Below are 72089 nucleotides of genomic sequence, written 5' to 3'. Positions count from 1 at the left end.
GATGCCCAACCAACTGAGCCACACCAGTCAGGGCAGTAAACTTTTTTTCAATTACAGTTTACATTTGATATTATTCTGTATTACTGTAGTTTTAGATGTATAGCAAAGTCATTAGAAAATCATGTACTTTACAGAATGGTCCCCCCATTGCTTCAGGTACCCACCTGGTACCATACACAGTTACATGGTATTATTGACAATATTCCTGATGCCATAATCTACATTTCTGTGATTATTCAAGTAAACTTTTGATTGACACATAGCATACATAAATAAAAATGCACAGTTTTCTAGACTACAGCTGGAAGAATTTTTATAGAGTACATGTAACCACTTCTTGTATCAAGATGTTAACCACTGCAACCTGTTTTTGCCCACTTCCAATGAGCTAATCACTTTTCTAATATTAACATCATTGATTAGTTTTACTTGTTTTGAAGGTTGATACAAATGAGACACACAGTACATATTTCTTTATGTTTTAAAGATTTATCTTTGTTATTGCATGTAGGAGTTATTTATTCTTCTCATTGCTGAATAGTATTCTATTGTATTAATATTTTACAATTTATCTATTTGGTAGGTGGATATTTGTTGATGGACATTTTTTCCTAGTATTTGCCTACTTTTAATAGCACTGTTCTTTACATTTTCATACGTGACTTTTGGTGCATGTAAGTACGCATTTCTAAGATAAGTTATACCTAGGGATAAAATTACTAGTTCATAGGATATGCATACTTGAAGCTTTAGTAAGTATGACCAAAGAATAATTACATATTTACATATTCCATTGATCTTCATTCCTTACTGCATATCCATGTTTCTATCTAGGATCATTTCTCCTTTCACCTGAGGAATTACATTATAATTTTTTTCCTTAGGCCTTCTAGCAAGTAGTTCTTTAATTTATTTTTGTTCAGAAACCTCTTTACTTCAAATTTAAAAATTCTTGGGATAGAATTTTAGATATATTTTTTTCTGTTGGCATTGTAAAGATGTAATTGCATTTAAAAAAAGTTTCTATCTTTTATGTTCATAGGTAAGATGTCAGTCTTAGTGTTGCTCCTTTATATTTTTTTTGGGGGGTGATGGTTATTATATAACCTTGTCTTCATTTGTTTTATGATGAAAAACTGCCTAGGTGTAGTTTTCTTTGTACATATCTTGTTTGCGATTTCTTGCACTTCCTGAAACTATGGCTTGTTATTTGTCATTAGTTTTGGAAAATTCTAACTTATTATCTTTTAGTGCATTACTTGGAGTTTTCTCTATTTAACGTCATGTTCTGTGAATTTAGTTTTATTCAAATTTGGATGCCTTTATATATATATATTTAAAATTATTTACTTATTTGTTTATTTATTTATTTTTAGAGAGAGGGGAAAGGAGAAAGAGAGGGAGAGAAACATCACTGTGTAGTTGCCTCTCACGCGCCCCCAAACAGGGACCTGATGTGCAACCTAGTCATGTGCCCTGACTGGGAATCGAACCAGTGACACTTGGTTCGCAGGCCGACGCTCAATCCACTGAGCCACAGTGGCTCTCTTTATATATTTTTTTCTTGCCGAATTGCCCTGGTTAGAACCTCTACTACAATGCTGATTAGAAGTAGTGAGAGCAAATACCTTTATTTGTTCCTTATCTTATGGGGAGAGTATTTAGTCCTTCACCATAAAGTACTATGTTAATTGTCATTTTCATATATGCACTTTTACAAGTTGAGGAAGTTTTCTTTCATTCCTAGTTTGTCGAGTTGTTTTTTTTCTTTTTTTTGTTGTGAAAGTATGCTGGATTTTGTCAAATGCCTTTTTTGTGCTTATTGAAATGACCTTATGTTTTTTGTATTTTATTCCAGTAATAACAGTATATTTCATTAATTGGATTTTGAACAAATGCATTCCTAGAATAATTTTCACTTGAATATGATATATAATCCTTTTATATAGTTTGCTGGATTTAGTTTGCTAGAATTTTTTCATATATATTCATAAGAACTATTAGTCTGTAGTTATTTTTTTCTTGTTATATCTTTGGTTTTGGCTTTAGGGCAATTAACTGACCTCATACAGTGAATTTGAAACTGTTCTTTTCTTTTTTATTTTATAAAAGTGTTTGTGAAGAATTGTATTAATTTTTCTTTAAGTGTTTGATAAAATTTACCAGGAAAGTAAGTAGGATCTGGGACTTTCTCTCTGTGGTGTTTTAAAATTAATAATGGAATCTCTACTTATTATAGGTGTATTCAGATTTTCTATTATTTTTGTCAGTTAATTTTGGTAGTCCTGTATTTCTAGAAATTCTTCCATTTAATCTAATTTATCTAATTTGTTGGTCTATAGTTATTTATAATATTCCATTATAATTTTTTCATTTTTAATCATGATGTTATTTTTATTTATTTATTATTTATTTTTTAGAGAGAGGGGAAGGGAGGGAGAATGAGGGAGAGAAGCATCAATGTGTGAGAGAAACATCAATCAGTTGCCTCTGGAATGCCCCTAACTAGGGATCTGGGCCGCAACTGAGGCATGTTTGCTGACCTGGAATCAAACTGGCAACCTTTCACTTTGCAGGAGGACATCCAACCCACTGAGCTGCACCGGTTAGGGCTAGTCATGATTTTAGTAATTTAAGTTTGCTTTTTCTTTCTTAGTCAACCTAGATAAATTTATTACTCCTTAAATCTTATTTCTGACTCATTCTCTCTCTCTCTCACCCCTTAAGGACTCAAATGACACATATGTAAACATTCACTTGGTCCCTCTATTTCACATTTTATTCTATTTTTTCTATTTTTTTTCTTTGTGTGTAAATTTGCAAATATTCTACTGATCTATCTTCTCATTCACAATTTCTTTCTCCAGCAATGGCCACGCTACAGGTTTAACTCATTTACTGTGTCCCTGGTTGAGTTATCTTTAAGTTCTAGAATTTGTACTTTATTTTATTTTTATAGATTTAAATTTTTGTGGCTAGTTGTCTCCATTGTCATATAGTTCTTTAAATATATTAATTGCAGTTATTTTAAAATTTTTGTCTGATAATGCAAAAATCTGCATCACTTGTCAATTATTTTAGTCCATTCTGATTCTGTTTCTTGGAAGCATTGATCATTTTTGGTTGAATGCCAGACACTATAAATATCATAGAGTCTTGGCAGATATTATCTTATGCCTCACAATAAGACTTAGTCTATCTTCCGAAAAGCAATCAGAGTAGGGACAAACCTCCTCAATGTAGACCAGGAGTATGTTTTCTTGATTTGGGGTCATCCAGTATAACAATAAATTTGGGAAAAAGATTGTTATTTTAAATACATTAGGATTTGCATTTTAAGATACAATGTAAAAACTGAATCTTTAAAGATTTTACTTCAATATATGTAGCTGTAAAAAAGTCAATGCAATGCTTGATTTGGAAAGAGAATAGAAAAATTTGTTGCACTCATTTTAAGGCATGGGGTGCTAACTACTGGAATACTGCAGACTGTGTTGTTCATGACTCCTCAGAGAGGTAGCACTCAGCAGATAGCTTATCATAGTCAGTGCGAACTAATGCTTCACCGTTAATTGAACATCAGAGGTGCTTTCTTTGAGGATAATAGTATCTATTTTCCAGGGTTTTTGTAAGAACTAATTGTGGGACCAAACAAGCACTGAATGAACTATTAAAATTCATTTTTTATTTTATGTTTATAAATATGTGTTAATCAGTGTTTTTAAAAATATGGGTTAGCATACTCTTCCCTTCTCCCATTCCTCCTGCCTAACATATATATATGCACACACCCATTGTTGCCTGTTTCCTGGTTGTTTCCTTGTTAATTTAGGCCCTAGGCATCAGCTATTGTTTTATCTAACATATCTATCCTACTGATAGGTCCACTCATTATAATATTTGATTATTCAACATTATAGCTGCCCTATCCTATATAATATTTACATTTTTAAATACATTTTATTGATTATGTTGTTACAGTTGTCCCAATTTCTTGTCCCTTTGCTCCCCTCTGCCTAGTACCCCACTTTCCTCCAGCAATCCCCTTAGTTCATGACCATGGGTTGGGCATATAAGTTCATGACCATGGGTCATGCATAAGTTCATGAGCACGGGTTCATGAGTATGGATCATGCATATAAGTTCTTTGGGTTCACCCTTTCTTATATTATTCTTAACTTCCCCCTGTCTATTTTGTACCAACCAATTATACTTCTTAATCCCTGCACCATTTCCTCATGTCTTCCCCTTCCCCCTCCCAGCTGATAACCCTCCAAATGATCCCCATACCTATGATTCTGTTCCTATTCTGGTTTGCTCAGTTGGATTTAGTTTTAATTTTTTAGATTCAGTTGTTGATAGTTGTGAGTTTGTTGTCATTTTAATGTTCATAGTTTTTATCTTCTTTTTCTTAAATAAGTCCCTTTAACATTTCATATAATAATGTGTTGGTGATGATGAACTCCTTTAGCTTTACCTTGTCTGGGCAGCACTTTATCTGCCCTTCCATTCTAAATGATAGCTTTGTTGGGTAGAGTAATCTTGGTTGTAGATCCTTGCTGTTCATCATATTGAATAGTTCTTGCCAGTCTCTTACATTGAATAGTTCTTGCCAGTCCCTTCTTTTCTGCAAATTTTCTTTTGATAAATCAGCTGATAGTCTTATAGGCACCCCATTGTAGGAAACTCCCTGCTTTTCTCTTGCTGCTTTTAAGATTCTCTCTCTATTTTGAACATTTAACATTTTAATTATTATGTGTCTTGGTGTGGTCCTCTTTAAGTCTAGCTTGTTTGGGACTCTCTGTGCTTCCTATACTTGTATGTCTATTTCCTTCACCAAATTTGGGAAGTTTTCCTTCGTTATTTTTTATATAAGCTTTCAATTTCTTGCTTTTCTCCTTCTGGACCCCTATGATTTGGATGTTGGCACGTTTTAAGTTGTCCCAGGTAGTCCTAAGCTTCTCCTCATTTTTTAAAATTCTTGTTTCCTCATTCTGTACCAGTTGTTTATTTCTTCCTTATGTTCCAAATCATTGGTTTGAACCCCAGTTTCCTTTCCTTCATCATTGGTTTTATGTAGATTTTCCTTCATTTCATTTAACATAGCCTTTACTTCTTCTTTTCTGTGTTTACCATACTTAAGCATATCTGTCAAGTTTGTAAGCATATTTAACACCAGTGTTTTGAACTCTATGTCTGTTAGGTGGCTATCTCCTTGTCGCTTAGTTCTGCCACTGGAACCTTGAGTGTTCCCTTTTTTGGGCTGTACTTCTCTGCCTCCTTATCTTGACAGGCTCCTGTGTTTGTTTGCCTGTGTGTCTTAGGTAGAGCTGTTGCACCTGTTACATTGTAAGGGGAGGAGCTTTAGGTATTCATCAGTACAGGGGGACCTGTTTTACCAATTGTGATGCTGTGTGTATGGGGAGGGGTCTGAGAGGGAACAATGCTGCTTTCTCAGTAATTGCCCTTTTTCCAGGAACTTCTCTGGCTTTCCATATGGGACTGGTGTCCCTCTAGCTGTTGCCCTGCTTGTGGTTCTCAAAGTGGGTGGGTCTATGGATGTTCTTGGACCATGGAGGCCCCTTACAAAAGCGGACTCTGATGATAGACCAGCAGTTCCTTCCTCCACCTCAATCCCCACTGGTTTTCACAGTCAGAAGCAATGAGGCCTTATTTTCCTCAGTGCTGGAACTGTGAGCTGTTCGGTCTAGTCTGGTGCTGGGACTGCTCCCTATGTGTCCCTTTCTGCTTTTTAAAATGTGTGACTGCACTTTCGCCGGCCTGCTGCTGCCACCTCCACACTGCTTCCTCTCTGTCCCAGCTCTGCCCCTCTTACCTGCCTGGATGAGTATTTCTTCTTTATCTCTTTGTTTGTTGGACTTCATGCAGCTCTATTTTCTGGAACTTCTGATGGTGTCTAGTTTTGAGATAGCTGTATTCCTTCTTAGTTGTGGAGGGAGATGTAGCATGTCTGTCTAGGTCTCCATCTTGGCTGGAAATCTCCAATACTTACATTTTTCATGTCACTCTAAATCTCTTTAACTTTTTATGTAAACCTTCAGCATGTATGATAGTTGAAAAAAAAAAAACTACAGGACAGTTTATATTAAGGAAAAGTCAAAGTCTATCAAAACAAATGCCAAATCACTACTGATTTCCTTAGAGAGTTGAATCTGTGATATTAACTCTGAAATTGGGGAATGATTACCCTAAGGCATTAAACATGGTGACAAAGAAACATTAAATATGGCTTCAAGGTTTCAAGGTCTCTCATGTTATATGTAAGAATTGCAATTGAACCATTAAAGGTGATTATTTCTTCTGTAAATTTACATTTTAAAAACAAACAGAATATTTTTCTTCTAATTATTTTGTTAATAAAGTAGAGAGAAACTTACTGAATTTCATTAAATACTAACATATTTTTATTTTTAATTCAGAGGTCTCAAGATTGTTTATTAGAGCATCTTCAAACACAGTCCCTAGGCCTCTTTAAAAAGCTAAAAATCTTTGCCTTCTCCTGTCAAAAACAGGGCTATTCTTATGGTTAAGCAATGTTAATGTCTTTAGACAAAAACAATCTCTTTGGAATATGAATTCCTACCCCCAGATTTGAAATATTTATTTGCAAAGATATATGCACCCTTATGTTCATTGCAGCATTATTTATAGTGGCCAAGACATGAAAGATAACCAAAGTGTCCTTTGATAGATAATATAAGTATATAAGGTGTGGCACATACATATAATACAATACTCAGCCATTAGAAAAGATGAAATAATGTCATCTGTGACAAGATGGATGGATATTGAGGATATCATGCTAAGTGAAATAACTCAGACAAAAAAGTTAAGGATCATTAATGATCTGATTCAAATGTAGGATATAAAACTGAAAGCAACAAATAAGCAAACAAATCTTATAGACACAGACAACAGTATGGTGATTACCAGAGAATAAATTGATGGAAGAAGATTTAACTTTGAGTGGTGGACACACAAAACAGCATACAGATTATATATTATAGAATTGTACTCTAGAAACCTGTAATCTTATTAACCAATGTCACCCCAATAAATTTAATTTAATTTGTTTTGTTTTGTTTATTTATTTATTTATTTTTAGAAAGAGGGGAAAGGAGAAAGAGAGGGAGACAAACATCACTATGTGGTTGCCTCTCACTTGCGCCCCCAACTGGGGACCTGATGTGCAACCTAGTCATGTGCCCTGACTGGGAATCTAACCAGTGACACTTGGCTCGCAGGCCAACGCTCAATCCACTGAGCCACAGCAGCCAGGGCTCAATAAATTTAATTTTAAATGTTAAAAAAAGAAAAAAAGAAAAAAGAAAGTACTTTTCCAAATTGATGGAGAATGCTGAAGTTTTGATTGGACATGCAATCTCTCGTATGTTTATACAGGATTCATTCAAGGGATGAGAAATTTTAAAGGTTGTGCAGTGTGTAGCCAATGACATTCAAGAAGTGACTTGGCAAGGTGCGGAATATCCAGAGGAGCATTTGTTAGTGCTCTATTATTAAAAAATTTTTTCCTTAATAAAATGGCTATGAATGTAAATTTTCTCTCTTTAAGAATTGCATTATTGTACAGCCATGGTTTTCTAGAGAAGTTGATATTTTAGGGATTGTATTTCAGATATTAAATAAAATTTGTTTCTAAATTTCAAAGAAAAAAGAAAAAGAAAGAAAGAAAGAAAAAAAGGAAAAAGAAAAGAAAAAAAATTGCTTAAGACCTCTTCTCTGGATTGCCACCAACCTGAGAGCTGTTTATTTTCAGTAAATAAGCATTGTGTTCCTTCTTCTTTCCAAGAAGTCTCTGTCTTCTGAATACAAATTTCCCTGCAAAAGAAAGATTTCATTTGTGAGTCTAAACTTGAAAAAATGAGTAAGAATAATGATTTTGTGCTCTTATACTAAAGAAAAAAACTTAGTCATGTTAAAAATAATGTAAACACAATTCAGCTTATTTTCATAGGACCAATTAACAAAGTGAATACATTTTGTTTGATATTTTAATGAAGAGAAAGAAATACAGAATTCCCTCACTTATTGTGGGTATTACGTTCTAGACCCTCCGCGATAGGAGAAAATCCATGAAGTAGGAACCTTACATTTATTTTAGTATTTACATATATTTTAAGGCTTTATAAACCCTTCCCACACACTTATAAATTGTTCCCAGTCCCTTATTAACCTTTCCCACTCCTTTATTAACCTTTTCCACACTTTTATAAACACTACTTATGTTCTTAAACATATTCTACACTCTTAAACCTATGTAACTTTAACAACATATGTATACAGTACTGAAAAATCCCACGATATAGCGAAAAATCCACAATAAATAATTAAATATAATATTTTAAAAAATCCCGCGATACAGTGAGGCCGCAATAAGTGAACCACGATATAGAGAGGGACTACTGTAGTTTTTCCTATTCAGTTAATGTTCATGATTGAAGGGCTGCAAAACTAAAGAAAAACATGTTTGGTTTAATTTTATTGAAAACTTAGAGATATTCCTTTTGAAAATTAGTTATTTGCATCTTTCCATATATAGGTTGAGGATCAGTGTGCTCAACATGATGCTTTGATACATGATACTTTTTTGAGTGGTGTCCTCAACATGGTCCTAGTTCAGGGTGATTTGTTCTTCGACAAACCAACAATTAGGAAGACATCTGGGCCCACCACAAACCTATCACCAGCAAAAAAATGTTTATTGAGAACCAAGATGTCACTTTGAAAAGGTTAATGACACCACCTGGAATCAAAGACTTGTATTCTGTACATTTGTTTTGAAAATTAAGTATGGGGATAGATTCTGTTCCTGGGGAAGTAAAAGCACCAGAGCTATAGATTTAAAACAATAAAATGCCATTAATGTCCTTTGAGGCACCAAAGCATACTCTAAAGCTAGTCACAAAAAATACTATTTTACTAGCACCAAAGTCAATAAATAGATCAATGGATAGAATAGGATATATTTAAGTAGACCTTAGCAGATAGAGGACTTCAGGTATTATCTATAAACTTGGTCTTATAAATTAGTAGTAAAAAGCATTGATGGATTATAAGTTAATAAAGTTATGCTGTGATAATTTAGAAAACATAAAGGCAACACTTTAACTCATTGTGTACATCAAAGTATATTCCCATTGGATTTAAGAGTTAAATATAGAATATAAAAGCATGATTTAAAAGAATAATAATAATATTCATCTGATTTAGATTAGTGCATGTGTTTTTAAGAATAAAAGCTGTAAAGAAGTGCCAAATATATAAACTACATTAACATTCTGATGTACAAAGTCTAACCACACAAAATTTTATCTATCTAAGAATGTAAAACACCATCAAAATTAAAAGACAAATAAGCATGACAGAAGAGTTAATATCCTTTTTACAAGAAGAATTATTAAAATCATTAATAAAAATAAGACATCAATAAAATAATGGTCAAACACCATAAAAAGAAGAAATATCAATGGGCTGTAATGAATTCTAAAAATGTTCAAATTCATTAGTAGGTGAAAATAAAATTTTCACGACTCACCTATTAGAAGGAAGATGAAACTAGGATTACTGGCAAGGGTGGCAGAAGGAGATTGGTTCCATCCCATTCCAGTTATTAGTAACTCTTGGAAAATAGCACAGCAATGTGTGCTTTCTGGTGAGGGGCACTATAACACTGTAATCAATCATTCTAGGAATCTGTTCTTAAGAAATGATCAGACTTAGAGTCAAACACTGATGGACAAGGAAGTTTTTTTGAGCATTATTTGTAGTGGCAAACATGCTGAAAAAAGTTCCACATAGATGTCCAACAAAAAGAAGATTAGCAAAAAAAAAAAAAAAAAAATTGAACATTATATAATTTATTCTCAGTTATGTTTGCAAAGAGTTTTTAAGGACACGGGGAAAGTCAATGGTATAATATTGAGTGAGAAATGGCAGGACAGGAAGTTTATATGGAGTACTATAAATTTTGCAAAGATTTGTATGTGCATGTGTATGCATTGTATGCATAGAAAAAATTGTTGGAAATATATTAAGGTGTCTAGTAATTTTTTCTAGGTGTTAGAATTACAGGAGATTTTAATTTTGTGTTGTATACTTTGTATTGTTTACAGTTTTCACATGAAGCATGGTATAGTTTTTTAACTAGAAAAAATAATTTTTAAATTGAATTTATTGGCATGGCAGTGGTTAACAAAATTATACAGGTTTCAGGTGCACAGTTCTACAATGTGTCATCTGTACCCTGCATGCCTGTTCACCGCCCCAAGTCAAGCCTTCATTCATTGCCATTTATGCTACTGGTATATGGGAAAAATACCATTTTAAAGTTAAAATTTAGTATTTCTTTTAGTAATAAGATCAGTTTACTTGGAATTTTTGAACTTATAGTGTCTCATGATAAGCTATGTAAAATTGACTAATGTCTTGATTAACATCTGTGACTCAGTCATTTAATATATTCCTTACAAGTCTTAGCAAGCAGGTGACATCCTTGCTCTTCTCTCTCCATATCTATCTTTTCACCTTTTAAAAAATGTGGCAAGGAGAGTGAAACAATGGATTTCTTCAAGTAAGTGGAGCAATGCAAAAAAAAAAAAATTAATTAAAATAAAAACCAGACATTCCGCACAGGATTTGTCACCTTTTTTATTCTTGGCAAGATACTAGTGATTAGAAAAGAGAGAGAGAGGAAGAGAGGGAGACCGCAAAGTTGGCCACAAGCGATTCTTTTTTCTGGTAAAGGCAACATTATCTCATCAGAAGGAAAACTAATGAACTGGTGTGAATAGGAAACTAAACCCAGGAGCATTCTCCTTCTCCCCTTAACCTTCGTCACACTTACCCTTCCATGGACTGTCAGGTGTTGTGAGCTGGCCTGAACCTATGCCCTGATTTCCTCATCATTCACTCAGCCACTTCACCCACAGTGCTGTTACTCACATTGTGCCCATTTCACTGAACGTGCGCTCTCAGAAGTCAGTGCTCAGTTATAAATTGCCTGGCTTCAGTTTTCTGTCTGCTTGACTTCTCTAAAACATGCCAGACCAATCACCAATCCCATTTACTTTGAAATAGTCTTTTCTCTTACCCCTGTGACACTATATCACCCCTATTAATTGTGGGTATTCTTCAGGATTTTATTGGCTCAATGTGCTTCTGTCTTTGTACCCTTTGGGATGGGGAAAGCTGATATTACATTCTCTTATTTGAGCTATTACTTCCATATAGGCTGTTAGTATATGAATTTCTTCCACAGACAGCACATTCCATGTACTGTCTGTTAAGCTGGGAACTGTGTATATATACACACATAGATACATAGGTGTGGTGACAATGATGGTAATAATGGTGTTAAAGAATAGACCTTCAAATTGTCTTAAATGAAGTAACTAATTTTATCTCCCCTCAAATCCTATGCCTTAAATACTATTAATTTCCCCATTTTGACATTGAAAAAATTGAGGCATAGAGAGTTTAAATATTGCCCAGACAATGGAGTTAGTAACAGACAGAGCCAAGATTTAAATCCAAGAAATGTGTGCCCTGACACTGCTGTAATACTGTCCATGCCCTCAAGCCAATCATACTTGAGTGCAGGAGTCAGAAAACTAAGAAAAATTCCAACACAGACTGAGATTGCTGTTAGAAGATACGGGAAAGTCCCTGTAAGCACAAAGGAATTCAGGGGACACACGAGTAGCCTCCTGGAATTGAATTTGCAACATGAAGATGGGAAAAAGGCAGAGACGAGCACACCAGCATAGAGCACTACGTGTGCAAAGACACACACATGATGTGAGAAGCAAGCATTGTAGTTTTGATTATTTGCATGTCATTTGCTTGTTTCCTTTTTCTTTGTGTGGTAGAGACTTCAGAGTGACAAGATATGAAATGGTAGCTAGACAGTGGCCAGATAATACAAAACGTGGAAACCATACCTAAGATGCTGGTTGTTTTTCTCAAAGTGATAAGGTTCCATGGACAGAACTTAAAATGCATAGAGATATGACCAAGCTTTTATTTTATAAAGGTCACCCTGGAAGTAATACAGAGGACAGAACAAATAGGTTGCAGACAGGGTTAGTAGTTAGTTCAGGCAAGCGATGAGAAGGCTGCAACGAAGGTGTCTGAATTTAGAATGGAGGGGAGGGTCAGACATGAGCTTAAGGAGGCAGAATCCACAGAAGGGGTATTTGATTATATATGAGGAGATATTAAAGGGATGAGTAGGAGTCAAGAATGACTTATGCTGCAGGCTTGGGTGAAAGGTGGTTCCAATTCCTAAAATGAGGAATAGAGTAGGGGAAGTAGGTCTTGGATTCATTTGTTGAAATAGTGAGTTACAGTAGATTACTGAATAGGGGATTAAAAAGGAGCAGCAAATGTTAAGTCTTGAGGTAGGATGAGAAGTCAAGGAATATAAATTTGGGAGCCTGGGTATGTGAAGATGAGATTATCTTGGGGGAGGTGCAGAACAAAAAGAGGCCGGGGAGTGCATTCCCCAGAAATATAAATATTTAAAGGATAGAGACAGAGAAAGGAATAAAAGAGTAAAAAAAAAAAAAAAAAAAAAAAAAAAAAAAAAAAAAAAAGCCAGAAAAATGTGTGTGCTGTTTTGTTAAATTCTTCCAAGTTTGGAGAGCTGATTAGTCTCCTGTTACTGAGAAGTCTAAATTCCATGAATCTCTAGTGTGAAAGTGTGTTGGGGAAGAAGAGCTACAGGAGATGAATTTGGCTTTCTTTGCTTTCTCTTGTTTTCTAAGTGGCAAAGAAAAGGCCATTCTCAAAGGATATAAAAATCACCTACTCTGTGACATGCGGTTATTTTGCTGGGCTGACCATTGGAGAAAAAATTGAAAATATAAAGATAAACAGTGGGCTTGTCTGGAATTAGGATGACAGTTTGGAAGAGAAATTTGGCTTTTTATCCTTTGATTCTATGTTTCCAAGATATATTTGCTTTAATCACTTTTCTGAAGATTTTGCTGTTAGAATTATAGAATCTTATGATATGAGTTCTATTTCAATGTATCTACTGAAAAGAAAAAAAATATCTCTTTACAAAAGCTGGTAACATGAATGTACATAGCAGCATTATTCAGAATAGTCAAAAGCTGGAAAATAATCCAAATCTCCATCAACTCGTGAAAGAATAAGCAACATGTTATGTATCCATACAATGTAATACTGTTTGGGAATAAATAGAAACAAACTGTTTGATATATGCTGTAGCATGCATGGGTCTTAAAATTATGTTAAAAGAAAGATGCCATGCAAATACCATATATTATATGATTTGACTTATATAAAATTTCTACAAAAGGCAGAAATCAAAGTGGTGGTTGCCAGAGGCTGGTGATTGGAGCAGGGATTTACTGCAAATGGGCTGAGGGAGCTCTTTAGGGTATTGAAAATGTTTCAAAATTCTGTAAATCCACTACAAAAACCAATGACCTGTACACTTATAATGGATAGATTTTATAGTATGTAAATTCTACCTCTATAAAGCTTTATATGCCATAACAATCATAGGTTCATTATTTTCTGGCTAACAGATCATTTTGTTTTAGTTTCTTTTAGTTTTCTTCCCCTCTTACTATTTCTAATTATTTCTAGTTATCCTTCTTACTTCATTGACAAGTTTGTACACATGGTGACTTTTATCTAACTTGTATAGGAGACAGAATGAATCATAGACACTTACAGACAAGTTGAAATGTTATTATAGTATGTAGCCATCTTTTCAAATGACTAAATAGATATGTTTGGATTTAATCTTCAGTTCTACCTCCAGTATATTTGAAATCACAAAAATCAATTTTTGAAGATTGAGGCAGAACTTGTGATTTGGGATAGAGAAAGTTTATGCTTCCTATTTATTTTCTCACTTCCTCCCATGGTGTAAATCTCATTATTGGTGACTCACTGGGAAACTTCACAAATTCTTCCAGTTTGGTTATGTTTCTCTATGATTTTTCTTTATAGAAATTAAATTGCTTTTATTTCTGAAATGTAATATTTTTTTGTGAATCTTACAAGTATAAATTGTAAAAGAAAATTTCTTGAAAATCATATCTATTATTCCATCTCTAATTTTACCTATGAGGCTCACAGCTTATTAATGTTTACAATGGAAACAGAGCTGAAATGTTTGTTTAACATTTCTAAGTGGTTTATGATATTCTTCAAAGATTTCATTCTAGTTACCTAATATTCACCTCTTCTGAGTTCTTCTCTGAGTCAGAACTCTTTACCCAAATTCCACCTAGAAATGTTCATTTGGTTGATCCATGGACCCCTCTCCTACCAGGGGTCCAAAACTGAAGCCATTATATATACTTTCTCAAACTAACTAAAAGTTTAATATGATGTGTTTGCTTGGCATTCAAATGACAACTCCACTATTATGTGTTAATAATGTGACTTTGCACATGTAATCTAGCTTTGTTAAGCCTTAGTTTGCTTATTTGTAAATTGAGGATTATAATAACACCCCTTTCATTGATTTGTAGTAAATATCAAGAGAGATAATTCATTCAGGTTCTTTGCAAAAGGTTTCAACAATCGTAAGTACTCAATTGATATTAGCTATTTTCTCCTTTTTCCTCTTTGTTTCCTATATCAGTAAATGTTATCACATTCTACCAAATTATTCCAGTGACAGCCTCCTGTCTGTCATTCATTACCTCCTAAATAGCATCAAATCCTGTTGTAAAAATTATATATATCAGGAAAAAGAAGAGGTAAAATCAAAGGCAAAGAGAAAAAATAGAGAGTTGGTACTATGGAATATGTCTCCAGAAGTGAAGTATGTGGTCATTGGTGTCATTGGTAAAGGGACTATAAAAAGTGTTGCTGGATATTATGAACTGCACTTTTTTAACATTAAGAGACAGAGGTAAAGATTGGAATTCTTCAATTTTTAAAAAATAGCCATAGTAGTCACACTACCGTGGTCACTTGCTTTTTTCATTTAATAAGAAACATGAGTATTTTATCATATCATTAAATGGTTTCCAGAATATTATTTTGCATGGATGCACATGGATGTGTTTAAACCAATTTTTTAGACCAACTACTTCATGTTTTCTCTCAAACCATCAAAATTTTGAATTGAGATGTAATGGTTCAAGCATGAATTTTTAAAAATTCAAATTTTCCCTGCCTTTCTGCCTTCTCTGACATATTATAGATGCCATGTACTTCATTCATGATGTCTATTTTTTGTGATGTTAACCACAATTTATTTGATTATAAGAAAAAGTAGTTAATTAAATATAAATGATAAGGTAAAAAAGCCATAGGACTCATAAGAAAATTTGAATTGTAGATTACTTAAAAAGATATTTAGTTTTATTCATAATAACCATCTGTAAGTAAATTAGGATAATACAAATATAGTTTGTAATTGTTAAAGAATCTAGTGACAGAAAGAGTAAAGGGTAATATGGAATCAATTGTGGCAAAAGGCGGTGGGAGTGGGGAGGCCCACATCCAACTAATGTGCACTGATGTCCAGTTTTGGGGTGTCATTGGGTTGACCCTGGGCCCAGTGTTACCTGTGATGTCTTCACTAAAGCAGTTCTGTGCTGTGTATTAGGTGGTGTCATTCCTGGTTCTGCAGCCATCTTAGGGAGTCTATGCATGAAGTCCTTTTCATAAATTCCTTAATTTTTTTTCTGCTTGCAATTATGAGCACTAATAATGTTGTGGGAAGCTTTCATCAAATTAAAGCTTATTTAGAATATAAAATATATAAAGTAAATAAAATTTTTTTTAAAAAATGAGGGTATCCATGGCCAGGCAAGCTGGTAGTTAGTTGATGTAAATTTTATGGTGACTTTAGGGGAAGGAGGTATAATGTTCTGGAATAGTGGAAGCTGGCCATGTCCACTGGGCTCTACCACTTTGACCCTGAGTAACTGAGGCAGCTGTCACCTCATGGAAGTGTTAGAGAGAGATTAATTTTGCCTACTTTTTGAGTTTGCCCAGGGAGGGCCTGGTAGCAGTTGTGGAAACCTCACTAGGGTGATCTGTAGGCTTCACGCACAGGCCCATCCATCTGTGGCAGGCACAGGGGTTGTAGGTGGTGAGGCATGGTTGGGAACTGATGCTGCACGGCTTACTGTAGTTAGCTGACCCAACTAGGTCATACAAATAGAAAACACATTCTCATGCTTTTAAAGGTTAGGGAAAGTCTCCGGGCTTCAGAGTTTAATATTATAATTCAGGTTCCAAGCCAGTCTCAGCCTTTTGATGGAGGTTACATATAGACCATGCTTCTACACAAAAGATTACTCGATAATTACAATGTGTAATTGGTCGCACTCTCCACCACAGTACAAGGGGATCTCTTTTTTGCCAAACTGTCCAGAAGGGTTCCCCCACAGTCATAACAGGTATTTTGATTTCCCTTACAGACTTCTTTGAAAAACCCTTGGCATGAATAAGTTCTTGGCGTGTAAGCTTAACCCAAAGGGAGTTCCAAGTTGCAGAAAGCTTTTTCTTTGGCTAATAAAATTCCTGTACCTCTTTCATGACCAACCTCCTCCCTCTGTTTCCAGGAATTTCTTATTTTGAGAGGTCTCCAGCTGGCGCACAGCAACATCTGTACACTGAAAGCTTAATTTTGTACCTTTGAATTTAACTGGTACCATATATTCTCTCTTGCTACTGCGACACTCAACATGTTGCTTCCTCTCAGACTCAGGTTCCTCCATGCCCATGGTTAGTCTATGGCTAAATTTCCATGGAATACAGAAACTAGTAGGATGTGCTTATCACCTCAGCTTTGGGGCATTCATTTTGAAGTTGTTCTTTTTCTTTTTTAATGTCTTTTGTTCATCCATTTGCCCACTGTTCCTTTTCTGACCAGTTACTTTCTTTGTTTCCTGCTTTCTCCTTTCTTTGTCCTCTTCATTATGACCACTCTTCAAGGTGATGGGAGGGGATGGTATTCACCTTCTTCTTTGTCCATTATGGTGTTCACATTTTCATTAAATAAGAGCATAAACAGAAAACTAGCTTTTTTAAAAAAATTCTATGTGAAAATATTATCCTCTCACAATTCTTTCTGACATTAAAAAGTCAAATGAATGAGATCAACAATACAAAACTGATTACTCTAATCGATGGCTCCCACTCTACAATATTATGCAATTTTTAAAACAGTTATAACTTTTACTTTACCAAGTGTTCCCCCCAATACTTCTACTACCCACCTGGCACCATTCATAGTTATTACAATATGTTTTACAGTATTCTCTGTGCTGTACTTTATAGTCCTATGACTATTTTGTAACTACCAATATATACTTTAAAAAAAAAAGATTTTATTTATTTATTTTTAGAGAAAGGGGAAGGGAGGGAGAGAGAAAGGGAGAGAAATATTGATGTGAGAGAGAAACATTGATTGCTTGCCTCTCACACATGCTTCAACTGGGGACCTGGCCCACTACCCAGACATGTGCCCTAACAGGGAATTGAACCAGAGACATTTTGCTTTGTGTAACGATGCCCAACCAACTGAGCCACACTGATCAGGGCCCAATATATACTTCTTAATCCCTTCACCTTTTTCACCCTGTCTCCCAACCCCATTTCCTTCTGGCCACCATCAGTCTCAGTATCAACGAGTCTGTTTCAAATTTTTAAAAAAAATTTTGTCCCTTAGATTCCACATGTAAGTGAAATTATATAGTATTTGTCTTTCTCTGTCTGACTAATTTTCTTTAATATAATACCCTCTAGGTCTATTCATGCTGTCACAAATGGTAAGGTTTCATTCTTTTTTATGATCGAGTAAAATTCCATTTTATATATGTACTACCCCTTTTTTATTAGTTTGTCAATTGATGGACACTTGGGTTGCTTCCATATTTTGGCTATTGTAAATAACATTGCAATAAACTTAGGGTTGTATATATTCTTTTGAATTATTGTTTTAGGTTTCTTTGGATGCATACCCAAAACTGAAATTGCTGGGTCATAAAGGCAGTTCAATTTTTAAGTTTTGGGGGAACTTCCATATTGTTTATCATAATGGCTGCACCAATCTGCATTCCCACCAACAGCTCAGGAGTGTTCCCTTTTCTCCACAGCCCTGCCAACACTTGTCTGTAAATTTCCTGATGATAACTGTTTTGGCAGGTGTGAGGTGATATCTCAATGTGGCTTTAATTTGCATTTCTCTAATGATTAGTGATGTTGAACATCTTTTCATGTCTATTGGCCATTTTGACTTCCTCTTTGGAGAAGTGCCTATTCAGGCCCTCTGCCTACATTATAAATTGGATTGTTTGCCTTTTTGGTGTAGCATTGTGTGCATTCTTTATAAATTTTGGATTTTCCCCTACTGGATATATCATTAGCAACTATTTTCTCCCATTCAGTCAGTTACATTTTCCCTCTATTGATGGCTTCTTTTGCTGTACAAAACCTTTTTAGATTGATTAGTTCCACTTTCTTATTTTTTCTTTGTTTTCCTTGCCTGAGGAGATATATTGGAAAAATTATTACCAAGAGATGTCAGATGTTTTACTGCCTATTTTTTTCTTTTAGGAGTTTGTTTTAAGTCTTAAAAAGTCTTTAATCCATTTTAAGTTTTTTCTTATATATAGTGTAAAAATATGATCTAGTTTCGTCTTTTTGCGTGTATCTATTCAATTTTCCCCAAACCATTTATTGAATACACTGTCTTTACCCCATTGTGTATATTCTTGTCTCCTTTGTCATATATTAATTTACCATAAAGGCATGGATTTATTTCTGTGTACTCTATTCTGTCCATTGATCTGTCTGTTTTCATGCCAGTACCATGCTGTTTTGATTATTATAGGCTTGTAATGTAGTTTGGTATCAGGTATTGTGATCCCTCCAACTTTGTACTTCTTTCTAAAAAGGGCTGTGGCTATCATGGTCTTTTGTGGTTCCATATAAGTTTTTGGATTATTTGTTCTAGTTCTGTAAAAAAAATGCCATTGATATTTTGACAGGAATTGTGTTGAATCTATAGATTGCTATAGCTAGTATGGACATTAAAATCCTTCCTATCCATGAACATGGTATGTGCTTCCTTTTATTTGTACAGGTATCCCCTGTATAACATGGTATTTCTATAACATGGCTTCACTCTAACATGGTTAGAGAATTGGGGAAATCCCCCATATAACATGGTACTTCTATAACACAGTTTCGCTCTAACACAATATGACTGTAAAAGATATCCAAGAATTGTTGGTAAAAGAAGAAGCTGATGAAGCAATTTTAGTGGAAATGACATCTGGAATGTTCCAAGATAACTTATGAAAATGAAGAAATTAAACAGTTTACTCTAAAAAGTGTAAAGAAAGGCCTAGACTAAACTGAACAGTTAGTCATATTTCTTAAATGAAGATCTTTGCACTAAAAGGAGCACAAAGTTTAAAGGAGAACTTCCAAAGTGCTTAGCACCCATAGTGAAATTTATAAAGATCTCTCAACTAAAAGCAAGCAATCTAAAATAACATTTTTTTTTTGCAAATAAGTAGAGGATAGAAATCAAAATGCTGAAGAAAATTCAAAGGATGAGGATATCTTGTCAAAAAAAAATGCATTTGGTTAATGGAGCTTAGTAATGATGATGAAGAAAACCTTACTTAATTTATATTAATATGTAATACTTTTTATGAAAATTGCTTTAATAAAGATATTTCTCTTAATCATAAAAACATAATTGTATTTTTATTTTTTTAATTTTTGGAACCTAAACCCCCTTTTTGTACTCATTCTTTGTTTCATATAACACAGATTCACATAACATGGCATTTGTTAGGAACCTAGCAACTGTGTTATATGGAGGTTACCTATATCTTCTTTAATTTCTTTTTTTAGTGTCTTACAATTTTCTGAGTATAGGTCTTTTACCTTCTTAGTTAAATTTATTCCTAGGTACTTTCTTTTCTTAGTTTTCTTTTCTGATAGTTCATTTATTGGTGTAAAAATGCAATCAATTTCTGAATATTTCTTTACTGCTATTTTACTGAATTCATTTATCAGTTATAGTAGGTTTTTGTGAAATCTTTAGGATTCCATATATACAGTATCATATTATCTGCAAATAATGACAGTCTTACTCCTTGTTTTATGATTTGTCTGATTGCCATGGCTATGACTTCCAGTACTCTGTTGAATAAGAGTAGTGAAAGTGGACATCCTTGTCTTGGTCCTGATCTTAAGGCAAACACTTTTAGTTTTTCCTTGTCGAGTGTGATGTTAACCATGGTTTTGTCATTTATGGCCTTTATGTTGAGGTATGTCCCTCTATTCCCACTTTGCTGAGAATTTTTATTATAAAGTGGTGCTGGGTTTTGTCAAATGCTTTTTCTGCATCTGTTGTATGATTATATCATTTTATTTTTCACTTTGTTTATATATGGAGTTGTTAATTGATTTGTGGATATTATACCAATCTTGCATTCCAGGAATAAATCTCACTTGATCATGGTGTATGATTTTTTAAATGTATTGCTGGATCTGGTTTGCTAATATTTTGTTAAGGATTTTACCATCTATGCCCATCAGGGATAATCGCCTATAATTTTCTTTCTTTGTAGTATCTTTATATAGTTTTAGAATTAGAGCAATTCTGGCCTCATAAAATGAGTTTGAGTGTCTTCCCTACTCTTGAATTTTTTGAAATAGTTTGAGAAGGATAAATGTTAGTTCTTTGGATGTTTGGTAAAATTCACTTGTGAAGCCATCCGGTCCAAGACTTTTGTTTGTTGGGACTTTTGTAATTACTGCTTTGATTTTATTGTTGTAATCCAGGGGTTCCCAACACCCAGGCCAGCGACAGGTACAGGTCCATGCCTGTTAGGAACTGGGCCACACACCAGGAGGTGAGCTTGAATGTAATGTGCTTGAATCACCCCAAAACCACTTCCTCCACCCAGTCTGTGAAAAAATTGTCTTCTACAAAACCGGTCTCTGGTGCCAAAAAGGTTGGAGACCACTGGTCACTGTAATCTATCTGTTCAGATTTTCTGCTTCTTCTTGATTAGTTTTGGAAAATTATATATTTTTAGGAATTTATCCATTTCCTCCAGCTTGTTCAATTTGTTGGCATATAAGTTGTTTATAATATTTTCTTAATCCTTTGTATTTCTGTGGTGTCAATTGTTACTTGTCTTCTTTCATTTCTGATTTTATTTATTTGGGTCCTTTTTTTTTCCTTTATGAGTCTGGTTACAGGTTTATAAATCTTGTTTATCTTTTTAAAGAATTAGCTCTTGGTTTCATTGATTTCTTTTATATATTTTTAGAGTTTCTTCTATTTTATTTTCTGCTTTGACTATTATTATTTCCTTCCTTTTGCTCACTTTGGATTTTGTTTGTTGTTTTCCTAGATTTTTTAGGTGTAAGTTTAGATTGTATATTTGAGATTTTTTAAAAAATTTTTGAGGTAGGCCTGTAATGCTATGAATTTCCCTCTTAGGACTGTTTTCATTGTGCCCCATAGATTTTGGTTGTTGTGTTTCCATTTTCATCTGTCTCAGGTGTCTTTTGATTTCTTCCTTGATCTCATTGTTAACCTAATCATTGTTAGTAACATGTTATTTAACCTCCTTGTGTTTTTTGTGTTTTTCATTTTTTTCCTTGTGATTGATTTCTCATTTCATATCATTGTCATCAGAGAAGATCCTTTATGATTTCAATATTCTTAAATTTATTGAGACTTGTTTTGTGCCCTAACATATGGTCTAACTTGGAAAATGGTCTATGTGCACTAGAAGAGAATATACAAGGGGGAACCTCCCAAAAACTGAAATTATCTTCTGCAGGGTGGGCCCCTTGTAGTACAGGTTTCCCCCATGAGGTGAGTGTTCTAGGAACCCATCTGTATTAGTGTATCATCTAGTGTTGTGAGAGGTGTGTTCAGCTTCAGTAAATGTTTTTAGGGACTCTTAAAATGTGTTTGCGCATTTCATAATGGGTGATTTATGAGCACACTTGCCCATGCCACCCTGAATGTTCAATAGTGTTTGACCAAAAATGGCATGACCCCTGTGCTCCACCCTCCCTATTCACTGATCACTCCCTTGAGGGACTTTTTGTTTGTTTGTTTCCCTAGATGGAAAGAGTCCTCAATGGGACTTTGATGTCAACATCAAAACAAAAAATGGCAGAAGCACTAAAAAGGATCAAAATTGATGAGTTCAAAAACCGTTTTGAGCAGTGGAGAAAATGTCTTGATAGATGTATTGCATCACATGGAGAGTAATTTGAAGGTGACTAAAGTTTAAACATGTAAAAATAAATACACAATTTTTTATAAATAATTCTAAGTTTTTGGGTCCCCCTCATATAATTTGCTTCTTTGGGGTGAAATCTTTGGAAAATATCAGTTAAATCCATTGGGTCCAGTGTGTCATTTAAGGTCTCTCTTTCCTTGTTGATTTTCTGCCTGTAGATCTTCCCATTGATGTTGATTGGGAGTTAAAATTCCTTTCTTTGACTGTATTACTGTTGATCTCTTCTTTATGTCCATAAGTATTTGCTTTATGTATTTAGGTGCCCCTATGTTGGGTGTATAAATATTTAAAGGGTTATATCCTCTTGTTAAATGATCCCTTTATCATTATGTAATACAAGACAACCAAATTCTTAATAGAAATATTTGTAACTGTGAGCAGTACAATGATTTCACTACAACTTGTGTCCAATTGAAGTTCACTGGTAGGTCATGAAATATCTTGAGTTGAAGGGAACTTTTTGAGGGCCATTCCATACCTCAAGGCAGAATCTCACCTAGTTCATCCCACACAGATTCTTTGTGAATGGGATGTTTATGACCTCCTCTCTGGTATCTTCATGATGCCTCTTAAGATATTTTGCCTTCTGTTTAAACACAAGTAGATGATATAAACTGACAAGGTGTCAAATCCTTTCCTCTTTATTTCAGTGGATAGTTGAACACTGAAATGGACTGGAAATTCCAGATTCAACATCCAGGTCAAATTTCAGAGTTTAGGTTGTTAAAGACTTCTCATGTATTCTGTGAGAAAACTCTGTTCTGAACCTTAATACCATGCTTGCCTTAGAACTGGGCAGCTTACAGAGGTTTTTATGCTTGGTGCAAAGACTGGGATTTAACTTGTGTAAATTGGCCTTATTAAATATCCCTAAAGCTGGGCTAGAATTTGAGTAATTCCTGGGGATGGAAAATACCTTCTTTTCTTCAAAATCAATTTGGTTTTAGATTACCATAAAAACCACTTTTTCCCTGTGTATTCAGGGACAGGAGACTAAATAGACAACAATTTCCTTTTAACAACTATTGATATGCATATTGGATGAAATAAAATTGAGAATATAATTGACATGTAACTCCTGTTGTCCATGAGTACAAAAGTCATTGCATGCAGGGCCAAATCTAGGTAAATTCTGAGGAGACAGTATATCTGTTTTTATTTTTTAAAATCTCCATATCTGTGTCATATCCTATCCTGTCTTAATTAGTATTCTCTAATACTAACTCCCATACTCTGCATATACCCAGTACTTTTGTACATCCTCCCTATTTTCCCTTGTAAATATTTCAACTCAGTAGGAGATGATAAATGTATTCACACTGTATTAGCATTACCGGGACTATTACCAGGACTATTCATACCAAGGCTTGCTGAATAAAATCAAATATGAAATCATATGTGGAATTTCAATCAACTGGTATATGAGATGGAGTTCTATGTAGTGGACCATAATTTGTGACTGGAATTAATTATATTGAACAGTTCTTATGTGATGACAGAACAGAACATTTAAAATAAATGCTCTAGAAAAATCAAGACAAAAGATCATCACACACTGGAGAGGTCACCCATCATATCTTCATAAATTCTGCTTTTTAGAAAAATATTAACTCTGAGTTTAATTCTGACTCTTTTTTGTTTTATTTATTTAATTGGCTGTAGGTTAAAAATTTAGACTACTAATATCAGCTCTGGTAATTGGTCAAATATGAGTTACATTGATAGGAAAGCTAACACATTGTTAAAAATTCTTAGAAGTCATTTTACCTCAATAATACTCACGGGGCTTGCATAAGTAGATTTCAGGATATAATTATTGAATTTATTTGAAAATCACTTCCAACGAATACAATAAAGCACTAGTTCTCTGTAATTTTTTTATGGGCTGCTTTCTGACACAGAGGTGCATGGGAAGGAACAAGAGTAAAGTCAATGTTCACTTCTAGCCTGGAATAATTACAAGTTTTCTCAAGTGTTTATATAAGTGACCATTTATAAGACTACTCTAGGGGAAACATGATAAAATGAGTGTTGGAAATGCAGCCTTTTCAAAATAATTTTTTTAATAAGTATATTTTATTGATTATATTGTTACAATAGTTCCAATTTTTTCCCCTTTGCTCCCCTCCGCCCAGCACGCCCCTTCCCCCAACAATCCCCCCCAAGTCCATGCCCATGGGTCATATATACAAGCTCTCCTGCCTCACCCTTTCATATATTCTTCTTCTTTTAAAAAATATAATTAATTAATTATTTTAACAATAAAAAATAACAATCCCTCCCTCTCAGACTTAAGACCCTTTATAATCTTATAAAGGACAATGGGCGAAGGTCTCAAGCTCCTGTAACTGCTTCAACCTGGACATGGTCGTCGTCCTACCTGCCCTTGGGTCCAGAAAATCCTAATAAGAGTGGGGGTGTGGAGGCGGGGGTGGCCTTCCCACATGGGGAAGGATCATGCAGACTCCAGGTTGGTTGCCTGTCCCCAGACAACGGCATGCTTGATTTAACAGGCTGGCATCCTTGTTGTATTCTGGAGGCAACAGATTTGGCAACAGGGTTAAAAGACACCATTAAATCCATAACCACTAGATGAAAAAAGGCAGGTACTAATTTTTCAATGTCCCACATTAGGGAAAAGAAGGGATTCTTTGGAGGAAGGTGTGCCAGGTACATCTCACCTGTCCAAAACCCTTTTGCCCATTATACTTAGTTTGGGCTGAGGGAAATAGTTTAGGTTTGCCCCTCTCAGACCTCTGGGCTCTTTCTGCCCAAGCCATTAGGACAGAAAAGAGAAACCAGTTTTAAAGTGAAGCCCACAGACCACTCCATTATTCACCAACCCAGCCACTTAGTTCAGCCAAACTATTGAGTCTCAGGAAATAGCGAGGCAGACAGGATTAAGTGAGGCCTATATGTACAGACAATCACTCAGGTAATGAGATCATAGGCTTATGCCCTTTGAAAACAGAAAACACATGTTAATTTATGTAACATATCCCACATACAAGTCTCTAAATCTGTAGGACTGTCTTATCGGAAAGACATCCAGTTGCAAGGCATTTGACATTCTTGCCTGTAAATTAAACATCTTTGATAATGCCACAGACATAGTTTACTTTTCAAATCAAAACAAACTTTAAATGAAGATAAACTTTAAAGATGGTTAGCTGCACTACTTAATAGTCTACCACTGAGCATTGGGATTTTCCTTGAATAATGATTTTTCTCCCTAAGATTACCCTCCTTGTCATTAAAGGGACTGCATTAAGTCCATTTTTTAATTTATTCTGTTCACTTGTATAAACACAACAAGAGCAGAAAATGATCACTTATGATTTTTAGTTCTGCTTTTCTGGAACTTACACAAGGAACATGTAGGGTGACCTTCAGTCTGCCCTTCAGGGCACAGAAGCAGAACCACATACCTGGCATTCAGCCTTGCCTGTAAACACCTGTCTTTTCCAAGTCCTTCTGGTTTTCCAATGTGCCTTAAGGTCCCTTCTAGCCATCTTTCAGGAAAACAACCTTCATTCCTTCCCTGGAAAGATTGCTATGGACCACACATCCAACCATGGTACCAGGCCTTTTATCTCGTGGGCTTTTATTACCTTTGAAAGTCAATCCCAGTTCCTCAGTGATTTTTGGTAACAACCAGAGTCCAAGCATGTCTCCTTTAGGCATGACATTCCAGTCAAAATCTTAGTCAAAAAAACCTCTATTAACAACTGGTCTTATTAGTTTTATGCAAAAAAAACCTTATGTCATTACTTACTTGTTTAGAATGCCAAACTCTGGAGGAATCAGATAGGAATAAAAATATACAGTGTGAAGGAGAATTCTTGTCCTTCTAATATTCGCTGAACTGGCATTTCCATTCTTTATATTTTTGTTTTTTTTTCCCCCACTAAAAATTTTTTTTGTTTGTTTTTTTCATTACAGTTGTCCCACTTTTTTCCCCCTCTTGCTTCTCTGCATTCAGTCCCCACTCAGTTGTCCATGTCCATGGGTCATTTATAAATGTTCTTTGACTAGACCCTTCCTCTTCTTACCCCCTTCTCTCCCTCTCATCTCCCCCTTTTTTTACTGTTAGTTTATTCCTTGTTTACATACCTCTGGTTCAATTTTGCTCATTTGTTTGTGTTGTTCATTAGTTTCCCATAATAGGTGATAGCATAAGGTATTTTTCTTTCGTTGCCTGACTTATTTTGCTAAGCATAAGTCTCTCTAGTTCCATCCATGTTGTTGCAAATGGTAGAAGTTCCTTCTTCCTTTCAGTACTTATTCATTGTCATTTCCCCCATTTGTACTCGTGTTCCTCTCTGTCTGTCTCTGTTACTTCATCTTCTTAAAGCAGACCCTTTAGCATCTCTTGCAATGTTGGTTTGGTGGAGATGTATTCTTTTAGCCTTCTTTTGTCTTGGAAACTCCTTATTTCACCTTCCATTTTGAATGAGAGCCTTGCTGGGTAGAGTATTCTTGGTTGTAGGCCTTTGTTTTTCCATTGCTTGGAATATTTTTTGCCATTCCCTTCTGGCTTGTAGTGTTTCTGCTGAGAAATCTGATGATAGCCTTATTGGAGCTCCCTTGTATGTTATTAGTTGTTTCTCTCTTGCTGCTTTTAGGATTCTCTCTTTGTCTTTGAATGGTGCCATTTTAATTATGATGTGTCTTGAAGTGGGCCTGTTGGGGTTCATCTTCATTAGGACCCTTTGTGCTTCCTGGACTTGCGTGACTCTTTCTCTCCTCATGTTAGGGAAGTTTTCTGTCATTAGTTTTTCAACGAGGTTTTCTATCCCTTGCTCCTCTTCTTCTCCTTCTGGAATTCCTATGATACGGGTATTATTATGTTTCACGTTGTCCTGCAGCTGTCTTAGAGCCTCTTCAGTCTTGTCCAGTCTTTTTTCATTTCGTTGCACTGTCTGGGAGTTTTTGTTTATATTGTCTTCCAGCTCGCTGATCCGATCTTCTGCTTCCTCTAGCCTGCTTTTAATTCCTTCTATTGTGTTCTTCAATTCAGAGATCATATTCTTCATGTCCTCCTGGCTCTTATTGATAGCTTCTATGTCCTTTTTCATGCTGGTGTAATTCTCATTAAGTTCCTTGTAGTTTTTTCTAGAGTTCCTTGTAGTTTCCCTGGAGTTCTTTGTAGTTTCCGCTGAGCTCATTGAGCTTCTCCTTAATCCATGCTTTCAATTCCATATCTGATAGTTGGCTCCCCTCTCCTTCATTTAGCAATCTTTCTGGGGATTCTACCTTTCCATTCGATGGGGGTTTATTTCTCTGTCTCCCCATTTTGTGACTCCTATTGTTTGTTGGTGCTTCTTAGAATGATCTGCACTTCCTGGATCTGCCCCTGGCGGTGTCAGGTCCTGTACCAGTCTGGCCCTAGGCAGCCTTTTGGAGACTTCCAGGGATCTACTCCCTTTGTCTGACTTCTTTAGTTGTTAATCTATTCAATCTTTGATTAGCTGTCAGGCTTAAGGACCGTGGGTGTGGCAGCTTAATTCCTGTAGGCGGGGCTTTTGCTTTCCCTCAGGCTTATGCCACTTGGAGGGCAGGGGATGGTCTGCCTGCAGTACTGGGGATGAGTCAGCACTGGGACCTGGTCGGCTGCTTCCCCAGTTCTCCCCTCAAAGCCACCACACCAAACTCTCCCCATGCATCTCCAGTCCTTTCTGCCTTCCCTCTGCTCGAGCCCAGGGTAAGTGGGGGCCAAAATATTTTCATATGTGATCCACTTAAGAGCTCTTTTTCTCCTGCTGTTTCTCTCCGGCTAGCAAGAAACCCTGTGGCTTTTCACTTTTCACAGCTGAATACTATTTTACTTTCCACTCTGTTGCTGTAGGCTGGGAAGCTTAGCTAGGGGTTTAGACCATGCCCTTCTCAGGGGGAACCCCCGGCTGCTGAGCTGTTTCTCAGTCCCTTCAGCTGCCACTCGTGTGAGCCCAGGCAGTCCTTCCACGTCTCCAGACTCCCTACTGGTCACGTTGTGATGTAGCGGCCTTTTTTGTCTCTCCGTGGTTATAAGACTTCTCTCCAGCTAGTGTTCAGTTGGTTATTCCAGATGATTTCTCCAAAATGAAGTTGTAAATCCAGACTAGTTCTGGAAGGAGGTTAGTGTAGCTTCCACTTACTCTTCCGCCTTCTTGTTTTTCCTCAAAATAAATTCTGAGGCAAGAATATCTTTCTTCGTTTAAATAGTTGGGATTGTTTTTGACACCTTTTCTTTAACATTTAACTCTACTTTTTATTATGCCATACCTTTTTCTTCTCAAGGAGAAGATCTATTTCCACATAAATTCTAGGTATGTAAAAACTATTATTTTATAGAAGTATTCTAATATATTGTCTTTGAGTGTAAAGAATGCATATCTTCAATGGCTTTCACAATAGTTGGCTCAGGCTAGATACTCGCTACAAAAACAAAAACAAAAACAAAAACAAATGAATGGCCAGTTTGAATAGTAGACACAGTTATTTTGCTTTGAAAAGGAGCAGAAGATTATGGTTGAAAATTACATCTGCCTAAAAGCCTTTTACAGAATATCTTCCAACTCTTCCTAAAATAGTTTTAAAAAGAAAAATGTAGTAAAAATAAAAATACAGTCCAAATGTAACTCTTACAATCTATCACAGATTCTTGGAGAAATCCCAAGACAATATAGATTGCCAATATCTGGACTGAAAAGAACACAACTATGAATCTAGCCTAACTATATTTTTCCTAATGTAACAAAATAAACCCCACATACCTGAAATAATGGAAGACATCTCCCTTATTTACTAGTCTCAGATTTGGATCCCAGTGGTGAATAGGATAGAAAACCAGGCAAGTAATTCTTTGACTCATGCTCTTGGAGTAACATGATGCTGTTCTTCTACTCCTATTTGTTCTCCATATTAACAAAAATGTAGTTCATTAAGATAAAAAGTGTCTCCAGATGATGTCTCCTCTCCAGAAGACTACCAGAAAACCTGCTGATCAATCAAAACTATATTTATTAGACCTAATACAATAAAGAAGAACAATATCTTTATTTTCTTTTAAGAAATAAATATTTCTTTTAAGAATCTCATAAGAGGGAGATTAAGGAAAGTTATTTATAGGGTGTTAGTATTGGGCTCAAGTGGCTTAAAGCTGCCCTTTCAAGGATGGAACATATTAGGACTGAGCAAACTTTATGACATAAAAGTTTAGGCCTGGTGAATGCAATGGAGGGTCTTCAGTAGTCTTAATAAGCAAGCTGCTTGCCTAAGGTTTTCTTTCTTTTTAAAATAGATCAGTTTGCAGTAATATATTAAAGCAATCAGTGAAATTATTTATTGATTTATATCCTTACCTTCCTCTAATAATGTCTTGAAATAAATAGTTAAGTCATGTTGGTGCAGGTGGCCTGATTTCTCCATCTTGAGAGTTAAGCTCTGTGGCCACAAGTATTCTCAGTTTTCACAGGTTAAGAAATAAGAAAGGGAAAGAATAGTAAGTGATCATTGCTTCCTGGAACATTTAAATCCAAGGTGGATGGGGTAGAAATAGGAAAAAACTTGGTTTTAGCAGATGCTGTGCATTATATACGTACACAGTCTGTTAGAAATGTCAGGCATCTAGGGAGAGGGATTTGAAGATGATCTCACATAGGTTTAGCTGTACTACATGAAGTTCTCAAAGATTCTGGGAGTTGGATTAGAAACTGCGCATGTTAACCTGCTCCTCCAGGACATGTTAATCTGCTCCTCCAGGACATGTTAACCTGCTCCTCCACAGTGAGTCTCAGATGGAATTTTGACTGGCATTCAACTGAAGAATAAGCAGGGCCAAGGAGATGCTATTTCCCTAGTCTTTTGGAAACACAAGGTCTTTATAGGGATCTCCTTTTGAAGGATAAGTACAGAGAACAAAACTTATGTAGCGCCAATAGAAATATAACAGGAGAACAGAAAAAGAATACCATTTGTAGCACACTGCTCAAAATGATTTACCCTGGAAGTCAGAGAAAAATTTTATATGCTCTTTGGCATCCTTGCTAGGGTGCACAATGACCTAACCACTGTGAAAAAGGAACAAAAAGTTATAAGTATTGAGTTCAGATAAAAGGGAAAAGGCATAAATAAAGAGACAAAGGTTAAGATAAAGTAGAGAGGAGAAGAAAATAATTAAAATTAATAGTATAATAACAATTTTTTTTTACTCGTTGAACTTGTTGGAGACTAAACAAACTTTTGAGTTGCAGGATTTAAGACTTTAGAAGCCATGTTTGTTTTAAACATGTCAGAGCAGAGATAGAGCACTGCTGTTTCAAACACTGCAACAGACACCATAGTGTACAGTGGAGCTGGTAGAAACAAGGATATAGCTTTGGGGAGCAAAATTTAAAATTATATATTTTTGTCATCCATTTCTGAATTACCACCATCACATAACCATATTTCATGACTCTTTACACTATAAAAGCATTGAGAAATTTAGAAGGTTACAAAGCAGATGTCTAAAAACAGGCTTTATATTAAATAAGAAATTTAATAGCAATATAATTCTTATTTCTTCACACTGAGTGAAAGAAACACAACAGAAGATAGTATCAGTAACACTGGGGCAGAATTGGAAAATAGTCCTTAGATTTTCTTTATGGGTGATAAGTATTTTGTAGCCCCCAGCTTCTCTCACCAGCAAAAGGAAGATATGTATAACATGGCGCTGGAGTAAAAAAAATTCCCTCAGAAATAGGTGAGTGGCTTTAGTTTTTTAAAAATTAAAGCTGATTTTCTTTTAAAAAGAAGACACATTTCTGGTTTCCTGTCTTTTCTTTCTCAGAATGAAACTCTACAGCCTCCAGATCAGTATAAGAAGTCCCTCAACTAGATTTCAGTACTAAGTTATTGAATTAGAAAGAACTAGAGGTCTATCCAGAAAAAGTCCAGCCATTGTTAGTATAACAAGAACAGTCTGGGTGACATCAAGGTAACCTGGAAGCCAAGGAGAGTGGACTGGAATGTGCATGCATGAACAATGACGGCTTCACTGAACTAGTCAGTGGGGGAGGTAGATGCTGCTCAGTGAGGATGTGTACTGTGTGGCCATCACATTCAAAATGACTGAGTGAGTAGATCAGTGAATCTGCATCAAATTTGGCATTAAGCTTAAACATTTCTCCACAGAAACAATTTGGATGATTCAGAAGGCTTTTAGGGATGATACAATGAGTGCAGTGCAAATAAAAGTGTGGCATAAATGCTTCAAAGATGGTTGAGAATCTGTTGAAAGTGATCCATGTTCTAGAAGGCCTGCAACAAGCAGAACACCTGAAAATGTTGACTGTGTATGGGCTGCAACTAACAAGGATCAGCAGCTGGGAGTAAGAGAAATGGAAGCTGATCTGGGGATTTCAAAAACTACTGTGTCTGAGATTTTGATGCAGGATCTTGGCATGAAATATGTTGTGGCAAAATTCTGCTACCAGAGCAGAAGGAACATGGTGCTACAGTTGCTAATGACTTGATTCAAACTGCTACCAATTAACAAGATTTCCTCAAGAAGGTCATAACTGGAGATGAATGGTGGGTCTATGGCTATGATCCAGAAACAAAGGCCCAATCACCACAATGGAAGTTGCCTGATTCTCCACCCCTGAAGAAGGCACCGGAGTCGCAGCAAGATCAAGACCATGTTAACTCTGTTTTTGATTGGGAAGGTGCTATCCATCACTAGTATGCCACCACCACCCCCACGCCAAACACTTGGTAAGAAGTACTACCTCAATGTTCTTCATTGCTCGAGAGATGCAATATGACAAAAACAGCCACAGCTTTGGGTAACTGCTGATTGGCAGCTTCATCACGACAGTGCACCTGCTCACGCATCACATTTTGTGCAGAGTTTTTTGCGAAACATCAAATCACCCAGCTGACTCACCCTCCCTACAGCCCAGATATGGTGCCCTGCGACTTCTGGCTTTCCCCCAAACTACAAGTAAAATCACCTTTGGAAGGGATGAGATTTTAGACCATCGATAAGATTCAGGAAAATACGACAAGGCAGCTGGTGGTGATTCTAACAAAGGATTTTACAGAGTGTTTTGAACAGTGGAAGAGACGCTGGGAGAACTGTGTGAGGTCACAAGATGCCTACTTTGAAAGAGACTGAGCTGTCATTGTTCTATGGACAATGTTTCTTGTATCTTATATCTTCTTGAATAAATGCCTCTCTTTCTCATAATGCATGGATGGATACTTTCTGGACAGACCTCATAAGGTTAAATATAAATAAGTTCACAAACATAATCACAAAATCTAAGAGAAAAATTTTGGGTAAGAAATGAGGCTGCTTTGTAGATTCTCCCTGCTCTAATTCATAATGAAATAAACAATATGAAAGCAAAAACTAGGAAAAAACAATCCACAGCAGCAATCAAAACCAGAAAGTGGCAAAACTCTGTCTTCAGAGAGTTCCAGTTAAAGAAAGAAACATGACGAAATGAAAGGGCTTCTAAGCTCACAACACTCCCCAGGAGACATACTGGTGAGTCCACAAAACCCTAAGAATTCTGTCTAATATTCTTCAGTCAGGAGAAAAACAAACCGAGTGGACCAGCTTAAACTTTTGATAAGGTTTTAAATGAGAAATAGCAACCCAATTTTATTATGTTACAATTTACTGCGGATTTTTTTCCTTTGTGGCTGTGTATTACCTAGAAAATAGCTGTTATTTTGGTACACCCTCTACTACAAACCACTAGAATATACAGATTATTAATTATCTGTGACTATTATTTAAATATTAATCTGTTTTGAATAAAACAGAACGAAAGACTAATATTTTCTCCATATGAATTGAGAGAGCTGGTTCATGTTGGATTCTGCAAGACTCTTGTCTTCCTGTAGGTTGTTCATTTCCAACTAGGAGCAAGTAGCAATTCTGGAGATTTAAAAATACAGATATCCCTTACTTACTTCCTCTATCCCCCCATCAACTGGAGTTGTGTCTCTCTCTCTTTCTCTTTCTTTTTCTCTTTCTCTCTCTCCACATATATATATACACACACATATATATATAAAATTTCCACAAATGATGCTGATATGTATACCTTTTTAAATATTTCTTTAAAATGATATTGTTCTATTAAAAAGTATAGTCCACTACATAGAGTTCTATGTCCAAAGAAGACATACAAATGGCCAACAAGTACATGAAAAGATGCTTGACTTTACCAATCATCAAGGACATGTAAGTCAAAATCTCAATGGGATAGCACCTCACACCTGTTATAATGACTATTATTAAAGACAAAATAAGTGTTGATGAGGATATGGAGAAAAGGGAGCCCTTGTGCACAGTTGATGAAAATATAAATTGATCGATTATGGAAAGAGTAAAAGGGTTCCTCAAAATATTAAAAATAAAAATACTGTATTACCCAGCAATCCCACTTCTGGGTATTTACCGAAGAAAATGAAAACACTAATTCAAAAAGATATCTGCACCCCCAAGTTTACAACAGCATCACTTATAATAGCCAAGATATGGAAGAAACCTAATTGTCCATTAATGGATGGATATATAAAGAAGTTGTGAGATTATGCATGCATGCATGTATGTATGTATGTATGTGTCCCTACAATGGAATATTATTCAGCCATTAAAAAACAAGAAAATCTTACCATTCATGATAACATGGATAAACCTCGAAGGCAATATGCTAAGAGAAATAAGTCAGAGAAAGACAAAGACTGTATGATCTCACTTAAATGCGAAACCTAAGAACAGCAGCAACAACAACATCAACAACAAAACAAACAAACAAACAAAACTCCAAACTTGTAGAGAACGAGATTAGACTTCTGGTTGTCAGAAGTGGAGGCTATATGGAGGGGAACTGAAAGAAGGAGGTCAGAACATAAATACAAGATAAATAAGTAAGTAAAAGGATGTCATGTACAACATAATGACTGTAACTAAAACTGCTATATGATATACAGGAGAGTTGTTAACAGAGTACATTCTAAGAGTTCTCATCCTAAGGAGAAAAAAAATTTTTTTTTATTGTATTTGTATGAGAAAATGAAAGTTAGCTGAGCCTACTACAGTAATCATTTCATAACATATCTAAATCAAACCACTATGCTCTATTCCTTAAACTCATACAGTGGTGTATGCTTGTTATTTCTCAATAAAACTAAAAGAAAAATTGTTTTATAGTTAAATAAGTTCAGGTTAAGCAATGTGAAAACATTTCTTTTCTTTCAGAATTATAGAGAGTTTAATATACTGATGTGATTGTGAAATTCCAAACAAGGCTATTTTATAAGGAAAGTTTGGAAACAATGAACAAAAGAGCTATGGTGATTTCTTTATAAAAAAAAAAAAATTCAGTGCAGTCCAAACATTTTACCCTCAGGTTTTGCAGGAAGATTGTAATCTATTAAATCTGGCTACAATATGCCAGATAACATTGCATCAGAGTAGCAAATAGATAGTCATTTTATGACTTTGCTAAAGAAAAGCTGAAAGGGTATATGCATTATTACTGTTACTGCATGTTTGTTTTTTGTTTGGTTCCCCAATATTCCTTTCCTTTTACAGTACAACCTGGAATTCCTTGTGGGGAATAACTATTATATATGGCTCAATGTATAATGGCTCCCAGTCTTTCCCTCTTACTATAATAGCCAAAGGCGCGGTCAGGATTTTTTATTTGCCTTTGATATATTCAATGCATGGGTATGAGACCTACACTGTGCCTACTGTGTGCACCCCCAGGACTTTAGGAGAGGTAGGGACAGCTACAGTTGAGATTATCTGAGGATATAATTTTAATATCCAAAGCTTATAAAATATGTATCATTTAACAATCACCATGGTAGAAATATGAATAAGAGTGTTATTAGCGGAATTCTTCACAATTCTTTTCTGAGATGGGGGGCGGTGGTTTCCTACTGATGTCATGAATGCAGTTGGGAATTCCCAATAACACTTTTTGTCCTCTCTTGTCAGTGCCCAGCTTGAAAACGGAGCCAATATAATTAAAGATTGAAAGAGAACAAATTTAAGAACGTGTAAAAATACAATATTAAAACACTGAATGTCTTGCCAAAAGTTTATTTAGCACAACAAACATCACCTTTACTCTGTGCTAGGTACTCTGTCCCATAAATTATTTAAAACTAAATAATGGTTTTTATTTAAAAAATTTACCTGACTCATTTAATTTCCAGATAAGAAATTACACCACCAGATGTTAAATATTTTCTGTAAATTCACAGAGCTGGTTAGTGAAGAGTCAAGACTGAAACTCAGATACTCAGAGCTGTTTTCTCTGTTCCCACCAGGCTGTCCATGAATGGCTCCTCTGAAGAGGGTGGCTGTCCTCAGTGTGCCGTGAAAGCCATGGAGAAGCAGTGACCCAATGGATGGAAAGAAGGACTTGCTGGTGAGGGCCATTATACATGATTAAATCTCTCCTGTGGGAGGATTATAAAAAAATATCATGGTCCATCTCTGGGAATCTGTCTAGTTGCAGGCATCTGCTTGGGTTGTATCCAAAGTTAGGAAGCAAGAGCATTGACGTTAGACTGAGGAGTGCAGACCCTGCTCTCTGACTTTGTGAAGTTCATGACCCTCACTGAATCTATTTGCAAAAGAAGTAGTTAAGCCAAAATTCAGGAGGATGCTTTGGGGGCAACAGCTGTGTGGCCAGACTGCCCAAGTTCAGATTCAGATTCAGATTCAGTCATTTACTTAACTCTTTGTGCCTCAGTGTCTGAGGATAATAAAAATGTCCAGCTTGTTTGATTTTTCTGAGGATTAATGAGTAAACACTACTAAACAGTTAGTATAATATAAGTGCTGGCTTCTATTATTACTTGATGCCTGCTAAAGTCTCTTCAAGCTGAAAAATGTTTATAATTTAGTGTTATAAAAATGTGTTAGATTTATTGGCTACAATCTAAGAAAAAGTAGAGCAAATACACCTGCAAAGTGGAAGCATCAATTTAGTTGTATCTAAGGTATCTTTCCTGGTGTCTGTTACATGCCTGGTATGGCTCTGATTGGATTAGATGACTTTCAGTTCAGAGTTGGGAAGAACAACTTAAGTAACATTGTCTTTTGATTAATGATGCTCTGTGTTTCTCTTTATTTTCACTGTTAAATAGGTATGTGGAAGGATATAAAAATTAGACCTGTGTTCTCAAATCCAAACAGAAATACCGGGAAATTGTTAAGAGTCAAGGGAGAGATCAATAACCTCTAGGGCAGTGGTTCTCAACCTTCCTAGTGCTGTGACCCTTTAATATAGTTCCTCATGTTGTGGTGACCCCCAACCATAAAATTATTTTTGTTGCTACTTCATAACTGTAATTTTGCTACTGTTATGAATTGTAATGTAGATATCTGATATGCGGGATGTATTTTCATTGTTACAAATTGAACATAATTAAAGCATAGTGATTAATACAAAAACAATATGTAATTCTATATGTGTTTTCCGATGGTTTTAGGCAACCCCTGTGAAAGGGTCATTTCTCCCCCAAAGGGGTCGCGACCCACAGGTTGAGAACCACTGCTCTAGGGGAATCTGAGACTTCCTAGGATAGATTGTCTTTCTTATGCAAATTACCTTCCCTTCCCAAGGAAAAAAAGAGACACACGCAGATATATGACGCAGAGTGGGTTTTAAGAACAGCAAATTATCTTAGATAGCATAAAGTAAACATAAATTCTGTCTGAATTCCACTCCCTAATCTGGATTAGAAGTCAGTAAATGCTGAATAACAAGATTTTCTCAGCTCTGTGTTAGTTAGTCTCTGCAGTCTGAGTTGGCATATTCAACCATGTCGATGAAAATTAGTTATTGTACCCACTGATTGTGCCAAGGATGTGGAGTGATTTACCAGGATTACTGCCGACATTTCTGTCTTGGAGTAATAATGGACTCCTGATTTAGTGGGCTTTCTTTAAGTAAAAACTTGTTTTTGCTTTAAATTTTAGCTCTAATACTTTTGTTATCCAGAATGAATTGTACCTCCCAAATGTTTAGATTTTTTTTAAGTAGCTTTGAAAGACTCCGACATAACATTTTGACTAAGTTTGAGTCACGAGACTGTGGTGCCACCCTGCGCTAAATTTTGTTGCCCCGAAGGCTCTTGGCAGCACCCCTTCTGATATGAATACCATCTGTAGTGTGCCTATGCTTTTAATAAAATCATTTTGCTGGAATCAGCATTGCTCCTTCCAAGTCGCTGCTTGCCCAAGAAGTCAATGCCCATAAGTGCCACCATCTAAGCAAATATCTTGCAAAACTTCTGTCGCTGGTTTTGTTCACAGATGCTGATGAAGAGATGTTCTCCCTAAAAACTCAGGTTATTCAGGCTCTGCTGCATTTTTACCCAAGTTGAAGCTTGTTTTAGAAAAAAAATTTTAAAGTCACTTTCAGCAAATACTGGGGAAAATGTTATGTAAATAAAAATGGTGAGATAGTTTTATTTTTAAGAAAAAAAATCAGATACATTTTCTTTGAATAATATCTGTACTTTCTTCCTGTCTTGAAACAATACTGCTACTACAGTTATACACCACTTAACACCAGGAATACCTTCTGAAAAATGTTATTTTGTCATTGTGCAAACATCATAGGATGTACTTCACAAATCTGGATGGTATAGCCTACTACACACCTACACTACATGGTATAGCCTATGGCTCCTAGCCTACAAACCTGTATAGCATGTTGCTGTACAAAACAGCACAAGATTAAATCAAAGCACAAGAGAAAATGGTGCATTCAAGAGTTGGTGTAAAGTTAAGATATATGAGGCTGCTGCTGGCATAACACAGCATACTGTTTTATATCAAACTTTGTTTTTAATAAGTAGAAAAAATACTCTAAGATAATGATAAAAAGCATAGTATAGAAAATACACAAATCAATAACATAGTCATTTATTATCATTATCCAGTATTATGTACCATATATAATTGCATGTGCTACATTTTTATATGACGAAGTACAATAGGTTTGTTTAAACCAGCATCACCCCAAACATGCGACTTCATGGTGACTATGACACCACTATGTGATAAGAATTTTCCACTGCATTATAATCTTGTGGGACTACTGTTGTGTATGGGGTATGCCATTGAGGGAAATGTTATGTGGCACATGTCTGTTCTACAACACCATTACTTTTACAGAAACGCATTCTTTAAATATGAGGGCAGATACCAAACATCAACTGGACAGTTGGGACAATGGTCTACAATAGTGCTAACCTGCTTGACTGTCAACTCCTCATCTCTGCATCTCCCTCTATTCCCTTGCCTAGTGAAACGCAGTGACTGCTCTTTGCTGGCAAACCTCTATTGGAATGTTTTGGTATAGAAGTGCATACTGTCTAGTAATTGAGAAATGAGTAGGACAAAATCAGCCCAAAACTACCCATGTGATTGGGAAAACAATTCCAGATTATGTTGACAACATCTTTGTTTACAAAACAAATGTTGTTAACATCCTGGTGATAAGTCAGGTAAACTGATGGGGATATTTATTTTTAAGATTCTTAAATTTGGTTTTCTTTTAAGCTTTACCTTTTATTTTCAAAATGAAAAAAGATTATATCATTTATTCAAACTATAAAATAATACATGTAAAAATCTCCATATTAGAGAAAAATATTAAAAGAAAGTAAAAGTTGCCTAAATTCCAGTACCCAGAGATAATCTCTTGTACCATTTCAGTAAATGTATTTCAAATGGTTTTTCACATTAGAGCTCTCAAATGTGTTTCACTAAACCCTGGGTCAGATTATATATTAATTTTCAATGAGAAGAGTTTAGTAATAAATACTAGGTTAAACAAGGTTAAGCAAGTTTCTCTGTTGTAGACCTCCTCAGAACCTTTAATATCTGAATTATGCTATGAGAATCACTCAGAAACTGTTAGTATGCAGTATTTCTCAAAATTATAATACTAGAATTCCTTTTTGGAAAACAAAACAGAACAAAAATCTGGAAAATGCTGTTCTTTAAGCACTTCCTTATGTTAAGACTTTTTGTATAAAACAAAACAAAAGTCAATCTTTATCCTGTTTTTTTTTTTTTATAAACTCAGCAATGTGTAATAAACAGGTGCTTGTATTCATAAATAGAAGGCAAGATCATTTTTAATGCCTGTGTAATATTCCAGTTTACACATGTATTATCTTTGTCTTAACTAAATTTCTATTAGTGAGCTTGGGGACACAGAGACAAAATGAAGATATACATACTAACTTTTACAAAAATACTTGCAAGTAAGCAAAAAAGTAAACATATCCTTAAGAAAATAAATGAGAACACAGACAATTAATGGAGAGAAAAACGATAGACCAAAATAGACATGAAATTATGTTCAGCCTCACATCTGGGCCATGCAATTAAAGATATTGAATTATAAAGGGGAAACCCACCCCAAAACGGAATTATCTTTTGGAGTAGAGTGTTCTAGAAACCCACCTGTATCAGTGTACTAGCTGGCATTGTTGTGAGAGGCTATTTTCAGCTTCAGTGAATTTTTTTTGAAGACACTTTATAAACGCATTTGCCCATTTCATGATGGGCAATTTACCAGCACACCTGCACACACCATACTGAGTGTTCAGCAGTTGCGGACCTAAAATGGCATGATCCCCATGCCCCACCCTCCCTATTCACCCAATCTCATCCCAAGCAACTGTGTTTTGTTTGTTTGTTTGTTTCCCCAGAGGAAAAAAGTCCTTAAAGGGAAATGTATTGCTGATGTGGAAATCAAAAATGGCAGACACACTAAAAGGGATCAAAATCAGTAAGTTCAAAAACTGTTTTGAGCAGTGGAAAAAATGTCTTGATAGGTGTATTGCATCAATTGGAGACTATTTTGAAGGTGTCTGAAGTTTAAATGTGTAAGAATAAATACACAACCTTTAAATAAATAAATTCCATTAAAAAAGTAAGTTTTTTTTTTTTTTGCCCCCCCTCCCCTTGTATAGTGTTTTATTGCCTCAACTGCCAAAGAATAGGAAGACTAGCAAACTCACACTGGTGTTTGAAAATATGTACACTTTTTTTTTTCTATTAGTGAAAAATGTAAATTGGTGCCACCTTTCTTGGGGGTAGGTTATATATACTCATTATAATTTTTAATGAGCATATCCTTGGAACCAGTAGGTCCCCTCTAGATTACTTTATGGCTGAAAAAACCACTATCACCTTTTATAAACAATTCCTTATTGAGGTCTTGCTGTGAACTGCACACTGGGGTAGATTTATGAGCAAGATGAATCTCTGTTCTCCATCTTTCCTCAAGAAGCTTGCAATATACACACTTTTGAGCAAATTAAGCTTACAAAGAAACCTCTAACTTTTCATCAAAACTTCTGAATACCCAGGAATAAGAATGCATTTGACTATCTTCATAATTAGAACACTGAAATTAATCAAGCTTTTTCTAAACAGATATTTCTTCCACTTTCAGTAGTGATTAAGAGAAAGTTCAAATTCCCAGAAGTTCCTGGCAGAGCTAGCATTTGTTCTTAGTAATGTGCTAGCATTGTACCACTGGAAATTTTTCTAGTGAGTACTAATGAAAAGGCAGGTCTCAAAATTCAGGGTTTTGTATTCTAAGACATGCTACCTATCTTTTCCATTTTGCACACAGTTACACTTCTGTTTCCATCATGTTTCTGACTGAAGAGGAGTACCGTTTTCTTTAGAAAAGTAAATTCTGGCATAGAGGGAGAAGTCAACTGGATAAATAAGATAAACCCATTTAGCTGGAGGCTCCTTGAGGGAATGGATTGTATTGTACTTGCCTTGGTGTTCTCAGTACCCAGGGCTTGTCACCCAGCCCTTTGGATGGTCTTAGTCTATTCGTTATGGGAGAAAGAACCTCATAACAGGTGATGTTAAACTACTTCAGCCTTTGAAAGTGAGTTCTAAATGGGAAGCCTAGTACATCCATTACTTTTTAAATGTAATTTCCTAGATGTGAAATCACCAAGAGTAGAAACTTCATGGATAATTGGAAATTTAGCTAAATGAGAATTATGAAGATCAAGTATTTGAAAATGCTCCTGTGTCAAAACCAGACTTGGTGATTAAGGTGGAGTATCAGGAAATAGGTGATTTCATAAATATGAAAATAAAATGGAAGGAGGAAGAAAGGTGATTAGAATGAATGTATACTAAGTGTCTTAGTATATCTAGTGTCTTTATGTGTATACTGCACTTAAGTCTCCCTACAATGCTGCACGACTGCTGTCTGTTATTGTGATTTATTTTTACAGATGAAGGTCTAAGAGTTTGAATAATTTGATGAAGACCACCCTGTCTGCACATTGAATAAATTAGAAATAAAGCCTGCTGTTCCTTCTTACAAGAAAGGACCTGCTAAGGAGAGCAAATCAAAAGAACAGCATCAGTTGATAAACTAGGACGGTAGTTCTCAAACTCGAGTGTGTATTAGAATCACTGCAGAGCTTGTTAAAACCAGCTTTCTGGGCACCACCTGCAGAGTTTCTGAGTCAGTAGGTCTGGCAGGGGGCCAGATAATCTGCATTTCTAGCTAGCTCCCAGGTGCTGTTGCCGCTGCCAGACTGGAGACCATACTTTGGGAAGCACTGGAATTTGATTATTATCATTTGTATTTATTTTAGAAAAGTTTTGAAAATGCTTTTTTATGAAAGTCATTTGGTCAAAAATTTTCCAGGATTAACCCAGGTTTTATGCATTCAACAAACTGACCTCTCACCAAATAGAATAATGAGGAAGACAGAACATGGAATTACAGATTGAAATCTGCTCCTAGCCAAAGAAATGTGATTTACTAGGAATTAAAGATAAGTTCTGATCATAAAGTAAATATATGGTTAATAAAATAAGAGCTGCTAAAAAATCCTAAGGTCATCTCAGAATATATTAATATAAGTATAATATTACAATTACAATTTTGTGAAGGAATCCATTGTACTTTGGGTAGCAGAGACTGGCTGGATTAAGAAGTTTAATTCCAGCTGCCACTTAAGAGAATAAAAGAGAGTCTGGGTATTGAGAGTTTAGCTAGGCTACTCCATGATATTGCTGCCTTGGCATCCCTTTTGTTTGGCAAAATGGCCTGAAGGGGCCCTTCCTCCCGTGCAAGCACATGCCCTAGATAACACACAGTCACAAGTAAGTAAGTTTCTGATATGACTTTGCTAATGGCTTTGTGATGAACAATCTTCCCATCCCCCACCCCAGTGACTTCTTCTATATGTCCCTCAGATCAGACTCCGTAGGAGTTTACCGAGACCCCACTCTTTTGGGTTTGAAATGACCCATCATCCATGAGGCCCAGAAAGCCAAAGCACTCCTCTACTGACCCTGATAAAGGCATGTGCCCAGGTCCAGTCATGTCTCTGCCTGCTCCGTGCCTTCATCTTCTGGAGCGGCTCCTTGAGTTGTGCCATGTATCTTGTCCAGGACCTCTGGGTAATAAACTTCTCTATTTCAATTTCCCTGTGGTCTTTTGTTAAACCAGGCTAACCATTTGACACCCTGGGACACTACTTAGCAAAAGTTTACCTGGTAAAATAACAACACTGGGGTAGTGAGAGGTCTAAAACTGTCAGTTGAAATGCCAGGAAGGTAGGAGATACGATGGCTAAAAATATTGGGTGGTGAGTCGCAGTACTGTAGTGGTGAGGAATTGTACTAAATAAAGCCTATCTGCTGCTGACCTAAGATTTAGGGTAAAGACACATAAGCCATTATTATACTACAACACAGGAGGAACCAACTGATACCACAGGGCTTATTAAAACTGTGCAAGGAGAGAACAGGGAGAGAGTAGATAGGACCATCAAGACCTGGCAAGGTCTCACAATGATGTTGCATCTGAGGTAGGTCATGAAAAATAGCAGAATTTCAAAATGTAGAATTTAAATTTGTTCAATTCAACCAAGATTTGTGGGCCATTTATTGCATGTGGGGCTAGGTACTTGGGATACTAAGATAAATCAAACATGGTATCTGTCCTCCAGAATGTCCAGGTGCTGGCAATAGGGTGGTGAGAAGAAAAGAAAAGTGGGTCCCAGGGATCATGAGGTTCACAATATGTGTAGCTGAGAGAAATTTGCAGTGTAGTAGGATACAATTTTTGGGAGGGGGTAGAAAGGGAGCCTAGGGAAAGAGCATGAACCAAAACACAAACATGGGTGTGACTTGCAAGAGGCCCTCTCTGTGACTGAGTCATCTTGTGATTGGGATTTATAGGAATCAAGACTGAATAAATGTAGTGGGAGATGATGTAGGAGAGTAATAACCTAAATGAATGAAGTCGGCCTGCCTGGTAAAGTTGGAACCTAATTATGTGGGTAACAGAATTTATATAAAAGATGTTGTAGGATGGGGGTGACATTATCCAAGCTGTGTTTTGGTTGGATAACTGGTAAGGACAGATTTGAGAAGCAAGAGATTGGATGTGGGGTCACTGCTAGAGATCATGTGAAAGATGAGTGCTTTTGTTTCATCAGGCTAGCGACTTCAAAGATGAACCCAGGTTAAATCATTTTAAAAGAAATATACATGGTGCATACTTAAAAATATTCAAGATAATAACCTCCTCTTTCATGTCTATATGTTTCTACCCTTCCCCCACCTCCTCTCTTCCCCTCTCATCCCCTCTCTTCTGTTCTATGTTTCTTACAAACTGTTTGGGAAGATTGTTTCTTAAGTCCAAGAAAAGATTCTTTTGTTTAAATCAGTAGAGGGCTCTTGTGTCTGGCTTAGGAATTCTAAGGGCTGTATTGCGAAATTATATTTCTTATTTATAAGTTGATAAAAACCGAATCTATATTTTCATGTTATTTATTATGATTTGGGCCACAGGCCAAGGGCACACGTTACATATTTTTGTTATATTTTCCTTTTTGTGAGTCTGGGGTCGCCAGGAAATCAGGAGATGGTAGCCAGCTTATAGTAAAGCAATTGATTTATTGGGGAGACTCTCCAGTGAGAGAGATAATTAGTCAGATCAGGACCAATTCCCATTCAAAAGGGGTTTGGATACGGGATTTTAAAGCAAAAAAACATACGAGGGGGAAGTGTATGTTGCATAAGTTTCTATTGGTTATTTTCTATATTTTAGTGAATTGTTGTTCCCTTATTGGCTAGGGGTTCTCTTTGGGCACTGTAATCCCCCTCCCCTTCCAGGCCTTGAATGAATACACAGTCTCAAGGTTTTCCTTTTCCCAGCTAGTGGAGATGGTACACACAGACTTTCAAGGGTTACCCCATTCCTGCACTATCATAGTTTACTTGTGTTATTTGGAATGCCTGGTAGCCTTATCAGACCAGGCTCAGGATTACTGGGTCAGTGGGTAAGGCACGTCTTCCTTTGCTTCAACGGTGAGGGTCCTGCCTTTGTTTTTGGGTTATTCTGTTCTTTTCCATCCCTTCCTATTTTTCTGTTTGGGGTTGTTAATTCTGTTACAAATCACTTTTTGTTTTGCTGCATATTAAAATTACTTTTTTTATTAAACCTTAGTTTTAATGTAATGTTAATCTAGTTTTGTGTTGAAGAGATTGTGCTACCAGGCCAGTGAGTTTTCTGTACTACTTACTGGTTGTGCGCTTATCTTATACCAGTGCCCTTTCCTTTGGGGTGGGGAGGTGAGGAGAAACAGGTAGAGCACAGGCTAAACAGTTTCTAAGCCACCAGCATTCATGATTTCAAATAAGGCAACTTAGTGCCACTCAGAAGCAAATATAAAATACTCCATCCAGTGAGTAGTGAGGCTAAGGAGTTAAATAGCAAAGGCATATTTAAAAAAAGAAAAGAAAAAGGAAGTCTGCTTTCACTTACATCAGCACTAAATTGCTCTGAAATTCTTTATTAGCTAATTCTCTTAATTTGACAATATTGCATCAATTGAAAAAGAGAGGAAAATCTACCTAACTTCTTGATAATGAACATATGATAGTGATAAAAATCTGTAATACAACTTGTTTTTGTATAGATGGTAATTGATGTGGTTTTTGAGTCATTCTTTGAAGGGACTCCATTTATTAAAAAGGTATTTTCAATGGCTATGGATTCAGGTGGCACTTATTTGTGCATGAGGTTGATCAGATTACTTCCACTAATTTTAAAATGAGCAAGTCAGATAATAGATTCTCTTTTTTTCCTTCCTTCCTTCCATCCTTCCTTCCTTTTTTCCTTCTTTCCCTCTTTCCTTCCTTCCTTCCTCTTCTCCTCCGCCTTCCCCTCTCCCTTTCCCTCCTCCTTCCCTTCCTTCTACTCTCTCCCTTCCCTCCTTTATAGGTATGATAAAGCTAACTATTTTATTTTATTTCTGACAAAATAAGTCTGAGCATAGGAGTGAAATAATGTTTCTGGTAGCTACTAGGATATTAGCACATGGAAATTATTGAGGAGCACATGTTTGACATTTAGCAATTTAAAAATAAGAATACATTTCACTGTTATGTAGTAAAACTGGTGGTACTCTTGACTGTTTCTATAACTTTAGCCCTTGATGCCAGGGCTAGAAGTGCTATTTCTGAGTGAAGAAGGATATAAATTTACAACTCCAAATGAGTAAGAAATAAGACTCAAACAATCACAACTAAGACCTGTCTAGGAGTCTACATTCTATGAACAAACAACGTATTAGCATACTCAGTTTCAGTGTTTGTGGGAACGTCTTTTCCTAGGTACATCAGAATCAAGAAGGCTTTGACAGACTGTGAGAGAGACTCTAATCTCAGTGGTTGCAGACATCTCATTAATGAGGCTTGGCCTAGGTGATGTATGTGGTGCTGCTACTCTTGGACCAACGTAAGTGAAGTCCTGGCTTAAGATGAGATCAACTGATGTTTGGGGCTCACCTTCTGCTGCCCAGTCTTACCCTCTGAAGTATTTCTCCGAAGTGCTGGCACTGTATGGAAAGTGGCTCTGCAGTATTCTTGGGACCAGGCAAACCCTATCTCCTTTCTAGACTCTGGAAATCTCTGGTTTCTCTTTTTTACTCTGAAGACATTTTTTTTTCCCCTCCCACTCTCTTTTTGGGATATATAGGACAATCTTTAGTAGTACAGATTTCTACAAAAGATAAGCAAAAGTCTTTTAATCTAAGCCCAGGGAAATACTAAAAGTCTTGCTGCTTGTTTGGAATGGAAAAATATTAAGGTACACATTTCTAAAATAGTATGTTGGGGTGTTATAAACTATCTTATGTGGCTCCTTTACTCTGGTAATGCAGTAGGGGGCGTGCTCGTCTGGGTTGGTTTGGTGTCTTTATGACTGTCCTGGCCTGTGGATTACACAGTTCAAGGCATCATTCCCATCAGAGTCTGTGTGCATGGTGCCCCCTGGAGGTGGGCAGTTCAGAGGCAGCACGGCTACCTACAGCCATGTATTCCCGGTTGGCAATGCAGGATATCCGGGCAAACATCAAGATTTGCAAAGCTAACTGAATTTTGCCAACTCCATTCACTATTCCCTCATCCTTTTACTCCTCCCAACATGTGACTTTTGCTTATTCCCCACTTTTGCTTGTCATTTATTTGATTCTATTCTTCTGATTTTCTGATCTTGAGTTTCCCTTTGAGACACATTTCAAAAATTTAAAAATATATGCAATGAATTAAGATTTTGAACCACATTTTAAATGTGTAGATGCAACTCAGGCCAAAATAGCTTCTTGGATAGATGTTTCTCAAAGCCGGAATGACATCAGTTTCTTTAAAGCAGAGGGCTTGCTTCATACATGTATTGGTTTCAATGTCTAAAAGCATTATTTTTAATGTGAATGAAATGTCCAAGTTTTGTCTCAGACTAAAATCTCAAACAAATGACACAGACTATATGTGAAATTCCTGGTGTAATTTCCTAGTATTTTGTTGATTATATTTTAAGTAAATAAAACGAAATATTTTCTCAAATCAGAGCTTATGCATTAAATTCCAAGTAAATGAAATTAAATGATAAAAATTGAGCCACTGACTAAGAAGTATGTATTTAAGCCCTGTGATAGGCTGAATACTGTTTTAAGGTGCCCAGGGATGCATGAAAGACATAGAAGGATTGTGCCTGCCTTTAAGCATCTTTAAATCTAGATGGAGAAACTATGCGTAAAAAATAATTTAAGAACAATGTAAAAAACAACAAATTCTTTTTGCTAGTAAAAAGGTAAAAATATTAAGTATAATGCTAACCAGATTACAGTCTCACTGTAGGTTTAAGTTAGGGAAGTGGAACCAGAAGACAAACAAAGTCAAAGAATAACTTTTCCACTTTACAGATGTATTTGAAGTCTTGCTGGTCATTTGAAAAAGATACATTTATTCTGAATGGGCTTTAGTAAACTAAAGATACCATTGACCATGCGGGGAGTCAGTAAGTCCCAGCTCAGGCCAGTTGCACAGTAGGAAATACATTGACTTGGCAGGAAAATGAGAGGAAAGATAAAACAATAAGGCACTTTACAGGCTCAGCAAAGACCTGCATAAACAGAAGAAGTCAGGGGAGAACAGACAGAATTATGAAAACTGGTTCTGCCACTTTGTAGCTGGTTTGCCTCAGTTTCCTCATTGTACAATGGGTCTAAAAATAAAAACTACCTTCTGTTGACATTGTGAAGATGAAAGGACTTATTACATGTGGCACTTAGAAGAGTCTGGGCACATATTAAGCTGTTAGTAAATTAGAGCTATATTTACATTTTCTCTTCTGTTACATCTTACCCTGTCTAACTTTCTCTTGACAGCACTTGAAAATGACCCTGTTCATTGACTTATCCAAACTCCTTTCCCATAAACTCTAATCTTAGTTGTTTCAAGAAATGCAGTTGGATAAATTATGACCAACACAAGTTTAGTAGTGACCATTCCCAGTGGCATTTGCATTCAAAATAAAACACTTAGAAAAGCAATTTTTTGTTTGTTTGTTTTCCAAACTTGCCTGGTGGTAAGAAACACCCAAGATTGTTAAACCTCCAGATCCCATCCTTGGAAATTTTAGCTTAGTTGGTTCAGGATGGAATCTGGAAATCCGTATTTTTAATAACTACCTCAGCAATTATTTTCGGGCTAGTTTGAAAAAACTACTTTAAGTCAAATAACTTAATTCCTGATGATTATATGTCATCTTCTCTGATTGGCTTGTTTTCTTATTCTTTCTTGGGGGGAGTTTGTATATGTACGTCTAATGGCACCTAACTCACAAACATGGACTACTCTCTTGTCTACCCATACCAATAACCTAAGATCTTAATTTTGAAATTAATTGTGAGACTCCAAAATTTTTAAGTTACTCTGTTATAAAGTCTACAAGGAAAAGATCTTGCTCATAAAAACCCTCTTCAGACCATTGCTATTTAAAGTGAGGAAACAGTGGCCCCTGGAAACTTGCCAGACATGCAGCATCTCAGCTCCCTCCTTGGACCTCATGCATCAAAATCTGTATTTTAACAGCATCTTCGGGTGATTCATGTGCATATTGAAGTTTGAGAGGCACAGCTCCAGAACATGAGAAGACCTTGCTGACACAAAATTTACCTAATATAATGTTCTTGGCAGTGAAATTAAATTTTTTTTCTTCTGTATTCTTGATACACTCTTTTAAATTAAGGTGATTTGGTGTTTTGCATTTTGACAATATCATTTTAGATGAAACTGAAAACATTCTATTATATATTACTATCTGTAAATAGCCTCTTCTGTATCTTCAAACTTGCTCTCCACAAGTAATATCTTAAAAATTGCACTTTAATAAAACTGTAACTGTGTAGCTAACCACTATGAACATTAGCTCAGCAGAAGCGGTAAGCATGCCTTTCACAGCAGAAGCGGTAAGCATGCCTTTCACGCATGGTAACTTATAGAAAAACCACATTAGCATAATCTATTTGGATATATCTCTTTGTAAACTGTGTCCTAGCCACCTCACTAACTTTTTAATGAAAAGTTACAGAGAAAAACTAAACCTAATTCAGAATAATGACACTTTTTTACTCAATAGTATCCATGTTGCCAATTTAGTAGGGAGGACAGTTTATGTTAAAAAAGAAATCAGGCCAACTTAGATACATGTGATGAAAATTAACATTGTCTTTTTGTCTTCTTCATCTTTATCTTATTTTCTCACCTCCAGCCCCCAACCCTCTTATGTAGCACATGTGTCACATACAGTAGTTGCTCATTTAATATTTCTTGAATTGATGTACACCTGAGTTTCACTCATGGGCTCTTTCTGTATGCTCTTGGTCCCATATTAGTCTTTTCATTCATTCCTAAATAAACATATATTATATTGTATATTATATAAAGCATGTGGTCCACACCACCTTTAAATGTGAAAGAGTGATTCAGCTCTATGTGGACATTCATTGAAGATTACGTTGCTTTTACTGAGTATGTTACTTTGAGGAGAAACATAAACAAGGCATGTTTATATGAATTTTTAGTTTATTTTTAGTCTATTTTGATGCTCACCAACCTCTAAGTGATTCAGATGAAATGTTTCATGTAGGAAAAAGAAGCTACTGACTCAACATCTAGAGCAGGTGTTTTTTACTGGAAAGGTAATTAGACTTTTTGGAGAGTCATCTGCACTCTCTAATGGAGCATATATTTGGAGAGGAGGTGTCTGGTTATAATTTTAGTTATCAGGAATCTCAGGGTTTAAATAAATGCAACTGAAAATCACTGTTATTGCTGTCTTATTCCTACATTTATAAGCCAGAACTATATGGTTTATTTAAAATAATATTTTAGCTAATCAAACAACCTAAAATTAAAATTGTTACTGCTTCTTAGAATTTAAACTGATTTGGGAATATCTTTGTCATCAGAGTATTATTGATGTGACTCTTATGAAGTTCAAAATATAGTGAGGTACAAAGCAAAGCATAGAATCACTGCAAGTTGGGATGGTATGTAGCATGATATCAAGTATGTTAATATAAATATTGTTTTATTTAATGATAGCTGTAAAATAATTCATAGCTTTTCTTTTTTTAAGTATATTTTATTGATTATATTGTTACAATAGTTACAACTTTTTCCCCTTTGCTCCCTTCTGACCAGCACCACCCCTCCCCCCAGCAATTCCCAGTTCATAGCTTTTCATTGCCATGTTTCTGTTTAAATTTTGAAATGTTAAACATTTTTTAAAAATTCAAATAACTAGATTTGAAATTTTAAACATCTAGGGAAGGATTTTCTTAAAAATTTATTCATTTCATGGTACTTTATTGTGTTTTTAGAATATCTTATATTTCAAAACCAAATTACCGATATATTCCAACACAAAGAGAGCAGACCCAAGTTCATTATGTAGTGAAATGCCAAGACCATTACCATGATCTTGGACATTTAGTTTCTAAGGGCATAGAAGAGTATTAGAAACAAACATGTTTAAACTGAAAATTCTGATAAACAAAATTATTTCTATATTTTTCTAATTAGGAAGAAATTGTGATATTTACTGTATATTATTGTGAATATTAAGCTTATATATTTTTAAATGACAAGATGCCACACATGGTGATGCAAGGCTTATGAATTCATTGTTCGATCTACTGCCTCTTTAGGACGAAGCCTATATCTGTGCTCTCTGATATAGTCACCACTAGACAAAAAGACATTGAGGATTCAGACAAATTTTTAATTTCACTTAATGTTAATTAATTAAAATTAAGGTTTAAATAGTCACATGGTGCTAGTGGTTGTAATCTTGATAAGTGCAGCTCTATACAGCAAAAAAGGGAGAGAATTCTGGTTTCTAGGGAACCATCTCTAGCTTTTTGTATGGCTGGAATTTTGTCAGTAGATTGCCATATCCTAGAAATTGGGGTTGGGCTTTTAGATTTTTCTAGACTAAACAGCTAATTTAGATCAAATTTTAAGCACAGTCTGTGAAGAGGAGTGGTATATATGTTGACTCAAGTACTTCACTGCTGGGATTGCTAAGGTTATTACATGGATATCTCCCTTCCAAGTTTTCCTATTTTCCAAGAAGTTTGCCCCAAATTGTGCATGAGGGAGAGCAACTTTGGTGTAAGCTTCTCATTCCTCTTGGCTCCATTCCACTCACTGCTTCCCCCAAGTACCATCTCCTCTGAGTTACTTGTTTGGGAAAGGGGAGGGATGGCCAGAATTGCAGCCATATTCCATTATCTTTTCATTCAGTTTCTAGAGATTGAAGGGCTATCAAATGTGATTTCCATTCGTGCTGGCAATGACTGGGAGATGAAGCCACAAGCATGCTTTGCAATGCGTCAAAGCTGAAGTCTCTTCTGATCAAAGTCAGAGATGTAACAGAAGTCTGAGAAGCCAACCAAGTTCTTGAATAAAATGTATGTACCAGTGCTGGAGAAAAGATGTGTTTAATGCTCAAATTAAGTTAGAAAGCATGAGGGTAAAAAATTTGACTGAACAATATGTGAATCAGATTTTACTGGTGCAAGAGATCTTATGAGGAGTCATTTTCACACTTTAAGTAATGAAAGTTGTCCAAAGAGGATAAATGATTAGTTAGGCTCAGATCACATGTCTATGGGAAGAGAACTGTAGTCTATACTTAGAATCAACTGCTAAGATGGTAGTTTTAACTTGAGAAAATGTTACTTTATCTAATACTCTGTAGAGAAGGCTATTTACTGTTGTTTCTGAGGTAGACTTAAAAGAGAGCAGTACAGAGCCAACCTAAAGCAGGAATGTCTCTTATCTTCTTTTCCCAGTGCGATCCTCAGAAATTTCCCAAACTAGTCTTCAAATATGAGTTTCTTAGCTACCCTTAATAACCTATAATTTTAAGTTTTTTAAGGTCATTCTGGGAGAGAGGTTTAAGATGAGAGAGTTCTTTTTCCTTTTGAAAAAAGAAACCTCTGGTTTTCCAAACATTTCACAAACCTCTGGAACTCTTTGCAGTGAGCCAGAAGTGGAAAAAGTAACAGGAACTTCTTGGGAAAAATTGGTAGTAGCTGTTGAAAGAGCATTTATCAGTAATCCAGACAGCAAGAAAGACTGGACATTGTGGAGCAGGCAGTGTGGCTGGAAATGACCAGATTTGGGGCAGTGCTGGTCAGGTAACCTGGTTTAGATGTGGTTGGATTGGGTTAATTTTCTAAGCGTATCATAACAAAGTATCACAAACTGGGTGGCTTAAAACAATAAAAGTTTATTTTCTCATAGTTCTGGAGACTAGAAGTCCAAAATCAAAGGTTCTCTTCTGAAGCTTCTATAACAGTTTGTCCTGTGTCTTTTTCTTAGCTTTTTGTGTGGCAGGCAGTCTTAGGTGTTCCTTGGCTTCTAGACACACATGACAATGTCTACCTCTGTTGTCACAGGGATCTTGCCTGTAGTGGTTCATTTCCTCTTCAGCATACAGTGTAATTCAGATGTCTTCCCCCACCACAGTGACATCTAGTGGGTCTACACACAAGCATCTGAACCCCCATAAATGCTGAGTCCTCTGTTGTTTGAGTATCCTTTACTCTGACCCTTCAGGTCTATGTGTTTCCAAGGAATTTCACTGACACTGCAGAGCTAACAACATGGAACAAAGGTTCCAATCTGTTAACAGCTCTGTAAACTTGATGTGTGTGCATGTTTTATCTCTTTTTTTTGAGAGTCAATAAAATTCTACATGAGCCAAGATGAAATGTGAGATATAAGTCACTTCCTTCCCATTTTTTTTTTACTATAAAAGGGGCAGGGTTCCATCTAAAAGGGACTTTACATCTTTGTATATAATAGTTTGTTTTATCAAATGTGTCTCTTAAAAGGGAAACCAGAGATATATTTTACTCAGTCTTCTCATCAACTTTTCCCTGGCTCCCCTGCCCGTCTCCCATGGTTAGCTTTGTATTCAACTCTTGAAAGAGGTCTTTCTTTTATCCACAGTTGAGTCAATGGATCATGTTTATCTAACGTTTCTATATACATAATCACAATCCTAGGGGAAAGCTTCTTGAGATGTTCAAGTGTGGTTTGGTTTAAATATTTATAGCGAGGCATACAGACAGCTGATATGAGTGAAGGATCACATGTTAAATTTTAAACATTGTGTGAATAACACCAAACCAAGTGGAAATGTTTGTTGCCTGAGAATATAATCAATTGGTCAGATCTGAGTGTTAATATATTAACATTACTCTATAATGTTCTCAAAGTAGGCAGGAAATAAAGTAGCTATTTTTTCTAAGATAAAAGTTCTTGTAAAAGATATGCTATCATTTTCATTTTCTTTCTAAAAACAGCAAAATCAGAATAGCATTGGCCAACTGTTTTTAATTTTTACAACTATATAAGTTTCATTACATGAGAACTTTCTTAGAACACGCATCATAAAATATAGATTACTTTTTAAAATGCCTAGCTCATTTTTCTGCCTCTTTTTTCATTCCCAAGATAGAACTATATTCGGGCCCAAACATCATCCGGTTTCTAAGACAAGAGTGACCTGACATGATGGATCTTTTTGGTGAGAACTGAGTTAGGTTGTGTTTGGACTGGCACTAGTTGTGCCAGACCTACTAAGCAGGGGCCCTGATGCCTTACTTTAGGCTTCCTAACCTTTTCCCAGGGAGTTGGATATCGTTCTCCAAACCTCCAGTCCTGGTTGTGGCCCTGCTGTGAGTACATCTACCTCCTGGAACTAACATGCCACAAACTTTCCTGTTCCCGCTGGCCTATGCCAATTGCTGCTGTTGTGTTCCACTAGCTAGTTTGGAATTCTCGTTATCATTATTTCTGTGAGCCACAATTAAACATACTTTGACATTGCCACGAACTGACAGGTTGCCTTCCCTTCTTTGTTTCCCTAACTTTCCCAAATCAGCTTCTCAGATACCAAATGCCACTCTCCTCCTCTCCAGAGTTTTCATCTGTGCGGCTCTCTGGCCCTGGTCATGGTGGGGAGGGACCTGGGATGGCCACAGCAGAGTTTGTGTAAGGAAATTAGGGTGGTGGTCATCTGACTGAAAGGGAAGGTCTGTGAGATTTGCTGTGAAGCTGCATTTGGGAACAGGCACACCATTTTCTTATGATTGAACATGTATTTGAGTTGGCTTTGGGTGAAGCTGAAGGAGACTCTGAGCAGTGGGGTTTAAGTCCCCTAAGGGGACCACTTTGTGCCGTTACTAAACCTACATGTTTTCTTCTTGTTTTCTGGGACAACTCTTTTTTTTGTCCCAAGAGCTTGATAAATGGTAGAATAACTGAACAGTGTTTCTTTTTTAAAAACAATATAATCATGTTAACCCTTGACCAGTGGCCCTATTTTAATTCAAAGAAGTGACCAATTTTGGTTACTTTAGGCAACATGATATGTCTAGGATGGGGCAGTCCTCTTGATAATTCACAACACTTGAACCAAGATGTGCCTGGCTTCTCTCACTTTATGCATGAGGCCATCTTACTTTTATGTCACTTTGCACTTCTCAGGTGTGGTATGTTGGTATCTAAGATAGTAAACTTCCCCTTGAGTATGAATATTCACTTTCTCTTCCAATTTCTCCATCAAAACACGGTCCTTATTGTTGAAAATTTTTTTTAAACAAAATACCCAATTAAGCCATTTATTCGTCTTACTCTTTTCTTGACTGATTTTCAATTTAGTCTTTCTTTCTATCTCTCTACAATAATTCACACTCTGGTCTGGCTATGTGCAGAGAAAATGGAGCATGGGACAGTGAGAGAAGCAGGAAACATATTTTAGGGGGAAAACCCCAAATCTGAAGTTAAGATAATGTTAGGTAAAATTTTTGGTAAAAGCCAAAACATCAGATTAATAGTAGGAAATCTGATTGAAGTAGTATTCTCTCTCTCTCTCTCTCTCTCTCTCTCTCTCTCTCTCTCTCTCTTTAGTGTGGTCATTGATTATGGACAAGATCCTCAGGCTGAGGTACTTTTCTCAGCAAGTATTAAGTCACAGAGGCTTTTAGCTGGTTTGAGAATCAAATTTGGACAAAGAGTCAGGAACAAATATGGCAGATGGTGAGCGTTCTAAGTTATAACCTGTTATTGACCTGAACAATCACCTTTACCTTGGTTTTGGGAGATAGGCAAATGATTCCAGATGTGCTTTCTATTGACTTCAAAATGGACTGCACATATTCCTAGATTGTATTCTTAAGAAAATTAAAAAGCAGAAAGTCTTCAACCTATAAAATAGAAATCGACTTTTCATATGCTGTAATTTATGGTTCAAAAAGCTTTATATTATTCCGTTTCCAAGTTTTCTTTTTATGATGAGAAACAATTTGCTTCCTGTGCCAGGTATACAAGGAGGGGACTCAAAAAACCCTGTAATTTATTTATAAAACATTGTGTATTTATTCTTATATGTTTAAACTTAAGTTACCTTCAAAGTACTCCCCCTTTAATGCAATATACCTACTGAGAGATTTTTCCACTGCTTGAAACAGTTTTTGAACTTGTCAATTTTGATGCCTTTTAGTATTTCTGTCATTTTTTTTTTCTTCACCTCTTCCTCGTCGGCAAAATGTTTCCCTTTGAAGACTTTTTCACTGGGGAAAATTTTAAAAAGTCACTCAGGGGTGAGATAGGGTAAATAGGGAGGGTGGGACACAGGGGTCACACTGTTTTTGGTCAAAAACTGCTGAAAACTCAGTGCAGTGTGGACAGGTGCATTCCTAAATCACCCATCATGAAATGGGCAAACAGGTTGTAAGAGTCTTCAGAAAAATTCACTGAAGCTGAATGCCACCTCTCACAACAATGCCAGCTGATGCACTGATACAGATAGGTTCCTAGAATACTCCCCTAGAGGGGGAAGTCTGTCTGTAAGGGGCCCAAACTGCAAAGGATAATTCCAGTTTTGGGGGAGTCCCCCCTCGTATATTATAAAAATTAAAAAATTTCTTCTACCATTGCATATTATTTTGGTATATTATTAAACACCTAGAAGAAAACAGATCAGAGCTGCTCCTTCAGCAGGGGGCCCAGTGTGAAAATAATGTTGAGTCGTCGGCAGCCGTCCGTCTCGAGAGACGATGGTGTAGCTTCTTAAGTGTCTATCTGCACCGCCGAGAATGGCTGTGCAGTCCAACTCGGGAGTGACACGGTATCTGTCTCCTCCCGTGTTGAATCGACATCTTGTGATGACGCTGGAGTGTCCTCTCCAGTGAAGCTGAAGCTACAGAGCCTGGGCAGGGTGATATGGAGGGTCTGCTGTTGCCCATGCAGCAGACCCCCCCTCTCTTCGCAGCTGAAGGGTCCAAGGGAAAGACGGAGTCAATACAGCTTGGCTTCAGGTGCGCCGCAGGAGTTGCCGGTGTTGACTACAACGTCAAACCGCCTTAGGGACTCCGGCTCCGGATTTTCTGTCGGGGTTTACTCCCCTAGCCTTTCCCCTGAAGAGGTATGCCGCAAGGCAGCGGAGGTTTTTTTTTTTTTTTTTTTTGGAGTCAGAGTTTTCCTTCTCTGATGTGCCCTGACTGGAAGATCGAACCAGCGACACTTAGCTCGCAGGCCGACGCTCAATCCACTGAGCCAAACCAAAATAATGTTGAGTAGGCTTGTGATAAGCAGGAAATATGAGTGAAAATTTGCTTTGTCGCTATAAGCAATTAGGGTTGTTTATTGTCACAGTATAATCTGACATGATGTAGTACATGCATATGTGCTTATGGATAGGCACTGGATGATAAAACTTCTCCCTTTCTTCATGCCATGCACTCCCAATCTTCCTATAATTAATCTTTTCTCTTTAGAGTAGAGAATGGGCGCAGACATAATCAAGCTTGTAGGTGGTTTCATCCATTACTAGTTGGGTGAAGACAACAAGAACAATATTTGGTGGTTGTTTTTCTAAGAGTCAGGAAGAAATTGAATCTGATTTCCTCTGCAGATCTAGTTAGCTGATGAGTTCATGTTACTCTATGTAAATGCTAAATGATAGGCAGGACTGAATCACCGTGAATAAAAGAACATTAAAACTTTTGACCAGGGAGCTTAGGCATGAGAGGCAGAGGGAATAAGTCTATAAAACAATGAAACTTATGCAAAAACATGTACTCAACATGCAGATACAATGCAGAGCTAATGATGACCAGGTTATGTATCAATTTACCAGGTAGATTGTATTGTTATTTAACATATTCTCATACCCTTTTGGTAGCTAGATCTTTGCCATTGAACTGTATATCATGGACTATAGTCATTTTTTATTGTGTTACCTTTTGTGGACATTTTCATGAAAATATACTCTGATTACAGAATGAAAAATTTCACATTGTTAAAAGGATTTCACAAATCAGTGATTAGAAGGAGACATTTTGGGGTGAGAATAATTAGGGCAGGTGTGATTTTCCCCTGAAATAAGAGAAAAACATCTAATTGTTCTGTGTGTGAATGAGTTGTGAATCAGCTATGGACAAACTTGTGAGGATGCCAAGTGTGATTGACTGAAAAGATTATGGGATTTGGAATCCAAAGCTTCCTCTACTTGAGTTCCCCAGGAACAGAATCTGAGATGAAGATCTGTGTGTAGGTTTGTTAAGGAATGTGCTTGAGATCAACATCCACTGAAGGGAAGGAAAGAAAGGAAGTAGGAGGAAGAAACTGAGCTCTGTTGGGACCCCATGAGAGACTTCAAGTGACAGTCAGGGGGGTGTTCTTATGATGAGATTACCTTGCAGAGTTGTCCTGGGATAGAGAGGACCAGCCTTTACATGCCCACAGCAAGCAGTCACTGGATGTAGGTCTCCTTGGAAGAGGTGTGACTTTGGGTAAGGAATTGACTCTAGCTTCTGTTTTTTGTTTTATTTGTTGTGCAAGTTAGGAAACATTGAATTTCCATTAATTATAAAGAAATGCTATATCAGATGAGACACTAGAAGAGTGAGAGAGACCTGTAAAGAGACAGGTGTCTTAATGCTGCTGTCTATGCTACACTGACTAGACGGCAGTTGCTGCACTGCACCATTCCAAGGGGCTCACAGTCTCTAATATAGTTCACATGAATATTACCCACAGGAAGAGCACTCCCTAGATTTGTGCAGTGAACAACCTGTGCAGCTGTATGCTTTCCCTAGTATGAGGTGGACATTAGAACTGCAGGAATATAAGTGAAGCTAACTTTCTGACTGGCTAATGATCTTGGCTATAGAATTGGCTTGTTCCATATTTTCTTTACCTAACATTTTATCTCATTGTCTGTCTTTCTGTTTTAATTCAAATCTGTTTCTTTGGTGGCTATCCTTAAATATCTGATGTCTGAGTATCACATTTTAAATGATAAAGACAGAGTAATCTGCTTTTCTTAAGGGGTTGAAGTTATTTAATCCTTTCTCTTTTGTAGTTTGGAAATCCATGATATTTATTGAAATAAGTGATTATATAAATGGGATGCTCTCTTCAGCAGTAAATGTGGACTCAACCTCTAGACATGCACACACCTCCAGAGTGAGGCAAACAGTCCCAAGAGTCAAGTTTGTAAAAATATCATATTGCATTGCATTCTTACTTTTAAATTATCTGAGAGAACTGAGAAAGGGCAGTTATTCTAGGCAGGTGCCCTGGTGTGGTGACATGACTTCCATAACCTTAACTGAAGACCTTTGACTTCCTTTCCTGTCATGTCATTTTATGAATTTCTGTCTTTTATGAATATCTTTTCTGGGAGGTGTCTAACTAACAAATGTAATATTATATCTGGGTAGTTTTACCTGACTCCCCCAACACCCACCCCAAGATGTAGAATTATTTTAATCTACCAGAATAACTGGGGTTTATATAAGTCTTAGAGTCATGTAGAGGAATTCAATAGACTGGCTACTGAAAATGCAAGTTATCAAAATAAGAAAACAAAATTAGGGCTTAATCAACCCAAATCAGTATTTAAACTTTTGCTGAAAATTAGTTGGACAAAACTTAAGAATAACCAAAACTTAAGTGAAAAATACTGTCATATAGGACATGCCCCATTGTAAGACCTTTTGTAAGGCTTTGGAGGCTGGTGATTGGCTCTGTATTGGCCAGTCAAGGTGTTAATCACGTGCTATTTTCAATTTTGCTGAAATGACTACACTCTCAGCTCCAGGCTCAGCAGTGGACCTTGCACTGTTGCATTGCATCAGACTTGGGCTTTTGACCCAACAGTGCCTCGTTGAGGCTTGGCCAGTGTCTAGTGAGGTGGCTTGTCATGAAGCACTGTCCAATTGGGGGAGCAGTGAAGTAATTAAGGTTGTGGAATAAAAAGAGAACAATGAGAGTAGAAATTTGGGGGCCTCTGGGATGTCAAAGTTCCAGTTTGACCATAAGTATCCTCAGTTAAAGTGAAGTGAGGGAGCCTTTGTCACAGGCAGCTGGGCTAACACTTGACCCTACATGTTGGCTACCATAATTGCCGGGTTTTCAGAGTAAAGAGATCTGATTACTGAGGATGGTTTCATCCCCTCCTTTATAGGAAAGACCACAGCACCTGTTTTATGTAAAAACATTAACCAGCCAACTAATGGGTAGTAAAGAGTGACTGTGGGAACAGAAAAGATGGGGTTGTGCAAACATTGGGGGCACAGAGTCTCTCTTTCCACATGCTGCTTCATCCTTTCTGGAGACTTCTACCTTCATCCTAACTGAAACAGGCTCTAATTTGAACAAATGTCAACTAGTGGGTGCAAAAATGAATGATCAATGTTGTTTGTAAACCATGACCCAGATTTTAGGCACATGAACACTTTAAAATTCAGAACAATTATATGAACAAGCTGATTTTTCAAGTTGAACAGACAGGCTCACAGCAGAAAATATTGAGACATTAAGCCAGAGAGCTTCTGAAATTTGTAAGTACATCCATTTTAAGAAGGAGGGTGTGCCTGCATGCACTTTTGGCAACTGTGATTCTGTGGTGAGATGGAAGTATTTAGACTAACCATGAATGGGAAAGAGCTGATAATTTGGGGCAGAGTATAACACATTCAATTCAGCATACAGGGAGTAAGATGATATGATATAATGCCAACTGTTTCCCTGTGCTCTTATGGATCTAGTATATTAGCAATCTGGAAAAGTTATCTCTTCTGTTTGTATAAGCATGCCACTGATATTCCTCATCCCAAAATACATTCCAACCATTTACATTTCATGCTTCCTGGAAAACAAAATCTCAGACTGCCTGGAAGACTTTGCTACTTTATGATATTACTGCCAGCATTTCATTAGAACCATATTTAGTTGAATACCTTTGAAAGAATTTCATATACAAGAAAAAAGTTCTTGAACTAAATCCTAATATGTTGATATATTTTGACAAATAATAATTAACTTGAAAGAGAAGCAAAATTCTTTGAAGATAACATTATTTGTTGACTCAGTATTTACCTATATAATGAACTAAAAATAACTATGTTACAAAATAAATGATCAAATGTTTGGTTTACATGGTGCCACGTGGGCACATTTTAAAGGCTCAAGAGGAAATCAGATTCCTCATGCTGTCATGGGGCCAAACACTGGTGGTAAGAAGTTTGGACTCAGTGAGACTATTGTATATACATCAAATTCATTGTTCAACAATATCAATAATTTGTAGTTTAAATTAGTTTTGTGGTTGTTAGTTCCTGGGAACCCTAAAAATGAAGAAGTGTTACGGAACCAAAAAGAAAAATTTTATTTAGGATCAATCAGCTGGTGAAAAGAAATCTATCAAATCATTTGGCTGATAATAGTATACAGACTTATCTATAGGTTGATAAAGAGATATCATCACAAATATGTATAAAAATAATCTCTGAATAGGACTCAATTCAGAAGTATCAACATATTTCTTAATTCAGCTCTTATGAGATTTAAAAAATAAATTTTAATTTATTTCAAATGTATATAACTATAAGAATATTCAAGCTTCCCTAGTCCTGAGTAATTACAGGGAAGGTTAGTACAGAACGAAACCTATCTTGTCAAGTTGGCTTAGTCATTACAATCAATAAAAGAAAAATACCAAAGAACTTGATCAGCTGCTGCCAATGAATACTTCAAGATTTAACTGAATTCAGCATCTTCAGTTTTTACAGAGTATTTTAAGTTCCTTAATAAGAGTATTAATTTATGAAAATTAAATATGTTCACACAATTTTATTAACAAGATGTACTTGTCCAGAAGTTCCTTTTCATGGGAAATTTTATGTAAATATTGTTTTGTGGCAGCTTAAACTTTTATGTAGTTCAAAATTATGAACTCTAAATTAATCATATTTAAAGCTATTGAGGATGTGCATATAAAAAAACAAAGCCCAGATTTATTTTTAATAATTTTAGATTTTTTGGGTAAGAGAAATGGATAGCATAAAACTCATTGTATCACTAGCATGTGCATAAACAGGCACTATAATTTGTAGACATCCATAATTAATCTATGTTTTGAGATTCTTTTTCAAAATTAAATCTAGTTTTGTCTCTCTGAAATGTACTACACCATATTGATATGTGGAACGCATCCACGGGGTTAGATTTTCCTCCTGCGGTAGCTTGGAGTAATTTGCAACAGACAAGATTCTTTGGTTCTACACCTGTAGCTATGCTGTGCACCAGACACTCCCACAGCAATCACACAGTATGGTGTCCTTTGTCCTTCAATTTCTACCTCCTACCTGTGGGTCCTTAGGTTTCCTTTCAGGATTTCCCTTCCTACTCCTCCTCTTTTTCCCCTTTCCCTTCTCCTCCCATTCTCACTCTTCTTCTATGGTGTCTCATCTTCCTCCTTTCTTTCCCCTCCTTTACTCCTCCTCCTTCTCCTCTCGCTATAAGCATGAAGCCATCTCAGAAAACCATTGGTATGTGGGCACAACAAAGCAAGATAAAAGTATCCCAACGGTATCCATGTAAGGAGAGAAGAATGTGGGGAAACAGTAAAGTATTTGAAGCTTTTTATATTGGAAAGGTGGGGAAGCAGGCAGGATTAGAACATCATGGTGGGAAAACAGGAATATAGTTAATATCTTGTTTTTAAAATGATCTCTAATGACATATGTGTCTGATTAAGAGAGCAGGGAAAGCAACAGTAGCCATTAAGGAATGAAAAAATATACCAGAAACTTTAAACTAATGTCAGAGAAGTAAGAATGAGTAAAATTCAATCAAATTAACAAAACCAAGGGGGGAAATAGGGAAATAACAATGTAAACAACTAGCAAACAATGGAATAAAGTGGAAAAAATAAAATCAACATTTGATCTCTGCTAAATGTGAATGGACCAAATTCACCCATTAAAAGTAAAAAATTACTGCTTTGGGTTAAAAAATAATTCAAATACTTGAGTTTACAAAGAAGTGTGCATTAAGAGTCAAGAGCAGCTTGAAATATAAGGGGATTACTTTGTAAAGTAAATGATTGTCTACTCACTATGCTAAAGAACTGAAACTAATATAAAATAGTAGTATATGTCAACTGTAATTGAAAATAAAAAATATAAAATAAGTTATAAAAGAAAATAGGTTTTTTTCTTTCCCCTCCCTCCTTCCTTTCTTTTTCTTTTTTTGAGATTTAAAAAAAATATTCTTTATTGATTATGCTGTTACAGTTGTCCCAAATTCTTTTTTCTTTGTTCCACCCAGTGACATCTCTCCCTCCAGTTGTCCCCCCCCCTTAGTCCATGGCCATTGGTTGTACATATAGTTCCTCTCAACATCTTCCTATCTACTCCACTACCTCCTACTATGCTTCTTAATTCCTGTACCATCTCCCTCCCTTTCCCCCCTCTCCCATCCCTGCTGACCTCCCCCCATAATGCCTATAATTCTTTTCCCACTCTTGTTACCTACTTAGTTTGCCTTTGTTTTTGTTCCTTAGCTTCTGTTGTTGGTTGTCGTGATACAGCTTTCATTTTAACATTCATAGTTTTGATCCTTTCTCCTAAACAAGTCCCTTTAACATCTCATATAACAGTGGTTTGGATCTGATGAACTCCTTCCGTTTTACTTTGTCCTGGAAGCACTTTCTCTGCTCTTCTATTCCGAATGACAGCTTCACTGGATAGAGTATTCGTGGTTGCAGGTTTTTGCTTTGCATTATTTTGAATATTTCTTGCCAGTCCCTTCTTGCCTGCAGAGTTTCTTTTGAGAAATCAGCTGATAGTCTTACTGGGACACCTTTGTATGTAATTCTCTTCTTTCTTGCTGCTTTTAAGATTCTCTCTTTATCCTTAATTTTTGACATTTTGATGATAATGTGTCTTGGTGTGGTTCTCCCTGGGTCCAGTTTTTTTGGAATTCTCTATGCTTCCTGGACCTGTAAGATTATTTCCTTCCCCAAGTTAGGGAAGTTCTGCTTCATTATTTTTTCACATAATTTTTCCATTTCTAGTTCTTCTTCTTCACCTTCTGGCAACTCTATGGTTCGAATGTTGGACAGCTAGAAGCTATAAGTTTCTGAGCCTCTCCTCATTTACCTCACTTTTCGTTTCCTCTTTCTGCACTGGTTGACTGTTTGTTCCTTCCCTATGTTCCGATTTGTTGATTTGATCCCTGGTTTTCTTTCCCTCACCACTAGTTTTGTATGTGTTTTCATTCATTGCAGTAGGACTAGCCTTCATTTCTTCCCTGTCTCATTTAAGATCTGCTGTTAGGTCTGTAAGCACTTTTATAAGCAAAGCTCTGAACTGTGCCTTGGAAAGATTTTCTATCTGCTGCTTTGTTAGATTAGAAATTTGCTGTCTGGTCAGCTGCGTCACTGGGATCTCTATCATGATCTGTGCCATCCTGAACAGTTTTGTGTTTACCTTTGCTTCCTGGGCAGGGCTGTCACACCTCTTACGCTATAGTGGGGGGAGTCCTGTACACTCATCATAACCAAGCATTTTCTGTGCGAGTGGGGGTCCAAGATGAATTCCTGCCGTTCAATCTCCGCTGAGAGACTGGGAGCCTCCTTCTCCATCCCCACCCCCTCTGGGCCTCACAGTCCAAGACAATGGGGGTCTGCCTTCCCCGGCTTTGGAATTGCAATCTGACAGGTCTGGTCTGCAGCTGGGGGTGCTCCCCAGGCACTTCTTACCTCCCGTTAAATACGGGTGTCTGTGCTTACTGCTGTCTTGCTGCTGCCACTGCTGCTGCCGTGGACAGCACAGCTTGACCTCTCCTCCCCGGCTTCGTCCCTCCTACCTGTCTGGATAAGCCCCACTTCTTTATAACTTCATATGTTGGACTTCCATTTATTTTCTGGAACTTCTGGTTATTGCTGGTTTTGCGGTAGTTGTATTTCTTCTTAGTTGTGGAGGGAGACAGAGCGTGTCAGTCTAGGCCTCCATCTTGGCTGGAAGTCTCCTGTGTTTGTTTGCTTCTGTGTCCCAGGGAGAGCTGTCACTCCTACTAAGTTTTAAGGGGTGGAGCCTTAGGGATTCGTCAGTAATGGGTGACCTGTTTCACCACATTGTGGCGCTGTGTGTGAGGGAGGGGTCTGAGAAGGAATAATGCCGCTTGCTCAGCACTTGTCCCTTTTCCAGGCACTTCTCCCAGTTCTGCACCAGACTGGCACCCCTCTAACTGCTGCCCTGGCTGTCGTTCCCAGAGTGGGTGGGTCTGCGGATGTTCTAGGTCCGTGGGGGCCCTTTAAACAAGTGGACTCTGCTGAGAGACTGGCAGTTTCTGCCTCTATCCCAACCCCCATTGGTTTGCACAGTCAAAAGCAATGAGGCTTGATTTTCCCCAGAGCTGGGACAGTGAGCTGCTCTGGTGAGGAGCTGGGAACGCTCCCCAGGTGTCCCTCCTGAGTTTTTAAACCGTGTGACTGCACTTTCTGTTGGCCTGCTCCTGTTTCCACTGCTGGCACCACCACACCGTGTTCTATCCACCTGGGTTCCGTCCCTCCTACCTGTCTGGATGAGTATTTCTTCTTTATATCCTTGTTTGCTGAACTTCCATGTACTCTGATTTTCTGGAACTTCTGGTTGTTTCTAGTTTTGAAATATTTGTAGTCCTTCTTAGTTGTGGAGGGAGATGCAGCATGTCTTTCTATGCCTCCATCTTGACCAGAAGTTCTCCTTCTTTCTTTCCCTCTTCCTTCCTTCCTTCCTTCCTTCCTTCCTTTCTTTCTCTTTCTTTTCTTTCTTTCTTTCTTTCTTTCTTTCTTTCTTTCTTTCTTTCTTTCTTTCTTTTTTTCTTTCTTCTATTCCTTCCATCTTTTAATAAAAGAGTTGGGCAACATAAGGAAATGCAAATCGAAAGAAAACTAAAATGACAATATTAATATTACAAAGATGAAAGTTAAGGTTAAAGCACTTAGAATAAATGGGCATGTTGTGTAATGATCAAACTTTTAAGTTGATGAAGATTGTCATAAAATGGTGTGCCAAACAACACAGTGACAAAACGCACTCAAAACTATAAGAAATACAAGGAAAGCCTCATACAAGTACAATGATAATGAAATATTTTTTACTATATCTTTCAAAAATAGATTAAATTACTGGGAAGAAAAAAATCTTTCTTCAGCAAACTTGATTTACTTGATGTATAGATCTCACATTCTTCAAAAAGAATATACTTTTTTCAAGTGTCTAAGTACAAAACCATTGATTATGTACTTGCTTATGAGAAATCTTTACTAAATTCAAAAAAGGGAAGACTTTATAGGACATATACACTGTTAAAGCTAGAAGTAAATAATAAAATGGAAGAAAATAACTAGATATTTACCTTAATGAATTTGAAAATTAACAACAAAATAAACCAAAAGAAATTGTGAGGAGGGAACTACCTGATATAATATCTGAACTTAATGACAAAGAAAACAAAAATTATAAAAAAGATGAATAAGTCTAAAAGCATATTCTTTCAAAGAGAATTACAGTCGTCCCTCTCTATATTGCAATTCATGTATCGTGGCCTCACTGTATCACAGGATTTTAAACAATATTATATTTATTTATCATAGATTTTTTGCTATATCACAGGATTTTTGTGGTACTGAATATGTATGTTGTTAAAGTTATATAGCTTTAAGAGTGTAAAATAAATGTAAGGTTCCTACTTTGCTGGGGGGTCTAGAATGTAATACCCATGATAAGTGAGGGAATACTATACATATGTGAGAGATGCTTTCTGGCCAAGATGAAGGTGTAAATACACACACTACATATCCTCATAACTAAGAAGGAATTTACTACCCTTCACAGCCAAAAAAAAAAAAAAAAAAAAAAAAAAACCAGAAAAATCCAGAAAATCAAAACTACAGGGAAGTTCAGCAAAGAAATAAAGAAGAAATAATCATCCAGAAGGTAGGAGGGGTGGAGTTGGGACAGAGAGAAAGAGGAGCAGAGCAGTGGCTGCAGGGTTGCTGTTTGGCAGGCAGCATGCCTGGCTGCAGGGCTAGAGGTGGCACAGCTGGCAGGTGCAATTAGCAGTACAGTGACTTTAGCCGTGGTGAAAAGCAGAGTCATACGGCTTAAATTCGGGAAGCAATCCCACCCCCAAACCACGTGGATCCCAGCCCCAGACTGGACCACACAGCTTGCAGTTCCACAGCACTGGGGAAAATAGAGCCACATTTCTTCTGACTATGAAAGCCAGTGGGGGTTGGGGTGGAGGAAAAAGCTACCAGTCTCAAAAAGGAAGCAGTTTGCTTAGTATGGGAAAGGGGAGAAGCATCTGGAAAAGTGGCAGTAACTGGTGCTGTTCCCTCTCAGACCTCTCCCCCACATACAATGCCAAAACATGGTGAAATGGATTGCCAGCACTAATGAATACCTAAGGCTCCGCCCTCTTTAATGTAACAGGTATGTCAGCCATACCCAAATCACAGAGGCAAACACAGAAAGCTGTCAAGATGAGCATACAGAGACAGTCCAGTGACACAACTAAGGAATGATCAGATAACGAACCAAACAGATGAGGAGATAGCAAACTTAACAGATCCATAGTTTAAGGCACTGGTGATAAAGATATTCACAGACTTGACAGAAAAGGTTAAAGAAGACAAGGAAATAAGGAAGGCTATCCTGGCTGAAATGAAGAAAATCCATATGAAACAAGTGGTGAAGGAAAGAAAACCAGGGTTCGAATGAACAAATTGGAACATAAGGAAGAAATAAACAGTCAACCATTACAGAAGAAGGAAATGAGAATTGAAAAAAATGAGGAAAGTCTTAGAAACCTCTGGGATAGCTTTAAATGTGCCAACATCTAAATCATGGGGTTGCCAGAAGGTGAAGAGGGAGAGCAAGAAATTGAAAAATTATGTAGAAAAATAATGAAGGAAAACCTCCCTAATTTGGGGCAGGAAATGGACATATGGGTTCAGGAAGCACAGAGAGTCCAAAAAAAACTAGACCCAGGAAGACCACACCAAGACATAACATAATTAAAATGCAAAAGGTTAAGGATAAAGAGAGAATCTTAAAAGCAGCAAGAGAAAAGCAAAGAGTTATCTACAGAGGGGTACCTATAAGACTGTCAGCTGATTTCTCAGAAGAAAGTTTGCAGGCAAGAAGGGATTAGCAGAAAATATTCAAAGTGATGAAAAGCAAGGACCTACAACTAAGATTACTCTATCCAGCAAAGCTATAATTCAGAATGGAAAGGCAGAGAAAGTGCTTCCCAGGCGAGGTAAAGCTGAAGGAGCTCATCATCACCAAGCTATTATTATATGAAATGTTAAAGGAACTTATTTCAGAAAAAGAAGATCAAAACTATGAGCTTTAAAATGAAAATAGTATCACAATATCAACAACAGAAGCTAGGAAATGGAAACAAAGCCAAATTAAGCAGACATCCAGAGTGGGAACAGAATCATAGGTATGGGAAGCATGTGGGGGCAGGTCAGCTGGGAGGGAGAAGGGGGGAGATGGAGGGAACTGGTGCAGAAATTAAGAAGCATAATAGGAGGGTGCAGAATAGACAAGGGGATGTTGAGAAGAGCTCATATGCATGACTCATGGACATGGACTAAAGGGGGGACTGCTGAAGGGAATGGTGTTGCTGGGTGGAGGGGAGCAAAGGGCAAAGAAATTGGGACAACTGTAACATAATCAATAAAACATATAAAATAGACAGTGGGAAGTTAAGAATAACATAGGAAAGGGTGAAGCCAAAGAATGTATATGCACGACCCATGGGCATGAACTAAGGGGGGTAAGATTGCTGAAGGGAATGGGGGTACTAGGCAGAGGGGAGCAAACAGGAAAAATTGAAACTACTATAACATAATCAATAAAATATACTTAAAAAATTTTAGTCTTAATAACCCATGTTCAATCAATACCTAAAGTGACACATATACTACTCTGGGGAACTGAGGTTCAAATTTTATTTTTCAAAGAAAAATTATCTCCATCTGGTGAAGAAGCGAAGGCAGCAGCTTTTATGGCGAGTTGCACTCATCAACTCATAGTATTGGCTTTGGCTACCATGTGGTTTTACAGTCACATTGATGTGGCATTGAAGAAAATCAAGTGTGAAGCACCAATCAGTACTCTAACCCATATTAATCAGCACTGTGGCTTGACATTTTAGGCTGCTGTAGACATTTCAAAATGGCTTTTTTAATCCTTGCCAAAGAAATTCAATTTTCTCAACTGCTGTAAGGTAGTGGGTCTTTGGGCAGAATTGAATGAAAAAAATAACAAATATGATATAGGTTTATTCTTCTTGGTCTTATTCACATGTGCATTCTATCTTCCTTTTTGACCCTATTATGCCAAACAGGAATACACAAATGATAACTTTTTAAAAAGCCCTGTAATTTCTAAGATTACTGGATTGGGGAACCACAGCACTGTTCAAACCTTTATATGTCAGTAATAACACATGAAAAACCAGAATACAGAGGAAACTGGGACCTTATTCCTTTGACTTCCTGGCCTCACTCCTTTTCATAACTCTTTGAAGTCTTCTAGACTTACATTGGTAGTTTTAGTAGTAACTTCATCTATGATGAAAAGTAATAGAATAATAAACAAATAAAAGGTAAGAGAAATCTCAGTGATAATCTAGTACAAACTAATTTTAAGAATGAGAAAAATGAAATCCAGAGACTTACTAATTGGGTAGAGGATACTGTTTTTAGTGGCCAGAATGTTAGAAATCAGCTCAAATTCTTAGAACACTGGGAGCAAACCAAAACTAAGAAACTGTCTCTTGTTATCTAATGAACAGCTTTTTTTTATTATTCCCTAATGACCTGAAAAAATATGTCTAAGAAAGCATTTAAGTAAAAACTAGAAGAGATAAAAGGGCAGAATTGTGCTGGTAAAAATGATATGTATTCTTACTTCATGCCTAAAATACCTATGATTATATGTCAGGAAAAATGACATCAATTATAATTTTTATTATAACTTCAAATTAGGGTACTTAATCATGTGATTTTCTAGTGTTTGAAAGATAATAGAAAATATATTTCATTCAAGATGTATTATAGCTATTGAGAGTAAGGAGAAAAACATTTCAAATATATTTTCTTTTGTAGAGAATAAACATTTTGCTTTTAATTAAAAAAAGGAATGGTTAGACTCATGGCATTCCAGAATTGGAAGGGTATGTAGAGATTTCTAGTCTAACTTGCTACCCAAAATAGGAATCCTTTCTGCAGTGTCTCTGAGAGGCAGTCCTGTGGTCTCTGCTTGCATTTTTCCAGTAATAAGAAACACACTATTTGTGAAGCAGCACTTTTTTTTTTACCAAGACGTCATAAAATTCTCCCATATTGAGCTTGTCAGCCACCCCATCCTTAATACTTCAGCTCAATAGTATTAATTCTTCCCTCTAAAGCAAGGGAAAAACTTGTTCTTTTCTTCTTTCTTTCTTTCTTTCTTTCTTTCTTTTTTTTTTGGTAGTCATCGCAAAAACATGTAGAGATTGTTATTCTGTCTATTCTAAGTGTTCTCTTCTGTTGCACCAGCATTTCAAGTTTCTTTAGTTGTTCCATGTAAAGTATGACTTTGGAATTCCCAGCCATTTTAGTAGTTCCTCTGAATACAGTGATTTCTCAATGTATCCCTAGAAATTGATGTTAATGTAATGATTGTGGTTCCCAACTATTTCCTGTGCATTTCAGGCATTGCTTACTGGCTCAAGACTGGTTAGCCTTTTATGTTCTTGGATTGAGGCATCAAGCTTCCAGTACGGCCCTGGGTCATGTTGAGCTTGGGGGGTAAATAAAATATTCCATATTTTTTCAACATGAACCTTGTTAAGTTAACTTCCTGATCCCAGTCAAATCTGGTTGATGAAATTTAAATGCAAAACTAGACATTTTTCCCTGGTAATTTTTTTCATCGTTTGTTCCTGATGTTTTAGCATTTTTGAGCTGACATAATTTGTGGGCAATTTGGAGCTTAGCCTAGGTAAGGATAGACACTGGTATAGTATCTAGTAAAAACTCAGGGAATAAACTTGGATGGTAGTATATTCTAGCCTTAAAGGATCACATTGGTAAGAATAAAAAAGCATCAAAAGGGTAGTGAGGCAGAAGGGAAAAAGTGAAAAGCTTCTTAAGACAAAGTCCATTAATTTGCAGTTTTGTCTAGAGTGGCTAGGAATAGGGCATTTTAAAAGACATATTGATACTGTAGTTTATACAGAGCCCATCATTTATGCTAAAAATTCCCATAGGGTTAAATTAATCAAAGAATCTTTGTTATTCTGATTTAAATTTTTTCTAGAGCAGAGTTTTTCAGCTTCAGCATTGTTGACATTTCAGGCCCCCAAATTCTTTTTTTGTGGGGAGCTGTCTGGTGAGTTGTGTATTGTTTAACAGCATCACTCACTCCTACCTCCTACGTAGAAGACAGTAGCACCCCTACCCCAGCTGTGACAACCAAAAATGTATCAGATGTTGCTAAATGTCCTCTGGAGGGATAAAATTGCCCTTGGTTGAAAACACCTGGTCTAATTCAGTAATTAGTAAACTACGGCAATCATTATAAAACACAGTCTGTTAAATTTGTTGTTAAATAGCCAACAGCAAACATTAATTTTAAGGAGCATGACTGTTACTAACATGTTCTGTGCTCATTTTTGTGCATGGTCTATACAAGGGATTGTTAGTTTTTACCCAGGGTCTTTATGCTATTAGAAGGACCCCATGAATCTTTCTTTGCAAAATTCTCAAAATACTAATTTATTTATTGAATCATTAAGTAAATATTTGCTGAACTGAGACTATGTTTCCAGTACAATTATACACACTGGAATTATAGCAATACATATGGCAGATAAAAATCCCTACCTTCATAAAGCATGCATTAATGTGTGTGTGCGTGTGTTCTGGAAGTCAGGATGAAAAACAATGAAAAATTTTAAAAAAGCTCATATAAATCTATGAAGTTTTTGAGGTGTTATGAACAAAACTAGAGTAATGAATAGAACGAAGAAGGCATGTGTGCTGTCATATACTGGTGTAGAGGACAGCCTGTTTGAGATGACATTTCAGAAAAGAAATGAAGGATATGAAAGAATGAACCATGAAATTTTTTGGGAAAAAATATTTTAGGCAGAGGGAAGAGCATTGTTAAAGGCTGGATTTCACCCCCACCTAATTCATATATGAAGGTCCTAACACCTATTACTTCAGAATCTTACTGTATTTTGAAATAGAGCCTTTAAAGAGGTAGTTAAGGAAAATGAAGTCATATGGCTGATCTCTAATCCAATATTACTGGTATCCTTATAACAAAAAGGGATTTGAACACAGGCACAGACAGAGACAGCCATGTGAGGACATAAGGAAGAATAGCATCTGCAAGCCAAGGAGAGAGATCTCAGAAGAAACCAAAGTTGCTGATACCTTGATCTTGTACTTTTAG

The sequence above is a fragment of the Furipterus horrens genome, unplaced genomic scaffold (genome assembly GCF_987537825.1).
Source record: "Furipterus horrens unplaced genomic scaffold, mFurHor1.1.pri manual_scaffold_6, whole genome shotgun sequence".
Classification (NCBI taxonomy): Eukaryota; Metazoa; Chordata; class Mammalia; order Chiroptera; family Furipteridae; genus Furipterus; species Furipterus horrens.
Note: the sequence above shows the minus strand (reverse complement) of the source record.